Source organism: Uloborus diversus, chromosome 9, assembly GCF_026930045.1.
Source record: "Uloborus diversus isolate 005 chromosome 9, Udiv.v.3.1, whole genome shotgun sequence".
NCBI lineage: Eukaryota > Metazoa > Arthropoda > Arachnida > Araneae > Uloboridae > Uloborus > Uloborus diversus.
Window position 1 is genome coordinate 137,392,307 of NC_072739.1, and position 72,089 is coordinate 137,464,395.

Sequence of the window (72,089 nt, forward strand, 5' to 3'; positions counted from 1 at the left end):
TTTTCAGACTTTTTTTTCTTTTTGTATGAAATTAAAAGGAATAAAAAAAATGTGATTAATGTTATGCAGAAGAGACATTGAGAAAAGTGACATATATAATTTCAAATTACCTTCTAACTAATAACATAAAATCTAAAAAGATTTCTTCCTTTTAAAATAGAGATTTTTAAGCAATACACTTTTATATAATTTAGTGACTGATGTTACATTGAGATATGAGGCCTAGTTGTAGTAAAAAATTTTACAAGACAATTACAACAGTTTAAAGTTTCTTTATTGGTCTAATCTCTTCCTATATAAACTAAATTTCTATAAAAAAATAAGATTGTAGACATACCCACTAATTTTCTAAGTGAAAAAAAAGATTAACTTTTAGAACCGCTAATACAATGACACATGAACACTAAGTAGTGTCAGGGTTGGCCGAATTGGACCCAATGGGGGTTTTTTTGAAAAAAACCATTTAAAAAAAAACATTATTTAGCCCACTTTTGGGTTTTTAAAGTTTTCTGAAAAGTTTTTAAAAACATTAATTAATTTAAATATTTTCACAATTTAAACTTCTTTTTTATTTGTTCTTCACAACAGACAATGAATATAAAAAATGAATTTTGAACTTTAATAGTATTTTTTAACTCTTAACGGCATTAAAAAAATACTTCAAAGATTTTAAAGAAATGTATTTAACTTTTTTCTTTAACTGGACAATAAATAACTCAATTTATCTTGACCAAGTCTTGTCACGTCTGATTTTCTCAATATTTGTAGATTGTACAGAGGAAACTAATCTAGTTAAAAGGCTTTCATGTAAATTATTTTCTGCTAACCAACACGTCACAAATCTTGACTAAACACTAGATATATTTTTTAGAAATAAACAGATTTTTCAAACGATCGACAGAAAACAGAACTGGTACAGTATTTTCTTTATCTTACGAAACAGTTTAATATTTCTTACCCTGTAACACAGAAATAGAAAAACAGGCAACATAAAATTCAAAGAAATGTCTTGATTAAGCTGGAATTCAGTAAAAAGGGATTTAAACTAATTGAGGTACTACAGTAGTTTTGCATAACAAAATGAAATACAATAAAGTAAAATGCAAAAACAAATATAGTAATTAAAAACAAACAATAGATTTTATCACTTGAGAAGTAACTTTGCCTTAACTGTTGGTAATAATGAAAATTAAAAAATCTGAAACTTCACCATTCTTGGGTTTTTTCGTTTTTTATACTTTTCTTCAGAAAACGCTGAATTTTAACTAGTTTTCCAGCTTTTTTTTCCCGAAGACAATTTTTGCACTCTGTCCATATACTTACACTACAATATGCACAATTACCCCACATTTTCCCTAAAAAAAACAAGAAAAACCCACATTTTTTTTTTTTTAAACCAACTTTAGTTGGGTTTTTTTGGGTTTTATTTAAGAAACCCAAAAAACCCTGGGTCCATGGGCTTTTTTCAAGAAACCCAGGTTTTTTCCAACCCTGAGCAGTGTTGTCAAAATTTTCCTATAAAACTTACAAAAATGTGTTCCTAACTTTCTTAGCATAATTTTATAAAAATACATTTTTTTTCCTCAAATGACAGAAAAAAATTACTGATACAATGAAGATTTTTTTATCGTGATGTCCCTAGTTTCATGGAATTGCCCCAAAAATATTTTCTGAGTATAAATTAAACAAATGAATTATAAAAATAATTTTATGTATCCAATAAATAAATATGCACAACTTTCATTGGCTCTCCTCTGATATGCCCCTCTCTTGGCGAGATTTTAATTTTTCGCTCGATACGAAAATCGCCAATAAGGCGATAACTTGGCAACCCTGGTTTTGCAACTTGAACGCTGGAAAGTAGTTTCTCGAAGTCTCTTTTTGCACGTGTGTGTGGTAGGAGGTAGGTGCTCATATGTTCCGCTCTTAGGGAGATTTTAAGTTGAATACTCTAAAATAAAGTTTCAATTCAAACTTTATTTTAGAGTATTCTTTTTCTTGTTGTTTTTTAATGTTAATTTAGTTGAATTTTCTATTTTAATTATGAGTTCGGTTTGTGATGTTGTCCAAATGTATCAATTGAAATTTTTGAATGAATCTTCTTTTTCTTTTTCGTCAGGTCGTCCAACGTTTGGACGTACCGGAGTCCTAAATAGATTTTTTATATATATATTTTATATTTAAATATTTTTGTAAAGTAATGATAATAAAAAATGTGATAATTTCCCTAAGAGCGGAACATATGTGCACTGCCTCACGTGAGGAAGTAAAAGAAAAGTAAAAAAGGTAAGTGAACATATTTTGAATTATTGTGTTTTTAGTGTGTTTCTGGTAGTTTGTATTTTGGTCTGGTTGGCATTTTTGTAGCACAAAAATGGTGTTAATTTCACATAAAATCTGTGACTTTATTGTATACTGAACGGAGGAGATCTGTGACTTATATCCGACTGTGATGTATATTAAAAGTCGGAGGGATAACGGACCGAGCGGCAGCGAGGTCCTGGCGAGCCCGAGGTCTCATAGTACTTTCGTAATGAGACCGAGGCAGGGCCGGCGAGCCGAGGTCTCATTACGAGAAAGTACTATGAGACCGAGGGCTCGTATCCCGGAGAAACAACGGAAAAAAATTAATGCATTAATTTCATTAAATAATTAATGACATAATTTGAATTTTTCCTGTTGGCGCTAAAAAAGCATCGCTAAGAACGATGTATGACATATGACGTCATACATAGTTTTCTTGGCGACGCTTTTTTGGCGCCAACAGGAAAAAGTCGCCAAGAGGGGGGTATATCAGATTTGTTCCCTTTCATTACTTTTTCTAGTACAGTGAAATTCCGTTACAACGAACACCAATACAACGAAATTTCCGTTTCAACGAACTACATTTTCAGTCCCCATAAAACTGCCATTACATTATTTGAATTCCATTACAACGAAATTCTCGTTACAACGAACAAAATTTGCGGTCCCTTGAAATTCGTTGTAACAGGATTTCACTGTATTTTAGAAGAAATTGCTGAACTGATTTTAGATTGTAATAGTTAGTGTAGAATATGAAAGTTTTTTCTGAACCTTGACCAAGATTTTCAAGTGTCTGGCCGGACCCAACTAAAATGAGAATGAAGATTTTATTTTGTAGATAAATCAATAAATAAAACCTACTTTTGCAGTGTCCGACATGACATGAATAAATTTAAAGCTGAAGTCTTAAGCCTCAACTAAGCAGTAGCAAATAGTTTTCAAAAGTTTATACTCTTTGGATACCTAAAATAAAATTAAAATATTTTTCATACAAATTGATTTCATAGCAAATCAACAAGAAATTTCAGTAATGTTTTCTAAAGAAATCTTTAATGAAATTTCTTGTCGATTCTGAAATTCCTTGTTCACAGCGTGAAAAGTTTCATGCTGTGGCAAGGGCATATGTTGTTAAAAGGAATATACATTTGTGTATTCGACATTTTCTGATTAGAAACAATTTACACACATGAAGTATCTATGCGCATGTACCCAGTGTCGTGGGGGCCCCTCGCAATTGCGACATGATAAAAACGCCAGAGTATATAACTTGTGAAATACACCGCCAGCTCAGTCATTTCCAGCCAAGGACTGCAGTTTCGTGCTTATTAGCACGTCTATGCCGGGCTGATGAGTGCTAATAAGCACGAAACTGCAGTCCTCGGCTGGAAATGACTGAGCTGGCGGTGTATTTCATGTATTTCTGCTTTAGCCCTGGCTAATGGGCGGTAATTTACTGAATATATAACTTGTGATTAAACTTAAAATATTATCATCTTCTTTTGAATAAAACATTGATCCAGATAAGAACAATAAAATTAATCATAGCTGAAAAGATATATTATATATATTGCTTACCGTAAATGTTATAGTTTGTTTGCCATACAGACTACTTGTTTGAGCTTCGCGCATATTGCAGTGACCGCAGAGAGGCAGAGCAGACTTCAATTGCGTTCGACGAACCGAAACGGTCTACCGGTGAGTAGCCGGTTACTAACCGCAGCGTTCTATCATCTGTTGATTTGATGCAAATTATCATTAATTGTCACGTGATTAGTTAACCGGTAGCTACAAACTGAGCTCGTCGAACGCAAGCTTCAACTTGAAGGAGCGAGCAGATACTGGAGGAAGAGCTGAGTACTCCAATGTCTTCAGCCATCAAGGCAAAATGCGCGAATATAAATAAAGCGGCCGAAATGAAAACTGCGCAGTTGAAACTTCTAGAAAAGGGGTGTAAGTATATTTTAATCTTTTTTGGGTCTCTTTGGGAAAGTTTTCTATTGGGGAGAGTTGAACTATTTCACCCCTTTATTTTCCACATCATCAATTCGCAACTCTAACGAACTACAGGGAGCACTGCAGTCACTGTCTAATGGCGGACGAAAAAAAAAAAAAAAAAACCGCACGTGGTAACGAAGAAAATGCTAAAAGTGTTGTGATTTTTGTTCATATGTATGATTTTTTTGTTTTATCCTTTTTAAATCAATAATTTAAGTCCTGAGGATATTTTGGCCCACGTAGAAAGAGATTAGAATTCAAGAAGCATTACTAAACGTCAAACATTAATGCAAACTACGTTTTTCGTAGTCCTAAGCAGCCATTTCCACGATGTTGAATTCGATATTTATCAATTCTTGATAAAACTAAATAATAATTGTGGCCTGACAAGAATAACAATTGATGCTAGAAAATTTAATATGACATTACAAATTATTATCAAAAGAAAATGATACTTCTTTGCCTTGCTTGGCTAGCGCTTATTGTTTTGCATTTGTATAGCTGAGTTATTTCTCTCAAATTCCCGAATCGGTTAATTTAAAATTTTTCTGTTTCGATGTTTCTAATTTCTGAGTTACGATTTAATTATGTCATGTTATGCAAATCATCAACAAAATTCTCACGGAAATATGGTAGTAATTTTCTTTTCAGTTGAATGACCATTATTTCCTTTAACTTATCGAATTCTGTAATCTTGCTACTATTTTATTCCACTCATGATAAAAATTAAAAATGGTTTAACTAAAAATGCGAAATTTCGCCAAGGTTACTTTGCTCGCTCAATACTAAAACTATAACCCTAAACAAATTTGGCGAAACCTTTCAGCTGAGGATAAAAGTAATAAAGTAAATTCTTTCTCAGTTAAACATTTTTCATTTTGTTCTACGATAATATATTCAAGAAAATATTTTGCATGCTGTGCATTCCAACTGATTGCTGCTGTAAAATATGGTTAGTTAAATTAATTTAAGATTTAAAAAAAAACCCATATTCTTACAAATTCATACAAAACAATAAAAATGTTTACCTTGCATAACGTTATCCAAGTTTGTTAATCCAGAGTTTTCGATTTAACCATTTCTCAATCAACTCACATTTTATAAGGAAATAAGGAAAACTAACATTATTCTGAGAAGCTCGAGAATACTACTAAGGGACGAAACAATTTCTGTAGCTGAAAACTACAGAAATCGAACTAAGACACATCGATTGCGTTAATAAATACTCAGAACAAACTGCCTGTGTTTACGTCAACAGACACACATGGAACGCAACGTGGCAAAAAATTAGTTTTGCCGGCAGTTTTGTAAATGACCGCAAGGTAGCGTATTCGAGCGCTGGAGTTGCGAATTACGTAGAATATCTATTCGAAACTCCAACGAACTATAGAGGGCACTGTAGCCACTTTCTAATGGCCATGCACGCTACAATGTGTTCATTGACTGGACTATAAGAGTACTGGCGATACTTGGGGCAAGTGGCATTCAGGATTAAATTCTGTATATTGTAAATTGTGTGTTGCAGAAAGTTTCATCGTTATTGAGTTTTAGCATTTTTATCATAGGCGAATTTAGGACTGAGTTCCTGGGGGGGGGGGGGCAGGATTTTTTTTTTTGGAGCAACATTTTTAATTGCCCCCCCCCCCCTCCTATGTTTTTATCTGTTTTCTGTGATGCGTAAGGCCATTCTTTACTTCTTTATGTGTCGTTTTCATTACTGTGTGTAATCATGCTGTCCTTTTTAAATTGACCTTAAAAGAGAGGGAGCTGGTATTAAGAGAGTAACACAGTGCTCCCTTTTAAGTGGGATATAGAATATCTCCAGTTTTAGGGGGCCCGGGGGTTACTCCCCCGGAGGAAATTATCTAAAATGGATATAAAATTCTGCATTTTGAAGTCTTATAAGGGTTAATTGGAAATAATAGGCAAATAATTTTTTTTTTTAAGTTTTACGCTTTAAAAGTGCTTTGTGATGCAAGTTAATACTTTAAAAGAAATGGTGCACAGATTTAGAGAATAGGTATCAAGAGAGTACATACTACAAATTTGAACAATTCTTAATTTATACACTTGATAAGAAATAAAATTGAAGCACACTTTGCTTAGGAGTTTCAAAGACTTGTCTAATTATTTTCAAGGTTTGGTTGGTTAGATTGGTTTTTTAGTTCAAGAGCCCTTGTAGGCTATACTACGCCAATTCTTTTCTGGGATTTTAGAACCTATGAATAATTTGCACTTGAGTAGTAGATTATGCACTTGTACAGTGTTGTTCAAACTTTGTAAGAAACGGCTGTTTTAAGTTTAAAAGAAAAAATAAACTTTAATTTCCTATTCAAAAGAGAAAAAATCATGATTTTTTTTTTGTTATTAAGATTTTGGAAGATAAGTTGTTACTTTATAAACTCCTCCCAAAACTGGGGGCATTGTCCCCTCCCCCCCCCCTATAAATCCACCCATTCTCTTCTGAACTATTCAAAAACGAAAAATAATATATATATATTTTTTAATTTTTGGAAGATGTGTTGTTACTATATAAAGTCCTTCCAAAACTGGGGGGGGGGGCATTGCCCCCCCTCTGACCCCCTATAAATCCGCCCATGATTTTTATACACAAATAAATAAATAAATAAAATATTATATAAGTAATTAGTAATAAATAACTGAAATAGATTTAAAAGACAGCTTTGGGGCCCCTAAAATTTGGGTACCTTGGTCAATTCCCATTTTGCCCATGCGATACTAAGGTCCTGGGATGGAGCCCTGACATTATTTCTGACTACTAATCCATAAAAGTTGCTTCTTTGAGGCCCATTACCTACAGTTGGGGCAAACGAATTGTGGCACCATTGTGAAGCCTACGCAGATCCCAAACACAGCATTGCAACGCTGTCAGGTTAGGTAGTAGTTTTGGAAATAATATTTTGCGAACTTTAACTCCTGAAGCTTTTAGCAAATTTAAAGTTAGCTTAAAGAAATTTAAAAACCTCCCCTACCTTATTATAATTGGACAAAAATTAACTCCACACTCCCAAATTAAACAACAGTTCAACATTAATTTTGAATTTTTATTCTCATACGCCATTACCAATTTATAAGAACAACCTTTAAACTGCTGTTGACATGACCCTTCCGTCTCAGAATAGAACCAAGATGTCACCTTAAAGTTGATATTTTCATTTTCTAATTACTGTCAGTCCATATTCCATATAAACACTTTCAAAATATGGTTAATAATAATGTAATAAAAACTAAAATTACAAAAATGTGCTGCCGGTCAACTACATTTATCTTATTTCTATTATTAAAATTTTCATTATCCTGCTATATCGTCACATATTCATTTCAATAAGAGTAACGAATTTGAGTACATACTAGAACTTCATAGTTTTTGATTGCTTGTCAGCTAGGCTTCACTGTGATTGGGCACAGGCTTCGTATTTCTTTGGTATCAGGTTTGAATCTGCAGTTCAAGTACTCAGCCGGTGAATTTTTAAAACACAGAAAACCGTCAGGGTCCTCGTCACATGATTGCTGCATAAGATCCCTTGAGCGCCTACTTGGCACATACACTCTGAGGCAAAAAGAACGAGATAATTTTTTTTCCGAAAAGTATTGGTTTTTAAGAACGCGTACCTACAATAACACTGAAAATGTGACATATATGTATGAAAACAATTTCACAACAAATTTAGTTAACTTTTACTTTTATTCGGAACACATTTTTCCTGCCGTTTCCGAGATATAACCGAAAACCACAAAATTTCGCTCCCCCTTCTCACCTTTGACTTCCCTCCCCCTCCCCCAGCGTCGGTTACATTCAGTATATTCACTTATTAAATTACTTCTAAGAAATTTCTTACTGAGGAAAGGCTGGCTTTCTGCACTTCCTTAGTTCACTTTCGTTAAATAATGCAATGGGTATGGAGCTAATTCATACTGCATAAACGTAGTTCTGCAAATCTTCGTCCGATTTCAGGGTCAGGAGCTGTTCATAAATGATCTTACACTTTTTCCCAACATTTTGACCCCCCTCCCCATTTGTCACAAAGTACTTTTCACAAACTAATTTTTATAAACATATTCGTATTTAAAAATGCTTGATGTCACACTTCTTACTCTTTCCCTCCCCCTTGTCACAAAGTCACAATTTTACGATTCCCCCCCCCCCCCCAACCCTTAAACATCACTTGAGTTGTAGTAACCACAAATACTTCTTTATTGTCCATCAGGATTGTCGTATTCATTGAAGAAAGAGGAATTGCGCGATCCTTTCGAGTCAGTTTGAAATTTGTGACTGGCAAGTGTTCCACTTTTTGCCATGGAAGTGCGTGTTTGAAATTCTGTAACGTTTCACTGGTTGAATAAAATATAGCAAAGTAGCATATCAAATTGAAGGAAATTTAAAGCTCTACAACTTCGTTGTTGACAATTTTCATGAATACTGATCCTGGGAAGCACTAGGAACAAATGTTTAACAAAAAGAGAGAATTTTTCCGAAAATCATCGACTTTTCATAACGTATACCCGGAAAATTATTGGAAATTTGACAAATATGTGTAGAAACAGTTTCACAGTAACTTTATTTAGCTTGAATTTTTATTTTAAACGCATTTTTTCCACCGTTTCCGACATTTTCTCGAAAAACCCAAAATTTTCTTCCCCCTCCCTCTCACCTTTAGCTCACCCCTGAGTGTCGGGGACTTTTAGTATGTTTACTTACTAACTACCCCTAACAATATTCTGAAGTCAAAAATTATCGCATATTCCATGCACGCTACACCCCTGTTTTTTGCACTCATTGACTGGACTTATAAGAGAATCGTTGCAAGAAAAGTAATGGTTACAAAATTAAAAAAAAAAAAAAAAAAGAGCTCTATAAACTTATGCTGTGATTCGTAAGATGTTTTACTGTGTTTCTGTAAATTCATCGGCCGATAAGATAACTTTGTTGCGTGAATGTCGAGGATCTTCTAAGGCCCTAACAGCTGCCTGTAATACTCTGCAGGGTACAATGAACACGTAAAGGCTGGGCCGTCGCCAGGAGAAGCGTAGAATTTAGGCTGACAATTTTAATTTAGTGATAAACAAATAATAATAATAATAATAATAATAATACTAACAATAATAATAAAAAAGAAAACGTTCTCAGTATTTAAAAAAATAATAATAATAAATAGTAGTAATAAAAAGCCAAGTGGTATTCCAGTGACAAAAGTATTTTTTTAGGAAAATTTTCAAAGAAAATGCAACTCTTGAATATTAAACAATTAAACCTTTGAATACTATTTAGGAACATCCACGGTTCTTTATTATAATTTACCTAACTAAAGGCAACTGCAATTTTTCGAGTCATTCTGACAAATTTCGAATATTTTTTTCAACGAAAAAAGTATTCAGTACATAGTACAAATCCATGACAAGTTTCCCGTTATGCAATAAATGAATAGATAAATAATCATGACGGTTTCATAGGGGCAGTCAAAGCATGTTTTAAATAGAAAAAAGGTTAAAATGCAGTTAGGGAGATTTAAAATATTGCAATGAATACCAAGTGTTTGAATGTATAAAACGAAAGTAAACTAAAACTTTATGAAAAGATTCTAGCTGGAGGCATAATCTTTAAAATAATATAAAGTTGGGAAAAGAAGGCCTACACGGTGTCACTGAAAAGTACCCCATCAGTTCAAAATGTTACAAGATAATTTTAACGAATCCCAAACGCTTTAACGACAAACAAATATAAACATTTGGTTGGAAATTGAAAATTTCACTATAGAAAAAGCGAAGAACTAAAATAGTCTTGGAAAACTACTGAGAGGAGGGGGGTTAAACGCATTTAAAAAATTTTATTTTGAAAGAATGCAGGGGATGAATTTCCAAATCCGAACCCAGTACTTCTATCGCCTACCGTTATCAAAGGCGGCCTACAATTCATATTTAGAATTTCAAATTCGAAAAGCTTTCAGAAGAGTGATCACCCAATTCCTGCAGAAACACCCCCACCCCATCCTTAAAAATCATTTAAAATTTCGTCTTTTGGACTTTCATTTAGAAAACTTTCAGAGGTCATCGAACCTCCCTCTTGTCCCCAAAGATGGTCTGAAATTCCTTTTTTAGGACTTCATTTCCGAAAAGATTTCTAAGAAGAGTCCCCAAACCCTTGATAACATCAGCGAATACCATCTACATCTGCGTTTTCAAATTCAAATTTCGAAAAATTACCGAAGGAGAGTCTCTGAACAGTTTCACCCACTAACATTAACAAAGATCGTGAACTGGGTTTTGAAAGCTAACTTCGAAAATATTTCGTTGGAGCGTGCCCAACATGCTCGCCAGCATCACCAAAAGCCAAAATTTATGATATGTTTGTAAAACTGTTAAACAGATTGTTTCTTCAATGTGAAAGTTTTACAGTAATAAGATTATGCGGGCTTTAAAGTATTTAAATACTATAATGCACTTGCACAAGATGGCTAAGAAGGTCCTCCATTGGTGAAGTGTGAAACTGATGTTGTTTTAGGGCTGAAAAGCATTTCTGTGATTGAATTCTTCTGGAAACTTCATGTGCTTTTGGCATTACGATTAATCCTAATCGCAGCATTACGACGTTGCCAGGTTGGGGATGTTTCAACTATAGACACTCAGGATGCTGTTTAATGGATGTCTCCCCAGTTTCGCCGATACAAAATCCCCCCCCCCCCCCTCCTTCTGTTTTTCCTTAGACCATTGAAGTCATTCCATTCAGACGCTAATGTATACGGTGAAGCAGGAATAAAGGTGACAAGTCTTATGATCCGGGGGGAAAGTCATATAATTTTGCCGACTTGTACCATATTGTTCGGTCCTTTGCATTTCGGCGTTTTCTTCCTCTGTCCTTTTTAAATCAGTACAACTCAACAACGTACTGTAGAAATTGAAGAAAAAACCCACTTATCCATGTATTAGTAAACTATACGCTTGTGGGTGATAGAAAAAAAAATGTTAAAAATTTAAAATCGAAGACTATCCGAATCTCTATGAGATTTAGTCCAGCTCTGGCGAAACGCCTCCGTGGAAGGGCGGAGTCACGTGGTCTACCCTCCCTTTCCCCCGTAAGGATTCCTGCGTCAACAATCACACCCACTTGCCGTACCTATGTCTTAATGATCTAAAGGTTTTTCAGTTTCAATCATACCCTTTGATATATTAAAGGGAGGAGGAAATTTGAACTGTCGGCGAGTCTGGGGATAAATCGTTAAATGTTTGTTTCAGAAACGCTTTTGCTCGTGCGATTTTCAAAGGATCAAGAAACTAAGCTTAAAAGAAATTTCGATCAAATTTTATCTTTTTCTGTGTTAGGATATGCTATCTTTTCATGATAAGACTTTATTAGTAAAACGTTTACGAAAATAAACAACCCGAAAAAGTCTCCAGATCTCACGCCTTGTGTCTTCTGCCTCTGGGTTATTTAGTCACGTGTGTATAGACATCGGCCCACTCATTTGATCCAGTTAAAAGAAGCTATACACAGGGTTGCCAACTTAATTGAGCAAAATGAACTGTGTTAGAATATTATTTAATTAATTCCAATCCAATGCCAGCTTTTGGAAAAAAATGCACTAATATAAAATAATTGTATTTCATAGTAAACAAAAATCCGAGCATTCATGTGCAATCTGCATCGTTTTCCTTTAAATAGTTCAATAATTTTAGGTTTTAAAAATTCTACTGACTTTGAATCACCCTGCATACTGCATCAATAATAGGTAGTAATAGAGTTAGCGGGTATTTGAGGGCGTATTTGTTTGGATTAGAGTAGAGATTCTCAACTACTGGTTCGTTCTTTAATTCTGAAAGTTCCCCCAATATAACTTTGTATTATGTCTTTCAAATTTCAGCGAAAATAGAGCACATATTGCACGGTTGTTACATATGGGTCATTCGCCAGAAAATGTAACTTTTGAACGAAAATATTTTTCAATTTCGAAATTTTTTGTTTTCTTTTTTTTAATTATTATTCTTACATGAATGTGTTACGTACTAGAAGTAACCACAAACAATAGCTCAGCTAAGTTCCAATTATTTTACTCATAAATAAAAAAAATTAAAAATGCCTTGTTCACAGAAATATATTTTTTTTAATGTTTAAAAATCGAGGCCAATTTAATATCGAAGTAGTAATTTTGTTAATTGTGCAAACAATGAGCTATTTTAATGATTAGTGGGAATCTAATATTAAGCTCTCTTAATTAAAGTTCGGTTTAATTATTAGTTATCCTTTTTGTTCAAACGTGTGTTGAAAAATGGTATTTAGTAAATTTGAGAATATACTGGCAATTTATAATTGATGTAGAATACCTAAGATTGATGTATTTGCCCTTCATCATTTATTTTCATCTCACAAATAATGACATTGGAAACGGTCTGTCACGGAGGTGAGGAATTTTTCATTAATAGGCATAATGGATACATGTTTCAGGAAAGTTTTTTTTTCTTCGTTGCTACAATCTGCACATGTTAAGTATATGAAAACACTTCACTTCTTTTTTTACATTAATTTACATCCCTGAAATTCAAGTTCACGGAGGTGAGAAGTCACAATAACCACACTTAGTTTTTAAAACAAAATCTATTTTCTTGATTTGCGACAAAGATCTCAGAACTGCTTTATGGCTGAAAATAAATAAGGGGGCTCCCTTGTATCACGGGAAATGAAATTTGATGTCATTACTGCCACGCGTTAGTGAAGAATGGCATTTTGTGTTTAGGTAGGTAACGGAGGTGAGATTTTTTTTGTTTGACATGACTACTTATCCTAAAAAAATCGAACTAAAACACAATATTAAAAAATTAAATATGCTTAAACAATTAGTATTTGAGACACTTGTGAAAGGAGTAATAAATAAGTAAATACCTTTAATTAAGCAAGTCATTAAGCAACATAAACAGTCACACAAGGTGTGTGACATGCCACGGAGGTGTGAATTCACATATTGTGAACCAAAAATGTACTAAAATAAAAATTAATATTAAAAAATTGATGGCAGGTTTAAATAGACATATTTTTGATGAAGTTAGAAAGCATTGCTAAATGAATTATTCCTTAAAGTTTTTTCTGTAAAAGGAGTGTGACAGAAAACTTACACTTTTTGAAGAATGACCCATATACGCGTCTCGGAAAAATTCTATTTAAAATGCATTGATACCTTCAACTAGTATTTTAATTTAAACTTTCATTTCACCGTGAAAACAAATGAGTTGCCCCTGAAAATTGTGCGAGCATTATGCTTATGCTAAAACACGAATCTTTTTTTTTTTTTCATTTCCTGTTGTCGGTTGGTGACACCATATATATCGTCCCATCTGACATTCACGCTAGCAATGCCACCAAGTTAGCATGTGAAGCAGTTCCTTATTAACGCCTAAACATGTTTTCTTTTTAGCCTACTGTTACAAATCCTGTAAATAGTAATTATTGTAGTAACGTAACCTGTAAATAGTTTCCCGTAATGAATATACAACCCCTTTTCATATGGCTAAAGTATACGACCCCTTATTTTATTTTCTTTTCATTGATAAAATTTGTTATTGGTCTACGCATTTCGAGAAGAGGTAAGAATGTTGTGGAAAATTCCTCGATGTTTATAAAAGCCGTTAGCGATGGATAAACAGGGGAGTTTCGATTGAGAATTTGTGCTGGAGTGTGTATTAGCTCTGTTTATAGCGAGGCATTTCGCTGTGTTGTTTTCGTATTTGGAAGTAAATACGTGTGTAAACGTTGAGTTTACAGTGTTGTGTGATAATTGCTTAATTGCTGATGAATAATTTAGCAGTTGTTGACGATCTTTCCTGTACATAGTGTAAATAAATTTCCTGTGTTTTTATCAAGAACTGTGTTTTCATTACAAGAAAGTGGAAGTCGCACCGAATCCGTTACAATTTGGCGCCCAACGTGGGTCTTCTTCTGGACTTTCTTGGAGTAAGTGTGACTTTGGACATTTTTTCATAAAGACTTTTTTTTTTTGAATTAGGACTTTATTTTTATGGTGATTACTCGCGCAATGGATGAACAATTAAAACAACTTCTTGACGCAATCACCTCTGTAAAAAATGAATTGGCGACTAACCAAGAACAGTTAAATAGTAATTTAACTGCTAAAATTACTACAAGTCAAGATGAAATAAAAAGTGACCTAACGTCGATGAAAACCATGATGGAGAATCAACTAACCGCCATGGGAGATAAAGTTGATGCTCTGGAAGGAAAATTTGATACTGTGGAAGAGCGTATCGCCAATGTGGAAAATAAGTTGGAAGAAGAAGACAAGAAATTTACTTCATTTAAGGAAGAAATAATTAAAGACATGGAAAGGAGATTGGCGACCGCGGAAAGCAGCTCTGTACAGTTTTGCGCTCCCACATCTGTTGCTCGACCGTCCATTAAACTGGCCACATTTGATGGGAAAAGTTCGTGGCAGGTGTACAAGACCCAATTCATGATAGTGGCGGAAGCGAACGGATGGGACTCTGCTACCAAGGCCTGCCATCTTGCAGCATCCCTGAGAGGTGACGCAGCGGACATTCTTCAGACCCTTTCGGACAGCCAGCGCCTGGATTTCGCCTCCCTCACATCTGCGTTGGAGCTTCGCTTCGGTGAGAAGTGCCAGAAAGATTTCAGCCGACTCCAGTTGAAGTCCCGTTTCCAGAAAACCGGGGAAACCCTGCAAGAGCTAGCGGCGGACGTCGAGAGACTGTCTCATCTTGCTTTTTGCGACTGTCCTGCGGATGTTCGAGACAACCTGGCACTCAACTACTACATCGACGGGGTTCGAGATCCGGAAATCCAGAAAGCTCTACGGATGGCGGATGTCAAAGACCTGAATTCTGCTGTTGTGTATGCGATGAGATACGAGGCCGCCCAAGAAGCAACCCGTGTGGATCGCCATCTAATCCGGACTCAGGAAGCTGATGAGTCTGATTCCAGGTCGTCCCACCTCGCTGAACTTGAGAGACAACTCGGTGACTTGGCAAGACATCTGAGCACCATAACAGCCCTGAAGAAACAAGAGGAGAAGTGCTGGAAATGCGTGGTAGTGAAGGACACCTGCGAAGGAGTTGTCCGGCTCGCCAAGCTACGCGAGGGAAGGAAATCACCACCACCAGAGCTCTGCAGATTTCCTCTTCTAGTAGTGGCAGTGATGGACTTTTCATTTACGCACATGTAAATGGGAACCCCTGCAGACTGATTGTCGACACTGGAGCCAATGTGACAATCATTAGGACAGATGTGGCTCGTGAATTTGGATTGAAGCTGTTGTGGACAACGCGCCACGCGTAAGTCTCCAGACTGTGACAGGTGACAAAATCGAGATTGACGGTAAAGTGGACTTGGAAATAGTGTTTGGGAATGCCACCTACCATCATACGGCATTCGTCGCTAATATCACGGACCCCTTCATTCTCGGATTGGACTTTTTGAAGAAATATGACTTCACTCTCGATTTCAAGACTAATGAGCTGCACTCGATGAGAGAAGACATAGCCGTTTTCCCTGCAGAAAGTGATGTAAAATCCGCTCATCAAATAATAGCCCAAACAGATTTATCGATTCCCGCAAGGTCAGAATCATTAATACCTGGCTCCCTTGAAGAAAGCAATAGTTTTCGATTTGGACTCATTGAATACCCCTAACCTAAGCAATAACTTAAAAGGAGTGCTGGGTAGCATCCAGTGGCGGCGCTAGGCGTCGGCGACGTCGGCGACTGCAGACGGCCTCGCGCAGATAGGGCCTCGCAAAATTCTCAGAAGTAAATTCTCAAAAGTTTTAAGAAATTTCCATGTTTTTCAATTGAAGTTCTTATTAAATGCAACAGACACAAAAGTAATCAAAATAGTGCGTGCAGCGGAGACTGCACAGAGCCAGCTTTAGCAAATGCGGGGGCCCAATTCTGTAGGAACCTGAATTTAAAATATTCACTAGCTACAGCTTATTGATCAGCTAACTCTATTCCCCCCCCCCCCCCGCATCCCGTTCTATTTCTTTTCTTTTTCTCTTGTTGAAAAATTAGAAAATATTCAAAATGCTGCTCCTCCGAACACACACCCCTCCATACACGCGCGCACCGATAGCATTATGGAGCATCTGAAATTTCGTTTCAAGATCTTAAATTTCGCGATATTTCCAACTTAAAGCTAAAGCCCCCGACCCACCGTCGTCATTAAAGGGGACTGGGCGACGTTAAATATGCTCGTGGTCTCAATGTCCTCCAAGTGAAACGATACCTCTGGGGGTGCTAGTACCAGGTAGCTATTAGCTCTTGGACTAGTTCTAAATTCTCAATAACTGTTCGATCCGGTGATGGTGCTGCCATCTATCGGTATATAAAATAATGGAGGCAAAGCACTTAGTATGCAGTCCTCGACATAAATACAGTTGAAGTCAGTTGTGACTCTTGAATAGAATAGAATACAATAGCTAAAGCCCCCAAATACTAAACAACATCGAAAATCGCTTAAAATTGTGTTTTTGTAGCTTGAATTTCAAAAATTACCGAACCTAATATTACAAAATATGGCCTTAGAATCGCATTTTTAAGGCTTGAATATCAGAAAATATTCATGCAAGGGTCCCCATACCGCCTTTCTTTTATATCATTAGCAATCAGGTTTTTTAAACTACATCAACAAAAAGTTTAGGTGGACTGGCTCCTGAATATAAAATATTGCTAAAGTTTTTAGAAGCATAATTTTCAAAATTTTTCGAGGGAAGAGCTCCCTCCCCTTTCCGTAAAATCATCAAAGTTTGTCTAAAATTCTATTTTTGAAATTTCGATTTCGTCGAGAATTTGCAGGGGATTGATTTTGACCTATTTTTTTTAAACAAAAGAATCGATCTGGGACACTCTCTGACCCTTTAAGTCAATAAAAATGGCCTATAATTGCGTTTTAAAGGCTTCAATTTCTAGAAATTTCCACCGAGACCTCTGTAAATTTTTTTCCCCTAACATCTGCAAAGAAAGCCTAAAATGGCGTTTTTAAACTAAAAATTTTAAAAATTTTCCGGGGGAGGACCGCCGGACCCACCTTTCTATCAGGTCATTTTTCCTCTTTCAATGTGCCGCCTCCTCCCCCCCACCACCAAAAAAAAAACTTTTTGATTGCGCTACTAGTCACGAAACGTTTTTGTCCTAGCAATTAAGTGAATTGGAAACTATAAGTGCCAATAGTTAGTACAAAAATTAATTCCGTGAATTCAATGATTTGTCTGAAAATATTTTAAGATTAAAAGGGCCTCGCAAAACTGCATCGCCGACGTCTACTTTTGCTCTCGCGCCGCCACTGGTAGCATCTACGCTTGTGGACCTTTCTAATGATGTAATTCCTGTGAGAGTCGCCAACATGAGTGAAAGGCCAAGGAATATTCGGAAAGGTGAAGTGTTAGCAACTTGTACTCCAGTAAACTGCATCATTAGAAGAATCAATTCCCCCGAGACTGTGTCTTCTGAGTCCTTGACATCGAAGTTTATTGGGAGTGCGCCATTATCGAAAGATCAAAGAACTGCTGCGGAACAATTGGTGGACGATTTCAAGCATATGTTTTCATCTACATCGGAGGATGTTGGCCGTACGAATTTAACGCAGCATAGGATCTACACTGGAGAACACCCCCTATTAAACAGCATCCAAGACGACTACCGTTCGCCAAGAAGGAAGAGGTTGAGACCCTCCTGAAAGAGATGAAGGAGAATGATGTAATCGAACCATCATCCAGTCCTTGGGCCTCTCCCATCGTCTTAGTCCGAAAGAAAGATGGCTCCACCAGATTTTGTGTCGATTACCGACGGCTGAATGAAATCGCCAAGAAAGACAGTTACCCTCTTCCACGGATAGACGACACCTTGGACACTCTTTCCGGACACAAGTGGTTTTCGACCCTGGACTTGAAGAGCGGCTACTGGCAGGTTGAGATACACCCTGAGGACCGAGAGAAGACAGCATTTACAACTGGACAAGGCTTATGGCAGTTTAAAGTGATGCCATTCGGCCTCTGCAATGCACCAGCTACGTTCGAGCGTCTTATGGAGACAGTGTTAAGAGGATTTTCCTACGAATCCTATCTGGTCTACTTAGACGATATCATCATCGTGGGACGCAGTTTCGAAGAACATCTGGCAAATCTTAGGAAGGTGCTGCGAAAGCTTAAGGAAGCCAATCTGAAGTTAAGCCCGTCCAAATGTAATTTGTTCCGCCGGGATGTTAGCTACCTTGGTCACATCATCTCTTCTGAAGGTGTACAAACCGATCCAGAAAAGGTATCTGCAGTCAAGAGTTGGAGTCGTCAAGAAAACATCCATCAGCTGCGAAGTTTCCTGGGGCTCTGCACGTACTACAGGAAGTTTGTGAAGGGTTTTTCCAACATTACACGACCTTTGCATAAGCTGACGGAGAGCAAGCAAAAGTTTGAATGGTCCAAAGAATGCGAAGATGCATTTCTACGACTGAAGGAGGCTTTAACATCGACGCCTATCCTCGCCTATCCTCAGCCTGAAAAATCCTTCATCCTGGACACTGATGCGAGCAACGAGGGCATCGGAGCTGTTTTATCCCAAGAAATTGACGGAAATGAACATGTCATCGCTTACTGGAGCAAATGCTTATCAAAGTCGGAGCGAAATTACTGCGTCACCAGAAAGGAGTTACTGGCCATAGTGAAAGCTGTAGAACACTTCCATCATTACCTCTACGGCCGAAAATTTCTGCTTCGGACAGATCATGCCTCGTTAACTTGGCTTTTGAACTTCAAGAATCCAGAAGGCCAGATAGCCAGCGGAATGGAACTATTCGGCACGGCCGTTTCGGCGCCGCCGTTTTGGCTCGGCCGTTTCGGCGCCGCCGTTTTGGCTCGGCCGTTTCGGCGCGGCCGTTTCGGCGCGACCGTTTCGGCGCGGCCCATTTCAATACGACCTGTTCAAAAATCGAAATTGTCAGCATGTAAATCTGCCAAACATTGCTTCAAAATTCAAGATATCTTTTGTTTTTTTAAGTTTTGTAAAAAGTTTTATGAAGTAATAGTTTTAAAGGTGTATTTTGTTTTCTTTTTTATTATTAGTTGATAACATGCAAGTTTAAAAACATCTTCATAATTTTTCGAAGTAGATAAAATAGGAAACAGCATGACATTCTTCTATGAAATGTAAATATAAAACTCATTCAATTTAAATTGATTTTTTTTTCGTTGCCGATCATTAGTTTGTGCACTCACTTAAATATCTTTTCTGTAAAAAATTAAAAAATGTCAACTAATAATAAGATGAATTTTTTATATTTTTTATTGGAAAAAGTTAACGTGTTGAGAAACTCACACGTAACCCTGCTCTCTACAAAGTTAAGTTGTGTAGTGTGCTTTGAACACAAGATAGACAAGAAAAAACTTTATTATGTAAAGATTATTATTATTTATTGCTTTTAAGTTTCATAAAGACTAATATAATGAACAAAAAATATTTTAAACTTTTTTTTTTAAATAAAAATAAAATATTTTGTATCTTTTTAGTTCCTGTAACTGTTCTATAGCACTAAACTGTCGACTGACTATTTCGTAACAAAAAAAAGGGGCAATAATAAAAAATAATAATTATAATAAAACTTTAAAAAAAAAAAAAGTAATTTACAAAAAATTTATAAAGTGATTACAGAAAAATAATAGTGTTTAGAACTAACTTTAAAAAATGAATGATTTTTTAGTCAATAAAAAAAATTAAACATTGCCCTAAATTTACCTGGATGTCCGTACATGGGTTTGTAATAGTTAAGTCGAGCTGTTTGGTTAGTTTGAAACGTGTTTTCACGTGAAGAAGACTTATGAAATTATTTCCAATAGCTGCTGCAACAAAGAAGTAATCACCACAGAAACACAAAACGGCTCAGTATTGATTTAAAAAAGAAAAATCGACAAAGAGGTAGGACTGGTACTGGCATTATTTGCTAATTTTTCAAGATATATTCTTTTATGTTTATGCCCCCTCTTTTCCCCCACTGTAAATTTTAAAATAAATTTTAACTAGCTTCTAGAGCGCTAAATTCATTCTTCTTCCAGAAATCTTTTTCCTTCTTTGAACTAAAATTTCTGAAATTCATAAAGTTCAGAATGCAAAAATCTGGCGCCGAAACGGCCGGCGCCGAAATGGTCAGCGCCGAATCAGCCAGCGCCGAAACGGCCGCGCCGAAACAGCCGCGCCGAAACGGTCGCGCCGAATCGTAACAAACCCGATAGCCAGGTGGATACAGCGGCTCCAGGAATATGACATGGAGATCAAGCACCGAAAAGGGTTGTCTCACGGTAATGCAGACGCTTTATCAAGGAGACCCTGTCCTGAGAACTGCAATTATTGTTCCCGAATCGAGAAACAGTATGGAACGACTAGCCCTACTGCCTATCAGGTGACAGTGACTCCAACTTCATCAGAACCTGATCCATGGAGTGATGACCAAGTTCGAAAAGATCAACTTGAAGACCCCGACATAAAACCAATTTTGGAGTTCATGGAAAGTGACAGTCGACGCCCTAGCTGGCAGGACGTTTCCACCTTCACTCCTGCAACAAAAAGATACTGGGCTCTATGGAACTCGCTCCATTTACGGAACGGCGTACTGTACCGGAAATGGGAATCTGACGACGGCAAAACAGCTAGGTGGCAGTTACTACTTCCCCGATCAAGGATTTCAGATGTTCTTAAAGAAATACATAGTAGTGCGACTGGAGGACATTTTGGTGTCTTGAAAACCCTCAATAAAGTTCGGGAGCGCTTCTTCTGGAGCAAGGCGAAGGATGACGTGGAGAAGTGGTGCCATTCTTGTGACGCCTGTGCTGCTCGTAAAGGACCGAAGAAGAGAAGCAGAGGGAAGCTACATCTGTACAACGTTGGAGCTCCTTTCGAACGAATTGGGATCGACATCCTGGGTCCTCTACCAAGAACTGCTGATGGGAACAAATACATTCTTGTTTCCATCGACTACTTCACCAAATGGCCGGAAGCATATCCCATTCCAGATCAAGAGGCTACCACCGTAGCAGAGACTAGTTCAACATTGGATCTCGAGATATGGAACACCTTTGCAGATTCATTCCGATCAAGGGAGGAATTTCATCTTTGCTGTGTTTAAGGGCCTATGTCAAATTTTCGGAATTGAGAAAACTAGGACAACACCACTACACCCACAATCGGACGGCATGGTGGAGAGATTTAACCGCACAATCCTGAATAATCTCTCACTTATGGTCTCCAGAAATCAACAGGATTGTGACAAGAAGCTACCTTTGTTCCTGCTGGCCTACCGCAGTGCTGTCCACGAAACTACCGGATATGCCCCATCTCAGATGCTCTTCGGACGAGAGCTTCGGCTACCATGTGATCTCGTCTTCGGTCGTCCTCCGGATGCGCCTTCATCGCCTGAGGAGTACATCCAGGATCTCCAGGCCCGGTTGGAAGGCGTTCATAACTTCGCACGAGAGCGAATCAACATCGCGGCGGAGAAAATGAAGACCCGATACGACACAAGGTCTACTGGACATGAATTCAACGAAGGCGACAAGGTTTGGTTATGGAATCCCATCCGACGGAAAGGTCTGTCACCCAAATTGCAGTCGCATTGGGATGGACCCTACAAAGTCCTTAACCGACTGAATGACGTCGTAGTGAGGATCCAAAAATCACGTAATGCAAAACCTAGGGTTGTACATTATGATCGGTTATCCCCATACTATGGCCATAGTTCATGAGTATTACGTAAACAACTATGGTTGATAACATAAAAGTTGTAGATAATTTTTGCTTTTAATGTTTAGTAATATTTCTTGTTATTATTGTGTTTTCTGTATCTGTTATTTATTAATTAATGTGTATATTTGTAAACTTGTGATGGAAGTTTGGCACCCTTTCTGGGGATTGTACTGCCCGGGACGTGCAGTCCTTAGGAAGAGGGCAATGTTACAAATCCTGTAAATAGTAATTATTGTAGTAACGTAACCTGTAAATAGTTTCCCGTAATGAATATACAACCCCTTTTCATATGGCTAAAGTATACGACCCCTTATTTTATTTTCTTTTCATTGATAAAATTTGTTATTGGTCTACGCATTTCGAGAAGAGGTAAGAATGTTGTGGAAAATTCCTCGATGTTTATAAAAGCCGTTAGCGATGGATAAACAGGGGAGTTTCGATTGAGAATTTGTGCTGGAGTGTGTATTAGCTCTGTTTATAGCGAGGCATTTCGCTGTGTTGTTTTCGTATTTGGAAGTAAATACGTGTGTAAACGTTGAGTTTACGGTGTTGTGTGATAATTGCTTAATTGCTGATGAATAATTTAGCAGTTGTTGACGATCTTTCCTGTACATAGTGTAAATAAATTTCCTGTGTTTTTATCAAGAACTGTGTTTTCATTACAAGAAAGTGGAAGTCGCACCGAATCCGTTACACTACTTTCCCAGTAAAAATCAGAGAAAGAAGAGAAAAGCATGAAAGAATGCTTAATACATCTTAAAAATATCCCGAAAAACAAAAAAATGTCAAAAATAAATAAAATAGTTAGATAAATATTGAAAAATTAAAAATTGGAAAGTAGGGTATTGTAGGGTATTGAGATGGGGAAAAATGTCTGTCGGTCTGTCTGTCTGTCCCCCCCCTAATAACTTTTGAATGAGTAGTCCGATTCGAACAAATTTTTTTTTTGTTAGAAAGATCTCGGCGAGGACATCTCATTCCTATAATTCATTTTTTGATCTGAACAATTTTTCGTTCAATTTTGAACAGTTCAAAAAAACTTAACATTAGCGCCTACGGGGAAATTCAAATCAAAAATAAATCTTGAACTTAGAAGCGAAGTGGCTTCAAACAAACTTTGTAGGGAAAAACTTTTGATAAAAAACATGTATCGAAAATATCTTTTTGATTTGAACAAGTTTTCGTTCAATTTTGAACAGTTCAAATCTCTTAACATTAGCGCCTAAGGGGAAACTGAAAGTCAATATAGATTCCGAACTTAAAGGCGGATTTACTTCAAACAAACTTTGTTGGAAATAGCTCTTGACGACCTACTCCGGGGCACCTGACACCGACTCTGACTCCTGTTCCCGACAATTAATCGGACTGCGACTCCCCGACTTCGACTCTGACTTCGTAGCTTTGGCAAACATTTATATACAATCGGACTGACTCCGATTCTTGGATATTCGACTCCGACTCTTTTATCCCAAAATGAGATTGACTCCGACTCCGACTCGGCTGCTGTGGTTTTAACTGTGAAATAATTATTGTTGATATGATTTGTTTTTATTTTCACGCTAAAGTTTTAATTTAGGTATTTAGTTTTCGGTGAATAAACTCGAAAAATATGCGCAGACGATTTTTTTTTTTTTTTTTTGACAATGAAAATTATTTCTTTAAGTTGACATTTTATTGTTTTTTTTTTTTTATTTTGGTAAGTGCATTAATTCGTTTAAAAAATTATTTTTGGCAACAGGGGAAAAAGAAACGATTTTTTTTATATGATGTATTTATTTTAATGAACTTATTATTATTATTTTTTCGTTTTGAAAGCTGTTAAAAAAATTTTTTAATGGAAAGAAGTGTATTAGCTGCTTTGTTTAAAAGGTGCTGCTATTTTATTTGTTCGTTTTTTTGAAGAAAAGTAAGGAATATTTTATTCCTAGAAATCAGCTTAAAATATTAAAAAAAATATGTTTGAAAAAATTTGCGATTTTAGCTATTTTTGAGAATATTGATCAGGTACTAGAAAGTAGTATGGGTATACGGGAAAGTAGGCTCGTCTAGTTCTAGACGGAACTTCTTGTTGGAAATTAAAAAGAAAAAAAAAAGAAAAGACTTTTCCCGGTTCGCGCAGAATTTTTTATCGGTCTGTTAATCGAAAAACGAGAGAGATGCTGGGTTAAAGGATGACACTGTTCCTAGTACGTGTCCTTATTGTTAATTATCTGATCGCGTGAAAGATTATCACTGTTATCTTTTTACAAGAGAACGTTTTATTCCCCTTATTATAGCTGCTCAATCGCAATTAGTTTCCCAAACCTTTCTTGTCAGTACTGTGCAAGGTGATTAGTGAAGACAGCTGCTGCTCCATTCAACAAAGGTTAGTCTATGCCTCGTAGAAAGATTTCGCTTTACTATTTAAGTATTTTTTTAAAAAAAGTTATTATCAATCACATGCTTATGCACTGCTTTGAGTATAATCTAGTCATGATTAACATTTAAGTAATACGAACATGTTACAATGGTCATTTTAAAACTTTATGTTTCATTCTTGTTTTAAAGTTTATTGGATAGGGGAAAGGGAGCACGTGTCACGGAGCACATGTAAACGTGTCATGTTTTGCTGGGATAACGTCAAGCAAAGCTTAGAAGAATTTTACAGTTTAGATGTCCTCACGCATTAACGGCAAAAATGAAAACATGGGTCTCAACCATGTTGAATTCGTCAGTTTCTCTTCGAAACGTCACGTACGGAGACACCTTTTGCGTAGGCTTGCCAGATTTCCGAAATGTTCAGTCGGGAAACCGCCCCCCCCCCCCCGTCCCGGGTATTCAATAGAGCAGAGTTTCCCAAACTGTAGTTTATGCCAAGGGGTCCGCGGTGTTTTCCACTAAAACAAATATAATTGAGAATGCAGGACGAGTAACGATCAAAAAGAAAGCACATTTATTAGGAATAAAAAAGTTTTTGCTCAAGTATATGCAGGACGCAGCCCCCTCCCCTAGAACTTTCGGAAGTTAACACATTACATATTAACAATAATATAAAGAACAATGAAAAAAATAAATTTAAAGGAAAAAAAAGCGGAAATAAATAAATATATATAGAGATACATTTATAACGTATTTCAATACGCAGAAACTCTTTAAATGAGAAATAAAAAATTTAACAATATTTACGTGTACTTTTCGTTGAATAAGACCTTTTTTAGAAAATCTTTCCTTCGTTTTAATCTTGTTGTAAAATCTTTACAAGCTAATCCGATATTAGTTATACACGTTAATGTTACAAATGAAGAAATTTTTCTTAAAAACCCTTCACAGTTCATTATTTTAGAACTGTTTTGCTAAATAATCTATTACCAAATTTGTGCTTTACCAGGATGTGCACTAACCGGCCCGGGACGCCAGGAGTTTGTTTGAAAACCGGGACGTTTGGCAAGCGTACTTTTGCTCAACCAAAAACAGTTTTTTGCTGCTTTTTAACGAAGCAGTATTGAACTGTAAGAAACAACAATATGTTACTGTAAAATAAACTACTATTTTTTTGCAGTGTATGTTCTAGTGATCTCTCTCAAATTCTGTGACATGAAATCAGAACTTTTCTAATATCTTTGAAAGATTTGATTCGCAATTAATCAAATTTAGCTTAGTGTTCAGCAAGAATTTAAGATGGAAATAATAAATGGAAGCAAGGCTTAATTTAAAGAAATGCAAGAGCTGCGTAGTCCTAACCGCTTATGTTTATCGTTAAATATAGAATTTAGCCTAAAATGTTAAAATTTGCATAAAATAGAAAAGTGCGGGAGCTCCGCACCCTCGAGCTCATATGCAAATGAAGCCCTGTATATGGAAGTAATAATATGCATAATGTTAATTGTTCAAGACAAGGAATCATTTTTTAGCTTTAAACTTTTACTTTGTTAAATGTGGATAAGATCCTATTTCCGTTAAAAGTCTCATTACTCTTTTACAATGCTTACTCTTTGCCGGCCGACTTGTCTAGTGGTCAGAGCAGACTGACTGCGATAGGGAGGTCCTGGGTTGTAATCCCGGCTCGGGCATGGATGTACAGCGGAACTCCGATAATTCGGATTAATTGGGATCCTACCTTATCCGAAATAACAAAAACTCGGAATATCCAAATCTCCGGATTATCCGGAGAATGAAAAAAATAAATGAATGAAACATACTTACTGAAAATCACCTTAAAAAAAAAACACATAGATACATAGAAAAACACATTAACAGTAAACATGTTAACTTTGTTATTATAAAGTCTGTAATCTTCTGCTGTGACAGTTCAATTTTTCTCCCTATCGCGGAATTTTCTTCGCATTTGATTTACATGCAAAACATATGTTATGAAACACGTCGAAAACAAACCTAATTTTCTTTTTTAAGCTCCCCCTCCCCTCCCCTACATCACTTCATATTACAGAATGCGTATTGCTTCTTATTGCGCAACGTTCGATATAAAGCAGTTTTAGCTATATTTTTCGTGTTTCTAAGCGTATAATTTATAGTATATAAGGTATATATAGTATATACTAAATGTATAATTTTTAGTATAATTTCTGGACAGATGTACGTACACTGCTGGGTTATTATTTCATCCGACGACTGCCAATTATCCGGAATACTAGCTGGATATGCTGGATGCGAAAAATTCACTAGATATCGAATCCCTAAAAAGTTCGATGCCATGGGAAAAGTAAACGTAGCAAAATACATTTTTTTATCGCTATGAAAATATACTGAGAGTAATGTTCATGATGAGACATACATTTTTCTTTATTAAACACTAGTGGTACCCGCACGGCTTTGCCCGTAATAGAAAAGTAAAAGGTCTTTTGGTTCGCCTGTATATTTACAAATAATGTATGGTGAATTTTCTCGACAATTGGCTTGTGCCGAGGTTACGGTTCCACGTTATGATAATTTCGTAATTTACTCGTCCATCTTATAATGATTTTGTCCTTAAAATTGGAGTAGAAAAAGAACCACATCGAATTTTTGAAAAATCGCTTCGAGGTGCAAAACCCATGCTACAAACTAACCTTGTGCCAAATTTCATGAAAATAGGCCGAACGGTCTAGGCGCTATGCGCCTCACAGAGATCCTGACAGACAGAGATCCTGACAGACTGAGAGACTTTCAACTTTATTATTAGTAAAGATGAATCAAATTTAATAGGTAATTGTGACTCATATGTTTTCTTCACTGATTAGAAAATTTATATCTTAAAAACAGGGATTTTGAAATTCTACTGCTAAGTAATGTACGTTTCTGGCGTCAAAAAACTATTGAAATGAAAAATAATATTACAGAACAGTAATGATGACTTGATATGAACAATTTCATCGAAAAGTTCTGCTCAAATACGGTGTTTTCTCTGAGTGAATTAAGGAAGGGGGGGGGGGAGGGGGACTCGCATGAAAATTGATAAAAGGGTTGAGAGCTGCAGGGTTAGAATTCAAAATATAATATTAACTAGCCACCAGGGCGCCTTATCCGCCTGTGGCGGATTGGTGAACAATGCCTTCGGCGTTACATTTCAGGGGCTTCACCCCTTCTTGCCAAATGCGGTGGTACAATAATTTTCGGTGCGGCGCCAAGGAGGATAGAAGAAAGGGGAGACGCCCAAAGCCGTAAACTTGCTGTGCGCACTTGAAGCCGTGGACAGAGCGGGTAAGGGAGAGGGGAAGGGGAAAACTCTACCCAAGAAAGCAATGGTATTCAATGTAGAGTAATCGGGAAAACGTTCAGAAAAAGAAATAAATGTGAGGCACTTTTATAATTTTTACTGTCGGAGCAAAAAAAAAAAAATGCTTTATTTATCACGTACAACAATGAAAAAAACTATTTCTTTGAGATTTTTTTTTTCTTATTTTTATTCATGTTTGTTGTTAGTGAATGCATTTTTGGAATGTAGTTATTTATTTCCCCCGATTACCACACAATTTCAGAAGCTTAAACGCTCTTAATTAATGAAAAAGTATGTCTAAAACTGTGCTTAGTTAGAATTAGAGTATAAACACATAAGAAATAAATTATACTAAAAATGTAGATGCCTTCAATCTTAAATTTTGAACATTGTTTGAAAGAACTACAGAATGTACCAAGTACAGAAAATGTCTTTATTATACACAACAAATATTGACACATTGAAACATTGAAAGTAAAACACAAATGTATGACAAAAATTTAAATTTCTTAAAAAATACCCTTAAAATAGCCAAAAATTTAAATAATTTTTCTATTACATTTTCTTTGTCAAGAGCTCTCTTCAATACGTTTAGTTAAAAAAAAAATCTGCCTTGTAGTTCAAAATTTATGTATTGCTTAAGCCATTTGCACAAAGGAGAAATTTTTACGCACTGTATTTCTGGAATATTAAACTTGTTTTTAATTGTGACAATTAAAATATGATGAATCATCATTATATATCATAATATGATGTAGCAAATTTATAGTTTTCTTGCATTAAAAATAATGTGTGCCCTATCCTCTTTTTTCTATGGTTCTAGTAGAGATATCTCGAACAAGAAATGAGTTATTCAAGTTGTGTTGCCAGGGTTGGCAAGTATTTCGCCACGAGTGGAAAAAACCACGGTTTTCCCCTTCCAGCAAAAATAGATTTTTTGCCAGTATTCAAAAGAGAACAAAAAATGGAATTTTTACGGACAACTTATGTAGTTTTTTTAGTTTTGCCCTCAGTAAATTAATAAAAGATATTAAACATGCTTTAATTAAATTCTAGTTTTGGTTTTCTTTGACATCCAGCTTAAAATAAATTTAATATTAAACCTGCTTAAACGAATGCGTCCAAAGATTGTTTCTTTTTTGAATAAAAATTGAATTTACAATTTGTATTTGAGACAGGAAAATAACTGCAAAGGATATTGTCTAAAAGGACTAGACATTACCAGTTCTCAACTACTTTTCCTCGGGTATCAATTTCCCCAGTCAGGAGAAAAAAACGTATTATTTCTTTAGAGAAAAAAGATAATTTTCTATATTATTTGACAATTTTCTGTCAAAATTAAATAGCTTGAAAATCTAAATGAAATCTGGAAAAAGAATAACAGTTTAAATTTTTGATGAGGTTGGTCGTCCTGCCAGCAAAGGGTTATTTTTTCCAGGATAGTGGCAAAAACGGGGAAAACAAATACAACAATTGTACAATTTGAATAATCCAATTGAAACTTAAATTAAAGCAGACCAAGACTAGGTTCTTCATTAATATGAATGTATAATTAAAACAATTTAAAGTAAACTAGGGGAAATAGATAATGATTTAGAACTTGCATATTGCGATGCAATGTTTAAAAAAAATATCCTGATATACCGGATCCAACTGAATTTGAATGAGCTTCGACTATTTTTATGAGTAATTGTCAATAATACAATTTCATTTAGTACTAGCAAAAATACCCGGCGTTGCCTGGGTCAGTAATAATTATGAGAAAAAATCGTTACTTGCTTTTTTTTTTCTGGTTTAAGTGAAAGAATTTAAAACACATCTTTTTGACATGATTAAAAGTAGAGTTTCTTCCTTACCCATAAAAGTAAAATAGCAATAAGTATAAAGAACAAAATAGTATTGATTTAGAAACGAAAGCACTATATTTAAGCATATACAAATTTCCAAAACATGAAATTATTCTTCTCATGTTTAAAAAGATTAATCTGTTGATACTTTTTTTTTTTTTTTTAACATGGAGTCTAAAACCTTCTCTGTATTGCTATTGACGTTGCTCGTAATCCCCTTATACTTGCTTTAGCTATTTTGGGAAATTTCAATCATTGTGGGCTCTTGGTGCGATTTTACCGAATTTTCGAGAGTCGTTTTGGGGTACCTTCGATGATTCTCCCCCCTTCTTTCCTTCCTTTGTAAAACGATATGATATTAATTTTCGTTACAGAGATATCGTCGCCAGATTCTGAGATACTTTTGGTCACCATAAAATGGCGCTACACAGTTTCATCCGCAATGTTTCCAAAATAAGTTGTAAAATCTGGTGATTGTTTGAAATTGTGCAAAAAGGAAAATTAATGGAAGTTTTTGTGCTGTTTATGGATTTGCCTAATTTAGTTGCTGGATTATTTAACACAGTAAAAAAAGTCTTTTGAAAATTCCTTGATTGGCGATATTTTGTTTATATGGTGAAAGCTGAGAAACATTATTACGTAGTCTTCGGCTTCAAAACAGCAACGTTGAAAAAACTGCCAAATAAATCAGCTACGGAAATCTTTCTGCAAAAATTTTGGTAATCTGCTGGTTGATTGGATAATGAGTAAGCGTTCAATCAGCATAAATAATAATAAAAACCATTAATTACATTGAAGTTCCGTTTAAGTGGAAAATGATCAGCCAAATCATGTATTATTTGCCAATCTTGTGCAAAAATCTTACTTCAAGATTTGACTTGAGAAAAGCCTTGAACGGTCACGAAAAGCAAAGATAGTCAACAATACAACAATTGCCGCTATCGACAGGGAGTTGAGATGATACACTAAATACTGTATTGAGTTGAGGAAAGCCTTCGAACATGGAACTAAAAAGCTCATAACTCGTTTTTTATTCTACTTAGAAATTTCGAACAGGTGCCATCTTCAGCAGAAAAATCAGAGCTTTCGATGGACATATAATGTAAATATGTGCAAGTATTTTTTCATCCCAATATTAGAGACTTTATACAAAAATTGTGTTTTATTGCCCCCCTAAGGGGGTTTTGCCCCCCATAACAGGACGAAAACTACCCTATGTGTTATTCTGATGCATAAGCTATATTATTGTAAAGTTTCATCAAAATCCGTTCAGTAGTTTTTGCGTGAAAGAGTAACAAACATCCATCCATACATCCATACATCCATACATCCATACAGACAAACTTTCGCATATATAATATTAGTAAGATGAATTAGACATTTTTATCACATTTATATTTCACACTATATAATCATAGTTGACCTCTTATAATTTTTATTACTCTGTTGGCATTGCAAAATGCGCACTACTTCCCTGCTAAAAATTAAAATATGAGAATTTCTTATTTAATAGTTAGGACAGTTTAATATTTTATACCAAAGTCAGTGAGTTGATTTTTATTGTTTTTTACTCTCCACTTTCTTTCTGTATTCATAAAATAAAAAAGAAAAGCATTTGACTAAAACAATGGATTACTGTTCCACTGATGCAATTTAATATTTTAGGCACAAAAACATGAAAATTATTAGAATGCAGTTAAAATTACAATGATATTAAACACGTTATACCAATCCCCATAACTGAAGCAAATCTAGTTTTGCCACTTTGGCAAATATGGGCAAAAAATAGTTTTGCCAGGACACGTTTAGAATTTTTTTTCCTACCTTTGGCAGAAATGTGCCAAACCTAATTTTTAAAAAAATTTACTTATCTGAAATTTTATGTTTAAAAGAATTAGGCTCATAGAAAAATTTTATTGCATTATATTGCAATATGTTGTGATGGAGGTTTAAAAGGATTATTTTTGTTATTAAACGCAGGTTTTGCAAATTATAAATAAATATAATAAATAAAATTGATAGCTAAAAAATTTCATTCCTATATCTTTGTTAACAGAAATTAATTCAACTTACTCTAATTCTGTTTTTGCCATTTTTTCCACTGTCCTGGCATAAATGACTTCTTGCCTGAAAAATGTCTAACCCTTTGTGTTACCCACTATTGCCCTTTAAAGTGCAATAACTTTGAATATAATTGTCTAAGAGAATTGCATTTTTTTTCAGTATTTTTTCCCCCAATACCTAAACCTTACATTTAAATATTCTTTTATAATGACACGAAAGATATCCCTGGAATCTTAATTCCCGGTCTGTTTGTACACCCGTACGCAACACAAGCGGGCATTTTAGTTAAACCAACTGAAAATATTCACTATTAAACACAACATTCTAGGTAAAATAGCACTGATAAAGCCCTTCAAAGCCGAATGTTTTGGGTAGACTTTTCCCCGCGCCAGTTAAAACCGGTTACGGTTTTAGCTTCAGGTTTTATTGCGTTGAGCGTCTCCCCTTTCTTCTATCCTCCTTGCGCGGCGCACCTGTAGAACCACTCTATTCTTAATTCCACTCTTTATTATTAATTCGAATCATTCAATCACTTTCACTAAAGAGAGATAGAGAGAGAATAAAAGCCGTAATACAAAAATATACCTCCGTTTTGCAGAGGCGAGAAAAACACAATCTTGAAAAAAGAGGAACCGAGGTATAGTGCCTAGAAAGATGCCTAGGCACTATAACCGAGGGTAGGTTTTGGCCAAGGAGGATAGAAGAAAGAGGAGACGCTCAACGCAACAAAACCTGAAGCTAAAACCGTAACCGGTTTTAACTGACGCGGGGAAAAGTCTACCCAAAACATTCGGCTTTGAAGGGCTTTATCAGTGCTATTTTACCTAAAATGATGTGTTTAATAGTGAATATTTTCAGTTGGTTTAACTAAAATGCCCGCTTGTGTTGCGTACGGGTGTACAAACAGACCGGGAATTAAGATTCCAGGGATATCTTTCGTGCCATTATAAAAGAATATTTAAATGTAAGGTTTAGGTATTGGGGGAAAAAATACTGAAAAAAAAATGCAATTCACTTAGACAATTATATTCAAAATTATTGCACTTTAAAGGGCAATAGTGGGTAACACAAAGGGTTAGACATTTTTCAGGCAAGAAGTCATTTATGCCAGGACAGTGGAAAAAATGGCAAAAACAGAATTAGAGTAAGTTGAATTAATTTCTGTTAACAAAGATATAGGAATGAAATTTTTTAGCTATCAATTTTATTTATTATATTTATTTATAATTTGCAAAATCTGCGTTTAATAACAAAAATAATCCTTTTAAACCTCCACCACAACATGTTGCAATATAATGCAGTAAAATTTTTCTATGAGCCTAATTCTTTTAAACATAAAATTTCAGATAAGTAAATTTTTTGAGCAATCACGATTGTTTATTGCTTCATTTGACTGTTTTTGGCGTCCTATCATTTTTCGCGGCACCACCCTCTGCCAGCACCACCCGTCGCGTCGACCGGCCTCACGATGCTGCTCCTCTAGCGAAAACCGTCTCCAGGTTGCGTCCATATCTTAACACACACGCATACATACACAGCTACAGACACACACACACACAAACACATACACACACCTACACAAACACATACACACACGCATGCATACAGACACCTACATATACACACAAATACACACAACTGCCCGCACATTCATGCCTGCACACAGACACAAACACATATGCTTACACACACATACACATACCCCGCCCCCACGCACACAAACACTCATACACACAACTACCCACACACTCATGACTGCACACAGACACAAACACACATGCCTACACACATACACATATCCCCCCACACACACACATACAAACACACACTCGTGATTGCGAAAAACATAATTTGAATTCAAGATGACAAAATTCAAATTAATTTTTTTAAAAATTAGGTTTGGCACATTTCTGCCAAAGGTAGGAAAAAAAAATTCTAAAAGTGTCCTGGCAAAACTATTTTTTGCCCATATTTGCCAAAGTGGCAAAACTAGATTTGCTTCATTTATGGGGATTGGATATAACGTGTTTAATATCATAGTAATTTTAACTGCATTCTAATAATTTTCATGTTTTTGTGCCTAAAATATTAAATTGCATCAGTGGAACAGTAATCCATTGTTTTAGTCAAATGCTTTTCTTTTTTATTTTATGAATACAGAAAGAAAGTGGAGAGTAAAAAACAATAAAAATCAACTCACTGACTTTGGTATAAAACATTAAACTGTCCTAACTATTAAATAAGAAATTCTCATATTTTAACTTTTAGCAGGGAAGTAGTGCACATTTTGCAATGCCAACAGAGTAATAAAAATTATAAGAGGTCAACTATGATTATATAGTGTGCAATATAAATGTGATAAAAATGTCTAATTCATACTAAATGAAATTTTATTATTGACAATTACTCATAAAAATAGTCGAAGCTCATTCAAATTCAGTTGGATCCGGTATATCAGGATATTTTTTTAAACATTGCATCGCAATATGCAAGTTTTAAATCATTAACTATTTCCCCTAGTTTACTTTAAATTGTTTTAATTACACATTTATATTAATGAAGAACCTAGTCTTGGTCTGCTTTAATTTAGGTTTCAATTGGATTATTCAAATTGTACAATTGTTGTACTTGTTTTCCCCGTTTTTGCCACTATCCTGGAAAAAATAACCCTTTGTTGGCAGGACGACCAACCTCATCAAAAATTTAAACTGTTATTCTTTTTCCAGATTTCATTTAGATTTTCAAGCTATTTAATTTTGACAGAAAATTGTCAAATAATATAGAAAATTATCTTTTTTCTCTAAAGAAATCATACGTTTTTTTCTCCTGACTGGGGAAATTGATACCCGAGGAAAAGTAGTTGAGAACTGGTAATGTCTAGTCCTTTTAGACAATATCCTTTGCAGTTATTTTCCTGTCTCAAATACAAATTGTAAATTCAATTTTTATTTAAAAAAAAAACAATCTTTGGACGCATTTGTTTAAGCAGGTTTAATATTACATTTATTTTAAGCTAGATGTCGAAGAAAACCAAAACTAGAATTTAATTAAAGCATGTTTAATATCTTTTATTAATTTACTGAGGGCAAAACTAAAAAAACTACATAAGTTGTCCGTAAAAATTCCATTTTTTGTTCTCTTTTGAATACTGGCAAAAAATCTATTTTTGCTGGAAGGGGAAAACCGTGGTTTTTTCCACCCGTGGCGAAATACTTGCCAACCCTGGCAACACAACTTGAATAACTCATTTCTTGTTCGAGATATCTCTACTAGAACCATAGAAAAAAGAGGATAGGGCACACATTATTTTTAATGCAAGAAAACTATAAATTTGCTACATCATATTATGATATATAATGATGATTCATCATATTTTAACTGTCACAATTAAAAACAAGTTTAATATTCCAGAAATACAGTGCGTAAAAATTTCTCCCTTGTGCAAATGGCTTAAGCAATACATAAATTTTGAACTACAAGGCAGATTTTTTTTTAAACTAAACGTATTGAAGAGAGCTCTTGACAAAGAAAATGTAATAGAAAAATTATTTAAATTTTTGGCTATTTTAAGGGTATTTTTTAAGAAATTTAAATTTTTGTCATACATTTGTGTTTTACTTTCAATGTTTCAATGTGTCAATATTTGTTGTGTATAATAAAGACATTTTCTGTACTTGGTACATTCTGTAGTTCTTTCAAACAATGTTCAAAATTTAAGATTGAAGGCATCTACATTTTTTAGTATAATTTATTTCTTATGTGTTTATACTCTAATTCTAACTAAGCACAGTTTTAGACATACTTTTTCATTAATTAAAAGCGTTTAAGCTTCTGAAATTGTGTGGTAATCGGGGGAAATAAATAACTACATTCCAAAAATGCATTCACTAACAACAAACATGAATAAAAATAAGAAAAAAAAATCTCAAAGAAATAGTTTTTTTCATTGTTGTACGTGATAAATAAAGCTTTTTTTTTTTTTTTTTTGCTCCGACAATAAAAATTATAAAAGTGCCGCATATTTATTTCTCTTTCTGAACGTTTTCCCGATTACTCTACATTGAATACCATTGCTTTCTTGGGTAGAGTTTTCCCCTTCCCCTCTCCCTTACCCGCTCGCATTTAAGCATACGGTACTCGAGTTTGGACATGTTAACAACACGCGCTCTTCATTGGTCGAATCGTCTGTCAATCAAATGCCTTTCGCGCCGCAGTCGCTGAAACGCGCGCCATGTTGTTCTGAGATGGCCGATATGGATTCTCTCTCGTTCTCCATGAAAATAAAAATTTAACATCTACCTGCTAAGTTTCACAATATTATTGTAGAAAATGATGAAAAGATCTTAATAAGAGGCAACGTCGCGTTCACGGTAGACATAGATACCTCGGTCCAAGAATTTGGAAAGAAAACAAATACTAAGTGGAACACGAGAAATTCATGCCCATCAGATCAAAAGTTCGTTTGCTGGTTAGTTTATTTATTTTTTTCTTCGTCCTTTTTTTAAAATACTTAATTTAACTTTGAATACTTTAATTTTTTTCAAAGATTTTTTTAAACATGTTATAAACTTTTAAATTAAATTGTGCAGCTATGTTTTCTATAGATTTGTAGTATTAATAAATGATTGAAAAACAATTATTTATGGCTAAATTATATGCATAAATATATATTTATATTTCAAAGTAAATTTTGATTAATCAAACTGTTGAACTACAGAGTGATGTATTCCAGGATTTATTAGTACAAAACTTGCCATTGGTGTTAAAATATTTTAAATAATTGTTAAATCAATCAATTGCAAAATGTTTTAATTGACAAAGGGAAACACAGCTAAACATCAAAATTATGTATAAAATTTCTTATAAAATGCAATTAAAACGGAAAAAGGAGTTATTTGTTATACTTAATCAATTGTGGGTATTTTTTGCTTATGCTTGACTGAAAAAAAATGTCCTATGAAAATAATTACTATGATAATAATAAGAACTGTAGCTTGTTGTTTTAAAGCCTTATTAAGACAGATTAATTTTCGTTAGGATGGTTACAAGTTATCTGTGGTTGCGTACCTTTTTTTTTTTTTTTTTCAAAGCTTAACTAAACCAGAATTTACTTTAAAAAACAGGTTCATTTGTGTCAAATCACAGGATTTCAGAAAAGACATACCCAAGGGCGGCTACTAACTACCTTTTTTTTGGAGGGGGGGGTAGGGTGGAGGATGATGCTGACCAATTTTTAGAGTTTTGACCACAAAAAATTTTTGAAACTGCTTAGGTGTCAATAAAAAGCACCAAATCAGCTAGCAATAAGGCACCAAATAACTGTACAAATGAATTTTATGAACAATTTAAAAAAAAAGGTTTCAACCTTTACAACTCAAGATAATTCATGAATTGAATCAATTGTTGTAATTGTTTACACTTTATTCATAAACATTTCAACACAAGGGATGGATAGTATTGTGGTCAATTTGGGGAGGGGGCGGCATGCCCTGTGGCCTCTCCTGTAGCCGCCCCCGCGGATACAAAACGCGGATACACACAAGCCCCTACTAGCACAGAATGATGTTTACAAACACGTAGACTAACACATACCGCAAGCACAAACACTCATTGGCACACACAGACACACTGAAAATCTGCGGAACACACAGCTCCACCCCAGTGCACAGGAGGAGGAACACATTTAAAAGTTTTTTGTGTGCTGAATGCTATTTCTGTCTGATTTTCTGTTGGATATTAAAAAAAATAGTTAATTCCGGCACAGTAGCTATTCGTAGAAACAAGAAACCCAACGAATAAACTTTCATTACAATTCGTGATTATGAAAACTCGCTATGAATTTCAAGTTGTTTTCCAGTAAATTAAACAAATTTCAAAACTTCGTCAAATTTTGAAAATGATAGTCAAAGATATGATTCAATGAAGTTTAATCAAAATTTTTGTTTCATTTAAAATACATTTTTATTTCTAGAGAAAATTTCAGATTTTTCTATTTGCCAACGAGTTTTTTAAGCCAGATTTACGATTTTATAGCATTTGGCGAGGTGAATTCTTGAAAGTATTTTTTAAATTTTGTACTTTGCTTATTTGATGTCAGTAATCATTCAAATATTTCAAATAATATATTAAGAAGTATTAACCTAAGGTGACTTTTAAAATTAATTTTATTAATTTAAAAGCCAAGGAGTAAAAGAGCACCTTCTTGTAATCTTTTGCCGGCACTTATGGACATAAGCATAAGATAATTTGTGATGTACATTGTAATTCTTTTTTTGTTTAAAATTTTATTCATTAAATTTACAAAATAATTTTTAATAAAAAATATCATTAAAAATGCCAAATTTGTTTTGAATGGTTTGTTTTATCAAAAGCCAGGGGGTGCAAGTGCATTCTTTTGCGAACCCTGCCAGCACCAATTAGTATTTTGTAGTTTGTCCTACTTTTAAAATGAATTTAATTGTTCAAGTTCAGTAGTTTTTAAACATATTTTTGCAAACATTCTCTTTTTATTTTAATTTAATTTCATTGTTTAAAGTCGAGAGGTATGAGAATTCATCTCTGTACCCACTGCCTCCCCATCCCCCCAGGTTCACATGTGATCATAAATATGATATTAATAATTTTCAAGAAATTTTATTTGAAGTTTTTAAAGCAGATTATAGTTCTCGATTATTTAAATTTTAAAGGTCAGAAGGTAAAAATGCACCCTCCACCAGCATCCATAGACATCAATATGTCTAAAATATTATAAGTTGATAAATCATGGGTATTTAACTGGCAGTTCCCTGCCATGAGGCCTGAGTGCCTAGTTTCTGCTTTTCGCCTTTTTGGTTCAGAATAATAAATTGTAGATAAAATATTTGTAGATGTATTGGCTGAATGTATTAGCAGGCACTGTATTGGTCATGAAGGTGATTTCATCGGAAAACAAATAACTCTTATTATTCATGTTTGAAGATTCTTGTACATTTTGTCCATTTCTTTTAAATTACAGTTTGAAGTTTCTTCCTTACGTAATGATTACATGCATTTTATGAAATGAATGCTAATGATGAAGAGCAGTTTTAAGATGAAGTTTCTGATTAGTTAATTGATTCAAAGTACTATGTTCACTTGTTTTTGATGTCAATGAAAAGACAGTCACAAAACCATACTTGTAGTACTTGAAATAGTAGAACAAATTAAAACCTTAAAGCTTTTTCCAGCTTTAAATCAGCGTTAAAGTATGTGACAGCGTGGAACAGAAACTAAATATACTATAAAGTATATGTCTAGCAAACTATCCCATATAACTCTTCAGAGCTATTTTGCAGGCCTTTAAATCTTCGTCTCTTTTAAGTTTGCTTCTAGTTATTGCATCACTCGAGTTTCAGTTGGTATATAACGATTCATAGTAACGTTGGAAAACAATTATAATAAGATTATTTTCTAGCAAACTTTACCTTAGCAATGATTGAACAATAAGATAAAAATGAATATTCTTAATGATCCAATCCATGCAGGGCCGCCGCTACCAGCAATGGGGCCCGGTACCAATTTTCATTCCGGGCCCCCCCCCATGACCCCCGCACCCCCATTCCTTTTTTTAACTGTCGCGCTTCATTTCCTTTCACTCACACACTTATTAACTTCAAAATGAGTAGTTTAAAATTGCATTCATATGTGATGTTCAATTGTTTAGTTGCCGATAGTTTTTTTTTTTTTTTTTAATTTTAATGTTAATTTAAAATTTAATCATCTTTTATAAAATATGTTTTCAAATACAGTAACTTCATGCGGTAAAAATTGGATAATTTGTCATGTTTGAGATAAGTGAAGTTACATGATTGTGAATTATGAATGTTCAGTAAGGCGAAGCCGGATGAACGAAGGGAAAAAAAAATCCGAATTACGAAATAAAAAGCTCTAGACGTAAAAATTAAAGCCGAACAATGGTACCGTAATGATATTATAAGTCGAAATATCATTGAAATAAATGCTGAATTTATTACCACACATACATATTACATTTGACTTAGATAATCCACAGTCAGGAGAAAGTATTGAGTTTCTAGAGTAAATATAAATTAATAATCGAAAATAACATATACATATAATCTCTCCGAACATGAGATTTTAAATTTATATTTAAATTAACTTACATACGTTTCCATAACTTTAACTTCTAACGAATATAGATATACCTGTCTGGATTACAGAATGGACATTTAGTGGTTTTTTTTTTTTTTTCTCAGTAACATTCACTAACATATTCTCACCCTACGTACTTTTTTTGTCGCAAACTCGTGTATGACTGAATTAAAATCCACTTGTGCTGCCAACTGGTGCTCAATGCCAAGAATAGCTAGCGAATTTAGTCTGTCTTGTCCAATTGCTGATCTAGTCCATGTTTTAATTCGATTTCCTAATTTACTAAATGCCCTTTCAGCTTGGGCGACAGTCAAGGGGAGAGTGCAGAATATGCGAAGGGCAATACATATGTTAGGAAATATTGTTTGAAGCTTTCTGTTGTAAATCTCATTCAAAAGCACTAGGGGAGAAAGTTCAGTTACTTCATTAAACACTGACGAATGAATGTTTCTAATGTGAATAATCTCATTTCCAAGTTGACTATTTAAGTCGATTGCATACTTTGATGACAAGCATGCAGACAGCTTTTGCACTTCTTCATCATCTAAGGACATATATTTCAGTATTGGTTTAAATAGAGAACAAATTTCTTTCATTTTTTCAAAACGAGTATTTATATCAATTATAATAAAGTCCAAAACTGTAAAAATTACTTCTGTTCGAAATTTATATTCACCGGGTAAGAGTTCAGTACTTTGATGCATTGCTTCTTCTTCAACTTCTGCTCCTTCGTCAAAAAATACTTTTCTCTTTTTTGTTCGTTTTTTTGAATTTGAAAATTCGATCTCCAAGTCCATGGCTTCAGAAACCAATTTTGTTTCTTGAAAAATTGCAGGCCAACCATCCCTTAACTTTTGGAGATCTTTGTGGACATCATTTAGAAGGTTCAGTTCCACATCCAGGGAAATTCCACGTGTTTGGATAATCACGTTTCGTTCGTCAATACATGACAGCACTTTTAACCAGAAAGCTGACATAAGCATGCTCTCAAAAGAGCTAAAGTATTTTCTTAATGCTCGAGCTTCACTGAAGGCCTTCTCGGTTAATTGTAGTTCATCACACAAACGATCGAGAGCTTTCAATAATCCTGGACGGTGCAAGGAGATGGGTCGAACAGCGTCAATGCGAGAACTCCAGCGCGTTTCTGATAATGCCATGAGAGAAATTGGTATCTCTTCTAAAAGAATGGACCATCTGGAAGGACTGGCTGCAAAGAGTACAAATAATGCTTGCACAGAACCAAAGAATGTCATTATTTGAGGACACATCTTTGCAGCATTTACTCCAGTTAAATTTAACGAGTGGGCCCCACAAGGTGAAAATAGAGCAAGTGGGTTTTCGTTTAGAATTCGGCTCTTGACTCCTTTCACAGCGCCCTTCATATTCGACCCATTGTCGAATACTTGTCCCCTGCAATCCTCTAATGGAATCGCATGCTTTTTAAGGCAATTCAACAATTCCTGAGCAATATCAAATCCCGTTTTTTTTGAGAAATTCAGAAATTCAATAAATCTCTCCTGAATTTCAAACAAATTCTTATCTGATGAGAAAGAAAGATACCTTAATATCAATACATTCTGTTCTTGATGACTTACATCTGGTGTTGCATCAGCTATGATAGCATAATAAATTGCCTTTTCACGTTCTGCAAGAATTAATTTCAAAACCTGATCACCACATAAGGAAATAAATTCATTTTGGCTCTGCCATGACAGATAATGCGTATGTTTTTTGCTTTCCCCACGTTCCTGTTCAAGTTTAATTTTGTTCAGATGATCTCTAGTTATTTCATCATAATGGCTTATCAATTCTAAACATCCTAAAAAGTTTCCGTTGCTCACATGCCCTATGTGGGAATTATCTCCTCTGAAGGGGAGACCTCGAGAAGCGAGATGAAGTGTAACATCAATTATTCTTTTAAGAATTGCTTTCCATCTTTCTGTCTCGCACATTATCAGAGTTTGGATGTTGCTGTCAATACCCTTCCCAGCCAGAGACTGCTCCAAAGATTTCCACGAAACATAGCAATTCTTATGTCCTGCACTTTCTTCATGTGAGGGAAATCAAGAATAACATTTTTTCCAAGGCACTTGAGCTGGTGAAAAACCACTTTTCTTCGCAAGACTGCTATTGCCTTTACTAGAAATGGAGTTTTTAAATAAAAAGCAGGGGAAACAGTAAAGTGCTTGATTCATAGAACTCCATACAAGCCAGTCTCGCTGCAATTCTTCTCTTTGGTTTGAGCTTTTGCTGTATAGAAGCTTCTTTTGAAACTGTTGCTTGTTTAGGTCTCGTGGAAACTTAACTGCAGACAGTTTATTAAAATTTGGAGCTCCAATTTTTATTATTTCTGAGCGAAGAGTATCATTTATAAAGTCCGGCCATTCTGCAGGATCACTCAGATTTGCATTGCTAGTTGAATCCAGTTGACTTATATTTTCGCTTCTATTTTCATCAAATTTGGAGCCTAGAGAATCTTCTTGAGTTATTTCAATCGCTGATGTAATTGGTTCATTTGATTCCAGTTCAGTTGTTTCAGAAAATACTGGTTGCACTTCAGGATCGTTCAGATTTGCATTATTAGTTAAATCCAGCTGATTTACATTTTCTCCTCTACTTTCATTAATTTCGGAGCCCAGAGAATTTTCTTCAGTTATTTCAAACGCTGAAGTAGTTGGTTGATTTGATTCCAGTTCAGTTGTTCCAGAAAATAACGGTTGAACAGAAAAACAAGCAGAGGATTGAAAAAAATTAGTAATCTCTTGCCTGCCAATAGCACTTTTTTTTTTCTTTTTCAGCTCGGAGCCTTTTCTTTTCAGCCCCTGATTTGTGTTTGTAGGACATTTTGACCAAGACCTGCAGTAAAACTTTCTCTAACACGTAAATTAAAACACGCGTCAAGCGAGATCGTAGATTACCGTGAAAACAAAATCAAAGCACATTCGAAATACTACGTCTTTCACGAATCGCAAGAAAATGAGATTTCGAACCGACTCTCCTTGCGGATTGCATTGTAACCGACAGCGCATTGCTAAACGCTGGCTTGCATTGTCTTGTGGTTCTTGGAAGCAGTGGTTTCCCAGGCCGCTATCCGCCTACCCGTCGCGATGTCGCGACCATTGGTCGCATCAACATGTGCCGAGTGGACAAACAGCGTGCAGCTAGCCAAGGTAGATTCCTAGGCAACGCTGATCGCGCGGAAAAATTGACTTAACGAGTTTTTGTAGCGGGAGAAGAAAAGTTTGCGTTGCAAAATTCCAGTGGTCAGGTTGATTTCAGCTTAGCGCTTCATGAACAAAAGCTTAATTTTTTTCGAGAAATTATTAACATTATTATTGGAAAAACTGTTTCATTACTTTACGGGCCCCCCCAGAGCTCCGGGCCCCGGTACTATAGGTCCGGTGTCCCCCCCCAAACGGCGGCCCTGAATCCATGCGTAAAACAAAACGCCACGTATGCATAAAATTCATTAAAGGAAAAGGTAATGAAGAAGCATACTCGAATCGCAAGCAATAGAAATCCACAATGTTAACAACAACATATTTGCCACTCAAACATAACCTTCTTTTTAAAATCAGAACAAAATTGCGGCCACTATGCTTTCGAGAAACATAAAAAGATAGCAAAACAATTTATTTCTCAACAAAACAATTTATTTCAAAAATGAAAAATTAACAGCTTATAACACAATGTTTACATTCGGACTTAACGTTCTCAGTTTACTTCCAGCGAAAGGCGATTGATTGACAGACGATTCGACCAATGAAGAGCGCGTGTTATTCGCATGTCCAAATTCGAGTACCGTATGCTTAAATGCTACCCGCTCTGTCCACGGCTTCAAGCGCGCGCAACAAGTTTACGGCTTTGGGCGTCTCCCCTTTCTTCTATCCTCCTTGGTTTTGGCAAAGTACCAGCTTTCGTGCCTTACTCTAAAGCCCTCGACCTTACTCGACTGCAAGCTTACTTGACAATGGAGAAATGAGCTGAGGCCAAGCGTGCGGGAAATAGATCTTAGCGCCTTGTCCGATATTCGGGTGAAATTACGCTCTTGCTTTAGAAATAGGATTATTTAGTTAAACCCACGCATATGTACCCTTTTTTTTTGCCATAATTTCCGTCAATCGTTAAATATATTCAATTTTACCAGCGGAGCTTTTTAACCATATGAATCAAAGGCGCCAGCCAATAGCAGCTGATAGACAGGTGGCCTCCTCTTATTCGTTAGTAAGTGTGACGTGTTATCTGTTAACTCGTTTTTTCTTCCGTGCGTCGTGACGTCATAGTCACTTAACTTGCAAGCAAGTAGTGTGCTTTCCCTTGGGCTGTAGAAACGTCCTTGAGAAGTGATGTTTTAATTAATATCTCCGCTTAATTACAGTCGTAGAAAAACAAAAATCGCCTATGCAAGAAGCCAGAAAAACTACAAATCTATCGATAACTGATTCGATCTTCAACTGTCTGGCGCTCGGATGAAGTTATTGTGATATAGTTAGATACATACAAAGATTCATACACTCGCTTTTTAATATGAAAGATTTAATAAGTTTTTGGTTGCAAAAAAGTTATTATCAAAATTAGTTAAACTATTTTGTGACGATATTGAACAATATTTTTTCCTCACAAGCTTATTATATCGTGCAGATCTACTAACACTTTCATTTATTTCCATTTGTTTGAAATTTAGAGGTCACACATCAGCTTTCAAACATCTTTTCTTGCAAATTATGTCGAAGACAAGATCGAAATTGGTGATAGACACAGACTGTGGCATCGACGACGCTATGGCCATAATGCTGGCCCTCAGTGCTAAAGATGTCTGCGATGTGGTGGGAATAACATGTTGTTTTGGAAACTGCACTTTGGACAATGCCTGCAAAAACGTCATGCGTGTACTCACGCTTTGTGGAGAGACTAATGTAAGTAAAAGAAGTTCAATTTCTAAACATCAGCCTTTCTCTGGGTTTCAAAATGTTCGTTTTTCCGTGGAATGGCCCGATTGCCACTAATCCATGACTACTACTTACACTTAATTTTAAAAAATGACTACTATGACCTATGACTAGTAATGACCGGTGATGTTCCCTGACGATGATTATGACTACTGCTGACTAAAATGATTAGCGGTCGGATACCCACTTGAACTGAGAATTTACTGCTTCTTTGCGTCTTCAAAGCTCGTTTCCTTGATTTAATTTAAACTTTTTGCTGCTTTTTCATGATTAATATCATCTTTAACGCTTGATAGATTTCGCATACGCCTCAAAAGAAAAGAAATCAATAAATCAATATAACCGAGATAATTTTTTTTTATAACGAATGGATTTGTTTCCTTCAGTCAAAACTGCTACTTTTATTTTTAGTCACTGAAATTGATAAAATAAACAAACAAAAATAAATAAATAATAAAAAAATAATAATATGGAACCAGAATTTTTTTTTTTAATTTTCTCAATAGTTATTTTTTATTTAATTTTCTATCATGTCCGATTTTGGAAGTAAGGTGTCGTCTTTATGACGTCACAAGTGATGCACTTGGGCGCGCTAAATGTTAACGCATTGTTAAAAAAAAAAGGTTGCTGTTAAACTGTAATATTAATCGAAATCATAATAAGAATTTTGAACAAACATGAAGCAAACATGAAATTCATTAGTATGATTTCGTTATAATATTTTGATCTTTATCTAATGCCAAAATATTGCGCTCTGAGCTAATGACATCAGTAATTGCCATTTCACTTGTGATGTCATGAGCAGAAGTGTAAAAAATGAAATTACATCGGCGCATCGATTTATATATATATATATATATATATATATATATATATATATATATATATATATATATATATATATATATATATATATATATATATATATATATATATATATATATATATATATATATATATATATATATATATATATATATATATATATATATATATATATATATATATATATATATATATATATATATATATATATATATATATATATATATATATATATATATATAATTTTTTTTTTTCTTTAATGCTAAACTTTGCCAAATTATTTACAAAATCGAGAAAACCAATCATGTTCTTTCAGAAAAAAATACTTTTAAAATTTTGGAAACAACCCAATTGTTATGCAAATTCCAATACATGATGTGATTGCTTGACTAATGAATCAAAAGTCTAGTGTTCAAAATATTTATTTTATTTATTTATTTATTTATTTTATTATTACTATTCTTTTTGATTTGATATTGATATTTAACTCAAATTGTAAGAGCTAAAGCAAAAATTAAATATGAAATAGTCCAAATAACTTAGAGTCTCGAAATTTGTTTCTATTGTTACTAAGATATGCTGTAATATGTAGACTCATACAAAGAAAATTAAAGGTTCTATTTCAGAATAGAATCAAGAAAGTGCATAAGAATGTCCCAATATAATTTCCTGGATGCTTTAGGGCGATTCCCGTGCGCTACGCTAAGTTTTTTTTATTTTTCCCAGCTAACCAAAGCATTCAAAAAATAATCCTGTTGGGGAATACACGCTGTAATATACTTATCAAAGCATCACAGTTAATCTCATTTTAATTAACAGTTACTTGAATAAAATAAAAAATTTAGCGTTACGCACGGGACATTTTTTTGAGAATCACCCATTAAATTCTCTAGGATCAACAGGTGAATTAATCAAATTTCTTCGTATTCAACGGTGTTACTTTTTTATTAAAGCACATTTTATAACATCTGCAAAAGAAGTTAACTCTGTTTGAACTAGAAATATACGGAACAAACATAACGATACAAGCGTAGCGGTAAACAAGAAGTTCGTTCAGAATATATAGAGCCTACTTTTCCATGTAGAAACATTGGGTTTGCAGTTCGGGCTTGCTTTGCTTTTATTCGTTTCACTTAAGCCTGTAACAGAAGAAAAATTCAAAATTTATCGGAATGGGGAGCGAAAATCAGTGACATGTTTATGAAATTTGAATACAACAAGAATTCCACTTTTATGAAAATTTTTTACATTGTCGTATAAGCGGATGTTTGCTAAATTCTTTACCGCATTGACGGATCAACGTAAGTCAAAAATGGTGATTTTCAGGTCATTACTAAATTTTATACAGAATCATATTCCACGTTGAGCCAGACAGTGTAATTCTATTTTTTTAAAAAGTCATTTACAATTTGTTACCCGTGTTATAAGAGTGCGAGTCCCAACCTTTGTATGCACCACGAAAACGTTTTTGCGTTTCCTGCAAAGTAGTGATAGTGTGACATGTTTGTCTGACTTTGAAGCACATAATTTATGGGGAAAATACGTAACCGAGAGTTTTAATGTTTTTTTTATTATTATTATTTTAGATACCAATTTACAGAGGGTGTCGTTCTGCTTTTATCAATAACGACAAACTAGGAACAGTGCATGGTTCTGATGGACTAGGAAACCGCGGACATGAGTTCTCTACCGGCGGTTTAACAGAAAGTGAAATTCCAGCAACGTTTGCTCTCATAAAAATGGCGAAAGAACATCCCAAAGAAATAACGTTGGTAGCGATCGGGCCGCTGACCAACTTAGCGATGGCTCACCGAATAGATCCACATTTTACTGAAAATTTGAAGTCCATTGTGATATTAGGAGGCAACTACAAAGGTAAACATACTTCGTCTATTTTATTGTCGAGCAAGGACGGATACAAGGGTGGGGCGATGGGGGCGATTGCCCTGGCCTTCCCTTGAGGAATTCAAAGCCGATAATATTTCGATATTGAATTTAAAAAAAAAAAACGGAATTTTAGATGATCTTCGATGATGTTTCAGAAGGGGTCGAGGCTCGCCCCCCCCCCCTTTTTCTGTAAATGTTTCAGAATAAAATCCTAAAAGTATGAAAGAAAAAAAAGCAATTGCAGTTCATCTTTGATGATGTTGGGTAAAAAAATTGTGCTCGGAATTGTTCCTGGAAAAATTTTTAAAATTGAAATTCCAAAAAAAAGAGCAATTTCTGACGATCTTTGATGATTTTAGTAGAACAGGGGATCGAGGTCCCCATTCCTGTGAATGCTCTTCCCACAATTTTTTGAAATTGAAGTTCAAAAAACGCAATTTTAGGCGACCTTCGATGATATAAGAATAAGGGAGGACGAATTCGGGTCTAAACTCCAGAAGTATTTCGGAATTAAAGACCAAAATATTCGCAATCAACACATGTAAACCAGGATATGTTGTAAAAGGATAATAAAAAAAAATCAAATCGCCCCTCCCTTGAAAAGTTTCTGTATCCGTCCTTGTCGTTGAGTGAACTGTCAAGATTTAGAGCCATTGCACAACAGTCTGGCTCGTTTTTTTTGAGCAATCACGATTGCTTATTGTTCTCATTTGACCGTTTTTGATGTTCCGTGCCTTTTTCAGCTTGGACCAGGGGCCTATACAGCACTACCGCCCACCTGCCTCTGCAGGCGGCGCGGCTGCTCCGGTCCTGAGCTATCCGCTTCCCCTGGTCGGAGGCGTCCATGTCCTACACACACGCACGCTCACACACATACACACGCCTACGTGCATACACACAGGTCTACAGGTCTACACACGCACACGAACACCTACACACACACATGCGCATACACACACAGCACTGCATACACAACACACATACACACGTACCCACACACATGCTCCTACACAAACACACGCTCGTGATTGCGAAAGACATAATTTGAATTCAAGATGCCAAAAATTCAAATTATTATTATTTTTTTTTTGAATTCAGGAGCAAACTTGGCGGAGAAAGGTTTCTCTGATATGAAAGAAGGGGATATCAATGAACTCACATCGGCTTCTATGACCAAACTTCGTTAGATACTGACTACTGGGATTAATTAACTTTGCAAGTGGGGAAGAAGACAAAAATGAGGATTATTAAAAGGAACTGTTTTCCCTGAATTTTGAAGTCCTCAACAAAATGAGCAGGAATGCAAGAGAAATGATTAAGATGTCGGAGACGCATAGACAAAATATGATGCGTTCCATTTGCCGTAATTAATCATCTTGAGTCTAAGATGGCTCCTAGCATCACTTTGTTTGCCTTAGAGAAGGAAATACTAAAGGCAACCAAAAATAACATGCTTTCTATTAAAAATGATCCTATGATGATCCATGAGAAGCTGTAGATCAATACATCATTTTTTCTTCTTCCTCTTCTGATGATTTCTTTGATGTGCGTGCGCTATCAGGAGAAGACTGATAACGACGCAATCGAGCAGCATACATCCTCATAAGCTTCATTCTTTTTAGTTACAATTGTAACTATTGTATTTATTGTACAGTACTGTAATAGTTCTGCATGTATTTTTTGTACCGTAATTACCCCGCAGTATCCGTCATGCCGCAAAAGTCGGGACTCACCTTTTTTTTTCAATAACACTTGTCTGGTCCTTTCCGGCATGCCAGAAAAATCGAGGTTAGGGGGGAAAGAATTCTACATATAAAAAATATATGTTTAGCTAAAAAATAAATATAAGTTCTCTTGATATCCTATTAGTATTAATAAACAGTTTAATTTTGTAAAAATATTTGCTAACAACCGAATGCAACCAAAAAGGGAGGTGCACAACTAGACCCCACTAGGAGTCTACGTCACAATTTCAAATTTCTAGGACATACCGTTCTTGAGTTAGGCGACATACATACGCACATACATAGATACGTACATACAGACGTCACGAGAAAACTCGTTGTAATTAACTCGGGGATCGTCAGAATGGATATTTCGCGTGTCTATACGTTCTTAGGCACTTATCCATGTGTGGTCGAGTGGAAAAAAAAACCTCAATATTCATTTGGGGATGAGTAAAATGGAAATTAATATCGATTTTTGAGTAAAAGAATTTTCGCGAATACAATACTTTCTTTTTTTGTAAAAAGAAGTGAACACGTTTTCATATGCTAAACATGTGCAGATTGTAGCAACGAAGAAACAGAAATTTCCCAGAAAAATGTATCTGTTAGGCCTATATAAATGGAAAATTCCTCACTTCTATGACAGACTTTATCAATGTCATTATTTCTGAGGTGAAAATAAATGGAGGAGAAATACATCAATAATAGGCATTCCACCAAAATTACAAATTGCCTGTTTTTCCTCAAATTTACTAAAATGAGTTAATAATACTACTTTAAATACTATTTTTCAACATACATTTGAAACTACTAACTAAGCCGTACTTAAATTAAGAGAGCTTAATATTATACTACCACTAATCATTAAAATAGTTGATTGTTTGCACAATTAACAAAATTATTACTTTGATACTAAATTGGCCTCGATTTTACAATATTAGAAGTTTTTTTTCTTTTCTTTTTTATTTTTATGAACAAGGCATTTTTTAATTTTTTTTATTTATGAGTAAAATAATTGGAACTTAGCTAGGCCAAAAAAAAAAAATTAATTTGAATTTTGAGATCTTGAATTCAGATTATGTTTTTCGCAATCACTGTGTGTGTATGTATGTGTATGTGTGTGTATATGTGTGTATGTATGTATGTATGTGTGTAGGCGTGTGTGTATGTTTGTGTGTGTAGGCGTGTGTGTATTTATATGTGTGTAGGCGTGTGTGTTTGTGTCTGTGTGCAGGCATGAGTGTGTTGGTATGTGTGTGTGTGTGTGAAAGTGTATGTATATATGCGTGTGTGTGTGTGTAAGTGTGTATGTATGCGTGTGCATTCAGGATATGGATGTAACTTGGAGACGGGTTTTGCTAGAGGAGCAGCATCGTGAGGAGCCGGTCGACGGTGATGCTGCAGAGGGTGGCGGGGGGAAAATGAAATCATAGGACATCAAAACAGTCAAGTGAGAACAATAAGCAATGTGATTGCTCAAAAAAAAGAAAGAAAGAAAACAAAAAAAAAAAGAAAATTAATTTGAATTCTGAAATTTTGAATTCAAATTATTTTTTTCGCAATCACGAACTGAGACAGGACCCTACTCATTGGAGTTATTGTTTCTAGAAACGGGTCCTGTCCCCCCCCCCCAAGCCTGCCTCTCCTCCTGGGCGGTTACGTGTGCATAATTGTGTGTGTGCGTAGACCTGTGTATATGCACGTAGGCGTGTGTGTGTGTGTATGTGTGTGAATGTGCGTGTGTGTAGGACATGGACGCCTCCGACCAGGAGAAGCGGATAGCTCAAAACCGGAGCAGCCGCGCCGCGCCGCCAGCAGAGGACGGTGGGCGGTGGTGCTGCAAAGGCTTCTGGTCCAAGTTGAAAAAGGCACGGACACCAAAAACGGTCAAATGAGAACAATAAGCAATAGTGATTGCTCAAAAAAAAAAAAAAGAAAACAAAAGGTTTCGAAATTGAAAAATATTTGCGTTCAAAAGTTACGTTTTCTGGAGAATGACCCATATGTAAGTTTCAATGGGATTTGTACGTTTTTCTACTTTCTTGATGCTTCCTTTGGTTTTAGTTAAAAGTAACACATTCTGTTTTCCCAGGAATAGGAAACGCTACTGATACAGCCGAGTTCAACTTCTACTGTGATCCGGAATCTGCAAATATAATACTTACGGAGGCTGCTTGCTCAGTCGTTTTAGTGCCGTGGGAGACGGTGTTGGAGCACGGAATGGAATGGGTAAGACGCAATTGAGCACTGAAATTTAAAATGAAATTAACGGCAAAACTTTCTTTTCAGCATGTATGATGAAAACGTGTCATATGTGAAAGATAAGTTTAGAAAAATAATACCGCAATAAAAATTCACGGTATAACCAGTCATTAAAATTAATCATTCATTTTGCAGTCAACTGACTGACGTGTGCACCTAAAACAAATTTAGTTTACGTTTTATTTTAAGGGACTGAAAAAATGTTACAAAATAAATTTATTTTCGTCAATTGCTTTTTTAAGATTAAAAAAAAAAAAACATTTATCTACTATACATTTATCTATTCATTCAGTTATTTTTGATATTTATATTTATTTGTTACTTGTTTACTTAATTTAAGTAATTAATTAATTAAATTTTTAAATATTTATGAAGAAAGCATTAACATTTTTCCGGTTAAAACTATTCGTAATTCTAGAATCTGAATGCGCTATCTTATGGTGACTTAAGAAACTACGGAAAACATTTCGTTCCACGTTTTTCGCTTGGGGAAAAATTTAGGTTTCCTACGGTTTGTGGTGTAATTTTAAAACAATAGAAAAGAAGAAAAAAAACTCGTAAACGCGATGGAGGAATAACATGCTTTTCGCAGAGAGAAAAAATTGCAATATAATTTGACGATTTAAGCCTCTTGTGTATTACCGTCATGTTAAGTTTTTCTACTCTTTTACAATTTTATTCAAATTTTAAAAAGCTGCTCATTCAAATAAAATCCGATATATTGCTCAATGTTGTAAAACTTAAATCAGGTATTAATTACGTTATAAATAATTATTAAAAAGGAGTCCAGTGTTGCTTTTGTTGTGCTAACTAAATGAGCAACCACTTCAAAATTTTAAATCACAACCATCACTTATCTCAGATTTAAAATGAGTATCAAAAGTTTTCCTTTTATGCTAACGTCAGTGATTTACTTTCAAGTCGTTGTTTCATTAATAATTATGAGACAAGTACAACATTATTTTTTTTCTCTCTCTTTTGGATGCGATAACGAAATAAGCATCAATTTCAAAATTTCAAATGAAAACCATCGATTTTCATCTCAGGTTTGAAATTAGGAATTAAAAAAAAAGAACCCTTTGTGTACCAAATTTCTGTGACTTGCGTCAATCGTTTTTTCATAAAAAGAATCGCATGCTTCATATGTAAATGCTAAAATTTACTATTATACTAATATGCAGCAGAAAGTGCAGAAATTTTTTCTAAAATGCAATAAAAGGACAGTAGTGCAGTAAATTGTATAACAGTAGTGTAAATAGTATAGTAAAATGTCAAACGTTACAGTACATGGCATAGTAAAATGTAATACGATACAGCAATACATTAAATACTATAGTGAAATGTTCGGCGATAGAGTAAATGCTATATGGATGTTTCAATTGCCAAATCGATTCACTCCATAAAACAAAAAGTCGGGAAAAGTGATGAAGAAGATAGTGTTATCTATTGAAGTGAATGGGCCCTCGTGTTACATTTTCTGCCATCGCTGGATCAAAAAGTACTGAACCAAAAGTTTAATATAAATTCACATTCTAAGCATTGATTAAACACACTATTAAAGCAGAAATGAGGATTTTTTTTTAAAAGTGGAGTTAATCGATTTGGCAATTGAGGCATCCATATAGCAATGCAATAAATACTAAAAAAGAAGTTTTAACAATATTTTACAGTATACAGAAGAATTTCATTTAGGAATAGTGGAAAGTATTTTAATGAAGCTTACTTGAAGGACAACATGAAAAGATAGTTAAATTTGCACCAAAAATCACCACTTTATCAACAAAGTACCTCAAAGGTATCTAAAACAGTAGTTCTCAACTTTTCAGGCTTGGTGCCCCATTTGAATATGGATGGTGGTTCCCAATCCACACTGCTACCATATGTATTCAATACAAGTAGTGCAATCATAAAACAGAAATTTGAAACTGAAGGCCGGCTATTAAACGAAAATATAGATAAGGTCGTAGACGAAATTTAATACGTATAACTAATGCCAGTATTTTGGTTTATTAGAACACTTGAGATCAAAGAATTATATGCGCATGAATTCGAGAAAATCTAGGATATAGATGCAGTTGTCATATAATGCCAGCCACATTAATGGTAAGGATGCCATTGTTTGTGTTTCAAAAGATTTTGAAAAGTTGGTTGTAACTGTAACAAAGTGCATCTCAGATTACTTTCAATACCTTCATCGGCGTTTTGACTTCATATATTCTAAAGTTGAAAATCCAGGTTTACGGAGATATGTGGATGACATCTGCACCAACAACTTCAAAAGAGGTGATAATGATAACAATGTCAAAAATATTTACATGTGATCATAAAATTGAGTGAATTATCGTTAGTAAGGCTGTTAATGGAGGGAAATGTCAAGTGCTACAATTAGGTCATGGAAATAAGCGTACAAGTTATTATTTACGGGGTTCGGTCATTAGTCAGGCAGAAAATGTTCTTGATCTGGGTGTCATTATAAATCAGGATTTCAAGTTTATTCAACAGTGCAGCATTGCAAGTAACCAAGCCAACAGAATGCTTGGGTTTGTCAATATTAGATCTATTGCAAACAAATCTAAGAAGGTTCTTCTGCCTTCATATAGGAGTTAGTAAGACCCCATTTGGAGTATGTTGTGCAGTTTTGGTCTCCTTATCTCAAGAGAGCTATTTCTTTATCGGAAAGGGTTCAAAAAAGGTCATTGTCAATAGCTATTCAAATTCCAGAATAACCTGAATATTAGGTAAAATTACTACTTTAGTAGGGCCCTTGGAACAGCTACCAGAAGAGGCGGTAATGAGCAAGGGGTGGATATAGCTTTAAGAGGGCCATTGATCATTGTGGACTAATAAACTGACAAAGACCAGAATAGCTGGACCCAGAGCCTGTTTATGGTCGTCACATTTGTATTGTATTTTTGTATTTGTATTACTTTTTCTTTACTTTTTTAAATTTTTACGCTTCCCTTGAAATTCCTCTACCCTCTCCCCCCAGGGGAGCATGACCACCCAGATTGAGAACCATTAATCCAAAGCATAAGAAACATTCTTAATTTTTAATATCCATGCAATACTTTAGGATTTTCGCCCCAATAGATGCTGTAACGCTAATAAAAGTAGTTAATACTATAGAAATTAAAGTTTTTGTTTCAAGTAAAAAATTAAGGGTTTTTAAAAGTGAATCCTTTTCCTATTTTGTTACGTATCGGGTTTCTGACATCTGATTTAAAAAATCAGATTAAATGTGAAATGAAACTCTTTTATGTGGGGCATTGTATATGTTCACTCAAACTTTTCTTTTAGGACTTTCGCGAGGAACTAATATCCAAAAATTGTGAGAAAGCACACTTTGTGGGTGCTGTCTCGGACTTCCAGTACCAAAGAGGTATGAAACTGGGGAAAAAAAGTTTTATGACTGTGATCTGTTAGCAGTGGCTGCTGTTATCTATCCTGAATGTGTTCGAGAAAGCTTTCAATGCGCATGCGTCGTGGGAATCCTCTGGAATACATACGATAGGGTTGACTGTTCTGCAGCGAAAAGGAACTGCTTCTTTTAAGAAGAGTATAGATATTGTTACTAGTTTTGATGACTCGATGGTGAACGAACTCAGAAACCAACTTGTAGAATGAATGTATAGTATAGTGTTGATAGATTATATTTTCAGTATCAAATTATTTTTTTTCCCATGTTAAATACAAAAAATGTACGCACCCATAAGAAAACTTACTATATTTATGGAACTTAGCATATATATGTAGTGTTTGAGGAGATGAGCAAATAATGATTATAAATTCAGAAAAAAAGACCGTTTTATCAAGAAGTTATGGATGAAAAAGGCTAAAAATCAGTAGTACGTTGTCATACTAGCCGAGACGCAGAGTAGCATCGAATCAAGTCGGTCATTGGCGCAATATAGCCTATTAAGGCTCTTGCATTACTGTGATCCGGAATCTGCAAATATAATACTTACGGAGGCTGCTTGCTCAGTCGTTTTAGTGCCGTGGGAGACGGTGTTGGGAGCACGGAATGAAATGGGTAAGACGCAGTTGAGCACTAAAATTTAAATTGAAATTAACGGCAAAACTTCCTTTTCAGCACGTATGATGAAAACGTGTTACGTGAAAGTTTGTTTTAGAAAAATAATACAGCAACCCCGCGTAATATCGCTTTTGACGGGAGGGTAATAAAAATTCACGATGTAACCTCCTTATATGGAATCTTATAGTACCTTATAGGTATCTTCAATAGAACCAATCAACCAAGTCGGTCACCCATGACATCTGCGAAAAAGCATGCCTAATCTTTGCAACCAGGCAATTGATTCACCAGTATTCCTGATCGACTGCAGTTGCCTTTCAAGTATGTCCCAAACAGCCCGCTGTATTTGCGAGCGATCCGGTGACCTGGAAAGCCACGGAAGTATGTCATATCCTTGAAGACATTGTTTGGAGAGCCACACTGTATGTGGACAAGCATTTTTTTGCTGATAAGTGGCCTGTGATGACTTGATAGGATATGCATTACACTCGGCGTGGAAAAGGCAGTTCACGTTACTACGAGCTATCATAGCGCCTTGAAGGATGACTAGCGGCTATAGTGTGTCACAACAAATCGCTTCATTAAACTATCACACCTTGGATAATTGGCGTATGGCGCTCGTCAGCGAGATGTAGGTCGGACCGCTGGCCCAAACCTACATGCGTATGAGGGACATCTGCGCTGAATCTGAATCGGGATTTATCGCTGAAGATCCTCACCTCTAGTCGGTCACCTTTAAACTCGTCCGAATTCGGCTAAAGGCCAATCGATATTGCCTATGGTGTGCAGTCAATGGTAAGCATCTTTATGGACGTTAGCTTCGACACCAGCGTCAACCAATCGTCTCCGAATACTATCGCTTGAAACCAAACAATCTTTTAACGATGGTTATTGGCTTCAAATAAAAGCTAGCAACATTATTGATGCAGAAATAGCCGCTCTTCTGATCCCACAATCAGCATGTTCATTTGAGTTCTTGGGATGCTCCGACCCTCCGCAGCGGGTAGAATATTGCTTCCAGGTCAATTGTGACCAACATCGAGCAACTACCATTTCGCTCTGATTGAAATGTCGACCAATACTTCTGTTTAACAAATCTGCTTTTCTAAAGCCTACTATGAGCCATTTCTAAAAAACCCAACAACTGTTCGTACTGCCACCGGTTCGTCTCAGAATCATCTCTAGTCACAGGTAAGTGCGCATAGCGCGCTTACCTGTAGCTCATTGGCGTCGAAATTTAAATTATACGCATATTTCTTACTACACTACATTCTTTCTGATTTTCAAGATTGTGGCTCGATTTCTTCAGGGTGCATATATTTTTTGTCAAGGAGTGCATAGCTGGAAAATAATAATGAAAATAATGTTTTACAATATATTTTACTCATTAAAATTGTTTTTCAGTGTTAAAATAGTTTTTCAATACTGAAAACTATACCTGGAACATTATAAATTTGTTTATTCAATGTTAAATATGTTTTCAAATGTTAAAAAAAAATTTCGGGTGTAAAAAATATGTCTTGAATTTCAAAAGAATATTTTTACACTTACAGAAGGTTGTTCCATCCATATGTTATTAGTAATTTGGGCTATCACATACGGCGGGCGTGTTCCATGTGTAATTCAAACACTCTCGAATTTTTGAACGTCATTTAGTTAACTTTCAAACTGCGATACAAATACGTAAACTCATTTTTTGCAGGCAATATTTTAGTTTTGTCTTTTCCACAACTAATCAAATTGAAACTCTTTCCTCCGAAGGCATTTCTTGCCGACATAGATAAATCAACATAAGACGCAGCCTGTTCAATAAGTGGAAGTTTATTTCAAGGGCATAATGGTAAAATGAGCCCTTATTAGGAAACCATACATATCATAGTGTTATTTTGAAACAAATCTACATCAGCAGCAATCAAAAGAATAAAACATGTTTTGGGACGCATACATTACTTGCCCTCGTGTCCCCCTGTTTGGAGTATAAGGTCCTTAAGTCTGCAGAAATTTTAAGAAAAGTCGCCTTTAGCGAGTTTCGGTGAGCAATGGAAGACATGTCCTTCACACGCAGATGGATGTCTATAGCCACATACAGACGGTGAAATTGTCAACGAGAACTTGGTACTTTCAATTTCTCGCCAAATTCAAAAATATTTTTGCGTCAAAAGCAATGCGTCAACAACACCATACAATGTTTTCCTTCAGATTTTGAATAGCTGGCGTAAACAAAACATCAAAATTCTTTAAATTCAAAAGCGCCAAACTCTAGGTTTAATATATTCCATAAGTGTCAAAAAACATGAATTTTAGAAACATTACTTCGGATGCTCATATGTGAGTACAAACACGCATCTGTAATTTTGAACTATGAAAAATGCATCAAATATAGAGATGAAATTAAAGTGTATAATTCAGATTTCTTTTCCTTATTTAGTAGATACGTCATCATTCGCATTTGCACATGTTAATGCCCTTAAAAAGTAGCACCCCTTCCCATTAAATAACCCATTGTAACAAAAAAAAAAAAAAAAGAACAAATGAAATCAAATATTAATGATCACATAGATTTCCTGAGTAATGTGTTTGGTAAAACCTTAAAAAAGGAATAAGTAAATTGAGGGAGCAAGTCTAGTCATTGACTTAGCAAAAACTGTGGCAAAGACCTCAAGTCACGTGACTCAACTATGACGAATGGTTGACACGTTATGGGTGAAAATAGCGAAAGAAACCTGATTTATTCCTATGCTTTGCTCTAAAATTTATCACGTGACTTTGATTCACGAAGGAAATTCTTCACTCCCTCCAACCCTCCTGTAAACTAAAGTCGGATTACGGCCCTGGTTTGAGTTACTAGAAGATTTATGAAAGCTAACCACAGATATTAGTGGACGATGTAACGTTTAAGATAGATTTCAATATTGATCCAACTAGCTATAATGAACACATGGATTTTATTCAATAGTTGCGTGAAAATCACTACCGCAAGGATGAAACGTTTGAGATAGATTTCAATATTGATCCAACTAGCTATAATGAACACATGATTTTATTCAATAGTTGCGTGAAAATCACTACCGCAAGGATGAAACGTTTAAGATAGATTTCAATATTGATCCAACTAGCTATAATGAACACATGATTTTATTCAATAGTTGCGTGAAAATCACTACCGCAAGGATGAAACGTTTAAGATAGATTTCAATATTGATCCAACTAGCTATAATGAACACATGATTTTATTCAATGGTTGCTTGAAAATCACTATCGTAAGGATGAAACAACCCTCAATACAATCTGAAGTTTATGTGAACAATCATGCATGATGACTAGAGCCTGGATTATATGCACTAAAATTTCATGAAAATATGCAATAAAAATTCATGAAATATGCACTGAAAACTAAATAATATGCACTAAAAAAAACATGCACTAATTATATTTTTTAATTACGCTTAAAAAGTTGTCGTCACATAATGAATAAAAAAAATAGCTTGTCCTTTCATTTTGTTGCTAAGGCGATAAATACATTAAATTATATTAGAGCAATTATTTACACATAAAAGTGATATGCCCATTAATTACCTTTGGTGCAACAAGTTACAATACGGTCGTAAAGGTTTCCTTTAGTTAAAAAAAATTTTTTTTTTCATTTAATTTTATTTCTGAAGATGAAAATATCTCTTCAAATTTGATAGAAACCCTTTAAAAAATTTAAAAAAAAAATATCAACGCAAGTGAAAGCTGCAAAAATATGAATTTATTGCGTATAATTCGTGCTCTATCACTGACTAATAAAAACTGCATATGAAAAACTATATACATAGGAACAATTCTGTAGCATTTTAATTGAATACTGTAAGCATTTTTTTACAGGAAGACTATACAAACTGGGTTAATACAGAAACTAATAAAGGCAAGTTTTTAAAAATCGTAAGTGAACAGCTGGCATGTGAAGAAAAAATACAAGGCTCCCGACAGTTTTATGATTGCGATTTTTTAGCTGCAGCTGCTGTCTTGTATCCAGATTGCATATTAGCAAGCATCAAAACTCCGGCTTCAGTAGAAAGTTATGGGAGTTTGACGAAAGGACTTACTGTTATCCATAGAAAACCATCAAGTGACGATAAGAAATGCATCGATATTATAATTCGTTTTGATGATGTTCTTTTACGAAAATTGAGAGAAAAGATATTACAATAAAATATTAGCAAGGGGAAGTAAGTATGAATGTTTTAATGTGTTGGAGGATTTAACAAAAACGTGTGGAATTTCACAAAAGATGCACACTAACGGGATGGAAAGATAAACCGTCTGCTCACTGATGCTATGGAATTCGGAAACGTCTAGTTAAGTGGAATCTATATGAATGAGGGGGGAAAGTAAAAAATTTTTGATGCTCGTGTTTCGCTCATTTCAATGCGACTGTTTAATTTAGAGGCACACATTTGTAAAAGTTGACACCCCTGAAAACTAAAATGCGTCCATTTCCGCCTGTAAACAGGATGTTAGCCTTTCCACCTCATCAGTGGCCAGACAGTATGAGGAATTCAGAACTAAAGTGCGATCAAGTCCATTTTGACTTGATGCACTTAAGTTCTGAATGACAGTAGATTTTGGCAACGAAATGCTACTTACATAAATGAGGCGTTCAGAGTTGAAGTGGATCAAAACGAAATAGACTTGATCCACTTAACCTTTGAATGCCTCATATAGAGCTTGTTAAGGTAAAATGACCATAAATTTAGCTACTGTTTTCCAGTACTTAATTTGACTTTTAACTTTACCTACACCCAGGGGTATTCCCATAGGGTTTTGATAGGGGGGTCCCACCCCAACGCCTTTCGAACGCCTTATAATCGCATACACATATTGTGCATAGTGGACTACTGGGAGTATATCCTCAGAAAAGTTAATGGGAACACCACTACCTACAGCATCATATTCTGGAAAAAAGGTTCTTTTCCAATGCGGATTTTACCTTAATTCGAGCGTTTTTTGCTGTAAAAATTTGATTGACAAAAGTTTTAATCCACTTTTCCTCGGAACATTAGTAATGGTATGTTTTCTAAAAAAATAGCTATAAAATACATCGAAATTTCCCAAAAAATCCAATTTTCCATTTCATCCAAATTTCAAGAAAAAAAAACAACTTTTTTCTCTGTCTCCTCAAAATTTCCAGAAATTTTAAATCTCTACTGCCGAGTATCCACCATTCGAAATTGGAGAGGTCTTCACCCGCTCCTTTGGTGTTAGCACTGGAACTTTTTTAAGCTTTGAAACATTTCCACTAATATTTTTTTCTTCTTTATCTTTGTTGACCTTAAACTTGTAAACCCTCAGAAGTCAAAAGGAAAAGTACCAAATCGGATCTCCAAAAGCTCTTTTAAACACGCCTACATCTAAAGATCGCAGAGCATGAATTGCATATCGACAGTTCCTCAAAAAATAAATAAATAAATAAATAAAATAAAAATAATAATAATAATAAATAATAATAATAATAATAAATAAATAATATAAAAATTAATTTGAATTTTGTCATCTTGAATTCAAATTATGTTTTCCGCAATCACGAGTGTGTGTGTGTGGGAGGTATGTGTGTTTGTGTGTAGGGGGTATGTGTGTGTGTGTGTAGGCATGTGTGTTTGTGTCTGTGTGCAGGCATGAGTGTTGGTAGTTGTGTGTATAAGTGTTTGTGTGCGTGGGGGCGGGGTATGTGTATGTGTGTGTAGGCATATGTGTTTGTGTCTGTGTGCAGGCATGAATGTGTGGGTAGTTGTGTGTATGTGTTTGTGTGTGTGTGTGTGTGCGAGTGTGTGTGTAGTTGTACGTGCATGCGTGTGTGTGTAGGATATGGATGCAACCTTGACACGGTTTTCGCTATAGGAGCAGCATCGTGAGGAGCCGGTTGACGGTGATGCTGCAGAGGGTGCTGACGGGAAAATAAAATGATAGAACATCAAAACAGTCAAATAAAAGCAATAAGCAATCGTGATGCTCAAAAAAAAAAGAAGAAAGAAAGAAGAGAAAAAGAAACAATCTAAAATAGCTGATATGGTTTTAGAATACAACCAAACCTCTTTTTCTGCGGTCTTTTTTCTTTGTGTGTGTGTGTGCGGTACTTTTTTTTTTTTTTGTGCGATCTTTTTTTTCCCCTTTTTTTGTGTGACTTTTTTTTGTGCGAACTTTTTTTTTTTTTTTTTTTTTTTTTTTGCGGTGTATGAAAATTCCAATCAGATTGGGACTTAATTGACGATAGTATTTGTAAAACGGACAAAGTTATTAATAAAACAAACGAACTTTTTTTATGCGATTTTTTTTAATGCGGTCCCTATCCACCGCACAAAAAGAGGTTAGGGTGTAGTCAAGTAGCTAAACCCATTCATAACCTGTAGCTGAAGCTAAACATATAGCAATATGGTCATTTTGTTCTACTTGACTTGTATATAATTAGCTCTAATATAAGACTTACTTATAGATACAGTGATGCCTATGCTATGAACTAGAATTTTGAATGAGAAAATTTTGTGAAAAAATGAACATTATAGTTCCAAAAGCATTATAGTAATAGACTGATACCAAACAAAATATGTGGTTTAAAATAACTGCGTGTTTATGTAAATAACATAAAAACTATCAGTATGCCAATAAAGCAAGAATTTTGAAAATCACTTATGTTTTATTTAGACCTTACACACACACACACACACACACATATACTGATATAAATATACAGGATTTTTTTTTTTTTTAAGGCTCGGATTTTTTATTATTGCGGGGCTGAGTTACCAGAGCAAAATATAGGATTTTGCCAAATTGGCCAAAAATGATAGTTTATTTGATAAACAATTCACGTACCGCTAATAGTTGCTCGCAGTGAAAAAATCACCAAACGCGATAACTTGCCAGAAAAGACAACCACTCAAATACGCGCTCCAATCCAAAATGGCTGATCTTAAGCTGATGCGTCGACTCGTCTATATATATAGGGGCATGGCCCCACTAGATGGCACTGTCAATTAACGGGCCTTGACAATTTATGACTTTTCTGTATTAAACCGATGCAACTATGATCCGCTTATGCATCCACCAATCAATGTCAATGTTTCAAAGTTTGTTTAGTTTTAATTGGACGTCGCCCATTTTGACCGCAAGAGGCGCTGAACGGAACTCCTGCATCCTCCAATCAATGTAAACAGGGGTTCACTGTAGAGTCATTCCATGTCAAGTGATCCAAAATTTGGGAAATTTTTTCCCTCACCCTTTTTTATTTCTTTGAAATTTGGCTCATCGATTGTACCCTTCGAGGTAATCAAAAGTCCAAATTTTTAGATTTTTATCTCTATTATTTTTTTATTTATGACACTTTGATTTTTCGAAAAACCCTCTTTTTTTCATGGATGTTTGAACATAAAATGGACGATAACTCAGCACCAAATATAGATAAAAAGATTTGGTAAAAAGCGTTTTAAAGTAAATTAGTTGCTGTTTAATTTTATATGCAACATGGCTAAGTTCAGAAAATTTTTAATTTTTGAAAAATGAAATTTAAATTTTAAATTTAAATTTCTCTGAAAAGGTATAATGAATTTTTTTTTTTTTTTAAATCTCAAAAATTTGTGTGTATTTTATCTTTATTTGTGCAAAGTTTCAAGTTGGGATCTCAATGGGATCATATTTTTATGAATTTTTAAATAAAATTTGACTTATGAAATAATGACATTTTTCAGATTCTAACTAGTTAAATATGGGGTTTTCTTATTGGGGATGATCTAGTAAGTAGTAATTGATCATGATTATGCTTGAAATGAGCTAACATGAATTTGTAGATTCGTAACCCCCCCCCACCACCACCATTTTTAATTTTTTTTTCAAAACATTTCGAAAATTAAAATTATATAAATAAATAAATAAAACAAAATAAATAGTAAACTTATTAAAAGTTGGTAAATAATCTTCTTTAAAGCAAGAAAAAGCCCCCTCCCCCCAGCACCACCACTTTTTTTTTTCAAAACTATTTTCAAAACGCAAAAAATAAATAAATTAATAAAATAAAACAAAATGAATAGAAAGCATATAAAAATCTGGTAAATGTTCTTCTTTAAAGCAAGACAAAGTACATCCCCCCCCCCACCCACCCACACATACGATTAACACTATAATAGTATCACGCCTCACCTGACGCTTTTTTTTTTCGGACCAAGTGTTTCTTTTTCAATCCGAACTTCACAAAATTTACTTGATTAATTCACTATCTGATAAGGAAAGTTATGATTCATTTCATCCCCTACCCCTGCGCCAACTTTCAATTTTGGAGGGAGGAAAGAAGTAGTTTGCCCCAAGATCATAGCAAAATAGGAGTGTTTCCCCCCATTTTATTTCATTCTTTTCACACTAAACTAAAAATCAATCTAAATATCAGATCACATGTCTGTCCGCATAAAACTAAACGTCTTTCCACACATTTAGAGTGCAGCTGTTTTTTTTTCTTTGCTTTAATGCTAGCTTTCTTTTCATTTCCGTTGTAAAAGAGAGCATATATGTATCTCCGCATAAAACTGTCTTTCTACAACATTTGGAGTGCAGCGGTCTTCTTTTCTTTAATGCTAGTTTTCTTTTTAGTTTCAGTTGTAAAGGAGAGCAATGCAGCGAGATCTATTTATGCATATATTAAAAGCAGTTATAGATCAAACAAATTTTGCTAGTTTGAGCATAACCTTCCACGTTGTTAAGCTTCATTCCAGATTGCTCTTTCCCCTCCCTTTCCCCCTCCCCTTATCGTCCCACTTTTCGAAAGAAAAAAAAAAGCTGCAAATGAGTGGTTCTATTTGTCTGTTAAAGTTTTTCTGACTTTTAGTTTTTATGACCCTCCCCCACCCCCCATTTATAAGCCTTAGTCACTGCTGATTTTTAGCAGCGTGCATCCCAGTTTATTATGATTATAACTCTTACGTGCCAGCTTTTTTTTTTTTTTTAGTACAGTTTTGAAAAAAAAAAAAAAAAGATAAAAAGTGGTTGTGTGGCAGGGGGGGGGGTACCAATCTACAAATTCATGTCAGCTTATTTCAAGCATAGTCATGATCAATTACTACTTACTAGACCATCCTTAGTAAGAGAACCCTATATTTAACTAGTTAGAATCTGAAAAATGTCATTATTTCATAGGTCAAATTTTATTTAAAAATGCATAAAAATATGATCCCATTGAGATCCCAACTTGAAACTTTGCACAAATAAAGATAAAATACACACAAATTTTTGAAAATTTAAAAAAAAAATTCATTATACCTTTTCTGAGAAATTTAAATTTAAAATTTAAATTTCATTTTTCAAAAATTAAAAATTTTCTGAACTTAGTCATGTTGCATATAAAATTAAACAGCAACTAATGTACTTTAAAATGCTTTTTACCAAATCTTTCTATCTATATTTGGTGATAAGTTATCGTCCATTTTATGTTCAAACATCCATGAAAAAAAGATTGTTTTTCGAAAAATCAAAGTGTCATAAATAAAAAAATAATAGAGATAAAAATCTAAAAATTTGGACTTTTGATTACATCAAAGGGTACAATTGATGAGCCAAATTTCAAAGAAATACAAAAAGGTGAGGGAAAAAACTTTGGATCACTTGATATGGAATGACCCTGTAGCAAGGCAACTCTTTGTTGCCACGAGTTACAGCAATTGTCACGGCCCTTAGATAGGGGCCTCAGCTAACATTACATGAATTTTAAAGGCAACAGGAAAAATAAACAGTAAGAATACAATTTTCGTAGAGTTTAAATTCATTTTTAGCCGATTGCTCGGTCGAAAGTTGTCAGAATTTTTAGTTAATGAAAACTACAAAAATAATTTCCACACTATGGAATATTTGCTAACTGAAAACGAAGAGGAAACTCTTGAAATGCCGGAAGATATGCAAAAACTGCTTGTTGAATATGTTAGACTGGCGAAGCGAGACATGCCGGAAGACATAATTGCGCATGCAGCTGGCTACTTTGAAACACTTCAACGTTTAAGGGATTTCGCAGCCACAGAAAGAAAAAGAGAAAGCATACTCGAACCTGCTCCCGGTACTGCCAAGTTGGCGAAACACTTACTGTGTGGCACGAAAATTCAATGTACTAAAAAGCAATTTCTTTGTTTGCTCAACAACGTTGATGAGGATCTCGCTGACGTAATGTCAGACGAAGACCTCATGGAACTTATTATTGAACGCATGGGAGACAACCTTGTCGACTGCTTTGTAAAAAGTGATTCTGTAAGTAGAGATTTTTCGTCACATAGAAAGCATATTTTGGAGGAAATAATTGACATGGAGTTTTTAGAGAAGAAAGATACGGCGTTTCTGAACTTAATCTTGGCAGATGGGAATAAATGAGATGAAAATTCCTTCACTTTCTTGGCGAGATTTTCCATCCTTAATGTAAAAACTCTCATCCACTTGAAAAAATTATCGAAACTTAGTGCATATCTAAATGTTTATCAAGTGGCCAGTTTTGACTTCAGATTCCTATTTTTGAATATTTATCACCGAGTATGTTTGGTGAGAATTAACCCTCGTTTTTAAAAATTGCTCATATTTTCGCTTCGAAATTGTACTTCTCTATAAACAGATATGCGCGCTATTGTTTGAGCACTTCAAACTTGCATTATACAAAATTCAGTGGAAATTTTCAGTAAAGTTACCCATGCGAAAATGTTCTTTGCGAAGTTTTTTTGACGCCAATCGGTGAGTTGAAAAATTTGTACTTTTATAAAGAAAAAAAAAACAATAAATCTCCCCCCCCCCTCATAAGAAAGGCAATTTGGGAGCCGTAAAAAAAGAAGAGGGGGGGGGGGGCGGTTATCGTGACGATTTCGATAATTGGGAATCCGGCGTTACTATAAATCAGCAGGGTTACCAAAATAAATTTGTTTACGCCAAAAATGATACGCCCACGCCAGATTCTCAATTACCAAAATATCCCCCGGTTATCAAAAACTCTATCGCTAAGATATTTCAACTTTTAAACCAACTGACAAAATACATATCGTCGCCTCGGAGCAACAGTAAGATATATTAGTGTTATTTCTGGGATTAGATATCTTACTGTTGCTCTGAGGCGACGAATGTCGAATTAACTTTAAGGATACCAAAGCTTGTCACAATTCATAGAACTCAAAAGTTTTTGTAAAGAAAAAAAATTTCAATTTGGCAAAACGGATTGAATCCGGAAATCGTAAATGACGCCCGAAAGTTTGGCGGTTCTTAAAGCAGTTCCAGATTCTTCAAATAATCTGAAGAGTCTTATCATTAATATATGAATGAGAAACTCTCAGTTTTAGGGTTTTCTGGCGAAAGTTGGAATCTCAATTTCTCGGGTAGAACGCGAAAAGTATTTTTCGATTTATTTTCTACTGTTTAAAAAATTCTAAAATTGAAAACTGAAGAAATTCGCAGTTCAATTAAACTGTTGGGAATCTGGCGCGGTCGTCTCATTTTTGGCGTAAATAATTTTATTTTGGTAACCCTGCTGATTTATAGTAACCCTATATGAATAGATGTTTCGGTTCTGTTTATTTAGATTTGCAACGAAAAATATCTCTCGCGCAGGCACTGCAGCCAAAAATTGACGCCAATGAAAAATGATCGCCAGATTCCCAACTATCGAAATCTTCCCAGAATCTGCTTCGTTCGCGCAAAATCGCAATGTTTTACTTCTTTAGCTTATTTCTTAAATTAACGCAAAGTTATCACGCTACTGTAACCCAGCCGATTAGCAATTCGATTTTTTTAAGGGAAACGTTTAAACAAAAATCCCACTCCCTCCTCCCCCAGCATAAACACGTTGTTGAAGTCGAAAACATTAATGTGTAGTCTTTGGCGTCAAAAAACAACGACAATTGAAAAAAAAAATGCTCACAGTTCAGTTAATGAATAAATATAAAATGAAAGAACAAATGCACCCCTTTATTGGGGTAAAAACATGGATTATTTAATAAATGTAAAAGGAAATACTATGCTGTTCATACATCATATTTTTTTATCATCTTCTCGCCAAGCGATCACATTACCGTAACCCAACTCTCCGCTTGAAGAGACCCAATACGGACCACTCCAGTTAGTCATGTAGCTATAATGTAATTATAAAGCTTAGTAGTGGCAACATTTTACAAGAAGGAAAGCGGTTAACTGCTGTTTAGTTGATCAAGAGACGAATCGCACAGTTCATTTTTACAAATGGAAACTAAGGAATCAAGCGGTGAAAATGAAAATTTAGTTATTCCAGCAAGTCTTCAACGCGTGATTAAGGAATACGTAGATACCCTCAACCCCATGGAACCACCAGAAGACCTAGTGGCGCACGCAGCGGAGTATTTTAGAGCACTTAAAAATAGACGAAGTTCTCACCGAGTTACGGAGGAAAAAAACGAATTTAAAAAAGGAACATCAAGTGGCAACTGAATTATATGATGCACATCTTTCGTTCCTATTATTGTTTTTTGTATTAAATCATGAGTTTGATATTACATGATCGGAAAAATCAAACACGTAACAGATGTTAAGTTTTGGATGTAAATAAAACGGATATGATCGCACGTATTCTGTTCCATCATTTTGTTTGCTAGATACTTGTCAGACATTGGTTTCAAATTTGGTGGGATGAATTACCAGGGGACATTTTAATAATTGAGAAATTGGCGCAGTCGTCAAATTAAAGGTGCAAAAGTTTTTATTTTGGCAACCCTGCGCAATTGGATTTTACCCTGATCTTTGTTCACGTATGCAAGGGTAAAACATTCATCGCGCAGGCATTGGTGCCAAAAATTTGACGTTAACGGAACAAGATTGCTAATTTCGGGGATATTTCGATAATTGGGAATCTGGCGCGGTCGTCTCATTTTTGGCGTAAATAATTTTATTTTGGTAACCCTGCTGATTTATAGTAACCCTATGTGAATAGATGTTTCCGATCTCTTTGTTTTGATTTGCAAAGAAAAATACCTCTTGCGCAGCAGCTAGAGCTAAAAACTGACACCAATGAAGATATATCGCCAGATTAATGGCCTAATTTATTTATTTGGAGAATTTTTTTAATTTTAACGAAATTTTTAGACTGGCTGTGGTGCCAAAATTTTCGAAAACTCGCCCATTGCCCTGCGAATGCAGTCCCTATGAGGATCGAGAGGAGCCATGTTTTGTGGTAATAAGAATAATAAACGCCATTTCCTTTCTCGAATTAAAAAGTTGGCAGCAAGTATTTAGAAATAGATATTTTTAAATATTAGAAAATGGTTGGTAGGTTTTAATGTGATGTAGAATCTTGAAACACAAGCAAAAGCAGTAAAACGTTTTTTTCTCTTAAATATTACATGGATGATAAGTTGAAGGATTCAGTTAAAGATCAGAAACATTCCCGAGGCAGCTCAAGAAAAGGTATTACTTAAATGATGAACGACGATACAGACAATCGCCAAATAGCACAAATAGCAGAGATTCCTCCTGAGCTGGACAATATGTTACTGAACTTCACAATAAATGTTCTCTTAGAAAAGCCTGATGACTTGTACAACCACGCCGCCGAATACTTCTGCAGACTGCGAGACGAAAACGCTTCTAATACAGCTGAGAAGGACAAAATATCAGACACCTCCGATGGAGAGGCTGTGGACGAGGGTGAAATCGCTCGAATTCTTGGCGCTCGGAACAGCAGACGTTCCACTGTGTTTGGGGAGGCTTACAACCCGGAAGAAGACTATGAAGAAGAAGTACAGAAGTTCCCCAAAAACGAAGACGAGTACCAGACGATCAAAAATCAGATGCGAGATGTGTTTTTGTTTCGGGTTATGGACGAGGTCGCTTTGGACGCTGTCATAGAATCCATGCAGCCAAGGAAGGTAGAGCAAGGTGAGATAGTGATTGAACAAGGAGATGATGGTGATTATTTCTATCTCATTGATAAAGGAAACTTTGAGGCATTTGAAGAAGAACCTACAGGTTCTCGAAAATCATTAAAAAAATATGAAGGCAGCGGGAGCTTTGGCGAACTTGCATTGCTTCATAATCAACCCAGAGCAGCTACTGTGGTAGCATTGACGAATGGAAAACTGTGGGCAATGGATCGAGCTTCATTTAACAGGTAACATCTACATTTATACAACTTAGTAGTAGCCAAACACTCGAAATCTTGGCAAAATTTTTTCGATAAACCTTAAAGGGGGAATTATCATACCGTAGAATATGCCAAATTGGCGAAAAGAATTCGATTGCTCGAATAGTTGTTGCCGTGTTTGCTCTTCCTACTTTATATTTTAATGGAACTTTTCATGTTAATTTATGACTTGTTTTTCAGTATTTAGAGGATTACTTTAGAGCCTAATAAATTGACTTAGTTTATCTTATTTTAATGTAAACTTTTGGCCTTCTTTAATCGCATGTTTTGAGTAAAAATTAATCATTAATGTTTATCTTTCCGTATTAAATTGATTTTGGTAACATTTGCCAAGCAGATACGTTATCAAAAAATTTCGATACCTTGCAGAGTATTCCACGTTACAATAATTTAACTACCCCACATTTAAACATGATTAGCTAGTTAAATATGCGATTTAAAAACTTGGTTTCTCAAGAGTTTTTTTAAACTGGTAAATTGGCGTGATTTCGCTTGTCACCAAAAGTCTTCGTAACCGAACCGAAAATATTGTGATGTCAGAGAGCACATAACCTACCTTTGCCCCCGAACCTTGAGGTCTTTTTGGTTCAGTGGTTAAAGCACTGGGTTAGCATCGCAAAGGTCCGTGTTTCAAATCCCGACCCGGACAATCATCTTCCACGTAATGATAATTCGTACGCCACATAATGGTGACACGGACGTAATCTGAACACGCAACCTTCTGATCTGGAGTCAGGTTATTATTTATACGTCAGCCTCAGCAGCGGTCACGATTTCTTACTTGGAGCTCTTAAGATTTTTTTTCATCAACCGATAAAAAAAAAAATTGTTTTTCTCACTTTCGAATTCTTCTAAATTCAACGCAAGATTCCGAAACTGCGGGTGAAAATGGCACAAAAAATATCCTCTAGTAAACATCGCTTTTCGGGGCTGAGACGTGGTCAACCAAATTTGCTGGGCATCTGCAGAAACTGGAAAATCACGTCCGGGTCACAAGATGTGGTGGTTCATTGCTCGGTACGAATTCACCACAATTCAGAGGTTATTTTCCTGCATGATATACTCTTTCACGTTAGATATTTCGCATGTTTAAAATCCAGTGCTATCAACTTCCATTATGTGGCGTACGAATGGGGTGGTTTCCTTCAGTCAAAAGTACTACTTTTAGTCACTGAAATGGATAGAATGAGTAAAAAAAATAACATGGACCCAGAAAATACTTTCATTTTCCCAAAAGTTATTTTTTAATAAATTTTTTAAAATGTCCGGTTTTGAAAACAAGGCGTGGTTTTTATGACGTCAGAAATGATGCATTTTGGCGCATTTTTCTACCACCTTTCCACGTTATGATTATCAAGCAGCGAATCAAAATTGCGCTCTACGCTTGCTATCAACCATATCGTTGCCAATACACGTGATAATATATAAAAATATTAAACTTAAACAAATTATTTAAAAAATGGTGAGATCCTATGTTTCTAAGCATGCTCTTTCAGAAAAAAAAAATACTTTTAAAATTTTGGAAACGACCCCATTATCATTACGTTGAAGATGATTGTCCGGGTCGGGATTTGAAACACGGACCTTTGTGATGCTAACCCAGTGCTTTAACCACTGAAACAAAATGTCCTCAAGGTTCGGGGGCAAAGTTAGGTTATGTGCTTTCTGACGTACGCTACAATATCATATTATCAAGTTGGCTCACAGGGGCGCCGACTTGCAAAAATTATTGGGGGCTAAACGTCACCGGTGATCCAGGGGCTATGTAATCCCACGGACCCCCCCCCCCCCTTTTCCAAAAAATAAATAAATAAAAGTTTAGATTTTTGAACTTTGAAAATGCCGATTTACATATTTTCTGATTTATACAAACAAACAATGTGTGGCAAAGCATTTTCAAAGTCAATCTAAGAATTGGTACGCAAATTTTCTGGTTCAGTTAGATCATGTCACTTATCTTCAGTGAGGGACATTTTTAAAATTCTATTTTGGGGGAAGTCGTCGTGCAGTGTCCTGGCTAGGCATTGATATAAAGTAGGGCACTCCCAGTGGCGCCTACCCACAAAATATTGGTAGGGTGGGGGGCATACCACGGGTCTAACCCCGGGAAATTTTCTAAACTGGAGATGGAAAAAGTAAATTTTACAGTTTTTTAAGCATTTTAGAGCAATATATTATCAACATTGGAATCTCGAAAACTTTACTCTCGCTAACTCGACACACGTTTTGGCTTTGAAAAACAAAAATAAAATAAAAAAAAACACTTGTACGGTATTTTCGTAAAAAGTTAATTTAATTTATAGTATAACTAGCTGTACCCGACGCGCGTTGCTATGCCAACAAAAAAATACATCATTATACTGATTTTCATGACAATCGGTTGAACGGAGCAGAAGTTGCTACTCTGCAGTGCTACCTGGTGGCGAGTGGCTTCAATGAGCATATTATGCACCTTCTCCGTGG

At 35.1% G+C, this 72,089-nt stretch overlaps 2 protein-coding genes across 3 annotated transcripts in view; both read left to right on the forward strand.

Annotated features, from left to right (window-relative positions):
- The first annotated feature begins 4,218 nt into the window (after positions 1–4,218).
- LOC129229688 (uncharacterized) lies at positions 4,219–60,112 on the forward strand. Of its 2 annotated transcripts, none has more exons than XM_054864048.1 (5): positions 4,219–4,254; positions 44,476–44,707; positions 47,152–47,440; positions 51,272–51,408; positions 59,342–60,112. In XM_054864048.1, the coding sequence occupies exons 2-5, from the start codon at positions 44,516–44,518 to the stop codon at positions 59,666–59,668; spliced, it is 945 nt and encodes a 314-aa protein (XP_054720023.1). In that variant the 5' UTR covers positions 4,219–4,254; positions 44,476–44,515; the 3' UTR covers positions 59,669–60,112. The 2 variants fall into 2 exon arrangements, with proteins under 2 accessions (XP_054720023.1, XP_054720025.1); XM_054864050.1 differs by lacking the exon at positions 4,219–4,254 and adding an exon at positions 24,400–24,423.
- An 8,792-nt stretch (positions 60,113–68,904) lies between these two features.
- The window catches only part of LOC129230527 (cAMP-dependent protein kinase type II regulatory subunit-like), an 18,741-nt gene continuing 15,556 nt past the window's right edge, over positions 68,905–72,089 (forward strand). Inside the window, exon 1 of the mRNA XM_054864931.1 lies at positions 68,905–69,593. Within this exon, the coding sequence (XP_054720906.1) occupies positions 68,905–69,593 (689 nt within the window). The remainder of the gene's footprint in view (positions 69,594–72,089) is intronic.

Coding starts and splice junctions, on each gene's coding strand:
- LOC129229688 (XM_054864048.1), top strand. CDS start 44,516: ATGTCGAAGACAAGATCGAAATTGGTGATAGACACAGACTGTGGCATC. Junction 44,708..47,151: donor CGCTTTGTGGAGAGACTAAT/GTAAGTAAAAGA, acceptor TTATTATTTTAG/ATACCAATTTACAGAGGGTG. Junction 47,441..51,271: donor ATTAGGAGGCAACTACAAAG/GTAAACATACTT, acceptor CTGTTTTCCCAG/GAATAGGAAACGCTACTGAT.